Below are 72,089 nucleotides of genomic sequence, written 5' to 3'. Positions count from 1 at the left end.
AAATACCGAATATCGGGAAGTACCGTTATATGGGGCTATAACAAAACGAAGACCTATACACAGAATGTTTCGCCACCAGAGCTAGAGCCTATTAAGACCTACAAATACAAATTTTTAGACAAATCCATGAAAAATGTGGCAAAAATCATCAAAATACCGAGTATCGGGATTTACCGTTACATGGGACAATACCAAAACGTAGACCTATATATACAATGCTTTGCCACAGTAGGTAGAACCCAACAATACCAAAACGTGGACCGATATTTTTTTCAATACCAACTATCCTAGGCACAAACCAAATTGTTCTGCTAAATCTTGACGCTCTACGTCAAATAATGTGGGCTGTATTGCGTTTTCAACAGACAGACGGACATAGTTACATTGACTTAGAATTTTATGCTGATTATGAATAAATATACTTTATGGTGACCCCAATACAAAACCGGGACCCCAATACGAAATTTCAAAATTCATCCGTTCAACCTAAACCAAAATGTTGCAAATTTAATGACATTTAGTACAGTTCTAACACTTAGTAGGCACTTCCAAAACCGCTTTCATTATCAGCCGTGGTTTTCATATCAAATTTCAAACTTTTTAGCTCTTTCCGTTCACATAATACTAAATGGTACCATTTGGGAAGTTTCGTGCCATTTTTGAGCTTTTCGTAACCTTAAATTTGGAATTTCTAAAAATCCTCTGGTATATCTATCCTGCACTTTTTCAGTGTCTCTCATTCCAAATCCCAGACCTTTCCGTCTGCCCAATAAAAAATATTCAATGTTTTCGGACATTTTTAGTACTTTTCGCACAAATTACCAACAAAAAACAGCCTCCACACACGCCTAGACACCAAGACGGACCTTCCTGTCAATTTTCGTCAAATTTCCGTTTCGTCTGGACGTTGATTCTCAGTCGGCCAATCAGTTATTTCACTACTATTTTACAAGATGAGATGAAACAAGTAAGCAAAGGCTACAGTCGAGCGGGGTCGACCGTTGAATACCCTACAACACTATAATAAACGATACAGTTAATATAGGCGAAATACTCGAAAGAATTCCACTAGATATTGTGACAAATAATAAAGAAAACCATCAGGTTTCGTTCTCTAATTTTCGAATAATAGCAACTTAAACTAATTTGCTCATTTCCAATTTATTGGTAGATGTTGCACGTAAATGGTCTTCCTAGATCTGGAACCAATATTTGCCAAATATTAACATTTATTACTGGTTTTTGACTGAAACGCATCTATATGAGATACAGACATTTGACTATATTCTTCAACGAAATCAGCGTTAACGAAATAGTCAGAAGTGCGTCTTTCCTGTATTTGTGAATTCTTCAAAAAGTCACTGGAATGGACATTTTCGTATTTAGTCTATAAAAGTTGGCAAACTCCTTCACATATTGAATATTTTTGGATGGCCATCCAAAACTGCTTGGCTTTTGCAATGTCCGGTAACCCCCATAATTACGACCTGCTGACAATTTTACAGTTTTTTGGTCCATTTCAACCCCTAAATATATGGCGATCATCTCCAAAAAGAATAGGCTTTTATTCTGACCCTCATCTTATCTCCATGCAAAATTTCGTAAGGATCGGGCCATAAATGCGATCTGTATATGATATCCTCATATCCTTTAATTCAAAATGAAAATATGCCAAAAATATGACAAAATTGAAAAAATATGAGATAATTTTACAAAATCAATATTTTCATCTTTAGAGAGATATTTTTATGCGATTTTTTAGACGTTTTATGTTTCCTGCCAAGAAGCCATTCTGAATTAATGAGAACTGTCGAAATCAGTTCAGCCGTTCTCGACATATAACAGATTTTTCAAGCATATTTTCTTTGATAAACATATATATCGCATATATTTTGCTATATATCCGTTTTGTTGGATGTTAACATCAATGTAAAGATCAGAAGTAACCTTGTCATGGCTTTGTGATTTCGCCGGGATTTAAAATATTCGCGGTTTAATGAAAAATTTTCAATTTTTTCAACAAAAAAGATATGGTCTATTTTACCCGCTAAATATTATCCGATGACCACCCAAATGGGTAGGCTTCTTGCCAGCCCTAAACTCTAGCTACATGCGAAATTCCGTGTCGATTGGTCTATAATTGAGACCTGTAGAGCAAGTGCAAAATCAGGAATTTTTTTCAGTTTTTGGTCCATTTCAACCCCTAAATATTATGCGATCATCACCAAAAGAAATAGGGTTCTATTTTGACCCTAGCCCCACCTCCATTTTAAATTTCGTGAAGATCGGACCATAATTGCGACCTGTAGAGTGATTACAAATTAACATGGACAGACGGACAGACGGACGGACGGACATACATAGCTAGATCGACTCAGCTCGGCGAGATAGGAAGATCCATATATACTTTCCTATGTGGGAAATCAATATTTCGTGGTGTTACATACACATACATTTTTGGCCCAACCAAACTTATAATACCCCCAACACAAAGTGTTGTAGGGTATAAAAACAGCAACCAACTTCAGACTGCTGCCATTTCTAAGCCACTCGTCCTATTCCAGTGAAAGCTCATTATATTGTTTAGTGAGAATTTTCCAGAATTAAAAAAAAATATTAAAATTATTAAAAAATTATTTGTGATGGAATTCAAGCGTGATAGTGTGATATCTTTATATTTGGCTGGAAAACCACATGTGGCTATCGTTAGAGCACTCCAGCATTTAAATGTGAATACATCATTTCTGTCTCGTACCATCGCTCGTTACCGGGATACTGGTAGCGTAGCCCGACGTCAAGGAAGTGGACGGAAGAAAAATGCAACATCAGCAAAACCCTCGTCGCAGTGGCCGAAAAATAACTCGGGAGCTGAACATATCGCAATATTCCATTCGGCAAATATTGAAAAATGACCTCGGAGTAAAGCCATTGAAATTCCAAAAAGTGCAAGAACTTACACCGTACGACAGAAAAATAGACTCAAAAGAGCTAAACATTTTCGGATATCAATCTGTTGGACTATTGTGTTTGGAGTATTTTGGAAAGCAAGGTTGGCACTAAGAAATACCAATGTGTCGATCATCTTAATCAAGCGCTTCGTCGGGAATGGCCCAAAATACCGCAGAGCAACATTCGGGCAGCGTGTGACGGTTTCATTGGCCGTTTGAAGGCCATAAATCGTGCCAAAGGTGACCAATTCCAACAAATCTAAACAGATTCTAAAATTTGATGCTATTTCCGATATTTTTTGCTTTCATTTAACAAAATTTAAAAAAATGTAAAAGTTATGGCGTTTAACTTTGTTGCAGATTTTTCATCTCGCCCTGTATATTATTAATATATCATAGAGGGAGTATGTCCGAAATTCGTTGCATCATCATCACCATCTACTTGTTGGATTTGTTGAACTCATTGTGGATTGAAATTAAACATTTCATATGAACATATACACATAGACATACATGAGTATGCATACATACATATATTGTTTTATATTTTTGTTTTGTTTACATTTGAAACAAAGAACAATCTAGCCAGCCAGCTAGATCTAATACTAGTTGACCCTCTTAAAATAAAAATACCAATGACTAAGTTTTTTTTTGTTTTCTAATGTAGGTCTTTGGTGCTGATGGGATCATCATCGAAATGGTCTGCCAAACTAGACTGTCATTGTTTATTAGTGGACATTCGTCGCTGTTATCAGTTAGACAATGTCTATCCCGTGGCTGCGACATAGACATTGAAGATGGGGTCTCCAACTATTGTTGTAGTACACACTCTCGGAAACAGAAAAGTATTCAACAACTATTGCCTGTTTAAAGTCCATTTTAGAATTTTTGTTTATTTATTTATATTTTTTGTTCGACAATAAAAAATGGCATTAACGCTCCACTAGTATGCATTTTAATTTACTGTTAGTCTGTTCGCCTGCATTCACAAACGTTTCGTTTGTCGTTTTTTTTTCAGAATTTAGATTTTTTTTATTCCTCTGCTTCATTTTAATATTTCATTGTATCGGATGCTCGGATGGATGATGACTTTGCTAATTTCCTATATCGTGGGGGAAGTAGTTGTTGTCGCCTCTACATGGAAGTATTTGCATTTTTTTTATTGAAGGTGCGAATTTTGTTGCTGTTTTTTATAGCCTCCACCATAGCATGGAGGGTATGTTAAGTTTGTCATTCCGTTTGTAACACCTGGAAATATATATTTTAGACCCACAAAGTATATATATTCTTGATCAGCACAAAATTCTATGTCCGTCCGTCTATCCGTCTGTGAAAATCACTCTGGCTTCCGAACGAAATGAAGTGCATTGATAATATTTTACTCAAATACTAAAATTGTACTCAAATAAGACATAATATAGTCTGCAGGATTTTTGGTAATGGGACCTGTAGGTTCGCGTTTTGGTATAGCCCCCATATAACGGTACCCTCCGATATTCGTTATTTTGATGATTTTAGTGACATTATTCACCGGAATTGTTTCAAACTTGGTATTTGAAGTTCGTAATAGATACTACAGCCTAAGACAGAAAATTGTCTGCACAGGGCCACGTCTTCTATAGCCCCCATATAACGGTACCTCCCGATATTCAGTATATTGATGATTCTAGCGAAATTGTTTTAAATTTGGTATTTGAAGTTCGTAATGAATACTACAGCCTAAGACAGAAAATTATCTGTGCAGGGTCACGTCTTCGCATAGCCCCCATGTAACGGTACCTCCCGATATTCGGTATTTTGATGATTTCAGCTACATTATTCACTGATTTTTTTTTTTCAAGTTTCGCATTTGAATATTCTAATGGCTTGTGACATAAGTTGCCTATGCAGGTCCATGTCGTCGTATAGACCCTAATGTAACAGCTGCATTCGGTATTTTTAAGATTGTAACAGAATTTTTAACGAATTTTTTTTTTATTGAAAATTGCAAAATTCGTTCCAAATGGTGGAGGGTATCCAAAATTCGGCCCAGCCGAACTTATAGCTTTGTTACTTGTTGTGTTTGTTTCGATTTATAAAAAATTATAAAATACCCTGGGTATTAGAGAGAATTTGTTACTCAACGTATGTTTGAGATCGTACAGTGCATGAAGTGGGAACTCTAATGGGGAATATGATGATTATTACTCCGATTCTGTTTCCGTCAAAACTGACGGAATTAAAAGCAAAATCTATTTTTAGTGAACCATACAATTTTTATTAGCTGTAGTCTAAGGCGGGAATCCATTTTCTCAGAAACACAAACAAATCACTTGGAAGTTGTATGTGATAAATAATCTATTAAAAAATAGGGTAAACATACGACTTTCTGCACTATCAGAAGCTTGAAAATAATGGGTTATTTCTGAACCCATTCCATTTAGCCCTGTCCGTCCGTCTGTTGTAATGACGCTAGAGTCCAAACTAATTAAGATAGGAAGCAAACATTTTGCACAGATCAGTCCTTTGTATACAGGCAGGTCAAGTTCGAAGATGGGCTATATCGGTCCACATTTTCGTATAGCCTCCCCTATAACAGTATCCCCGATATTCGATATTTTGATGATTTTAGCCACATTTGTCAAAGGAATTGTATGAAGGAGTTCTTTGTGAGTGCTGTACTCCCTGGAGGAGTATTGTCTATACTGGATGAGATAAAAAAACTACAAAAAGGTCAAACGCCATAATTTTTGCATTTTTTTTTTTAATTTTATTGAAGGAATGCAAAAAATGTCGGAAATAGCTTCAAATTTTAGAATAAGTTTAGATTTGTTCGAATTGGTCACTATCGGCACCAATTATGGCCTTCAAACAGCCAATGAAACCGTCACATGCTGCCCGAATGTTGATCTGCTGTATTTTTGCCCATTCCCGGTGAAGCGCTTGCTTGAGGTGATCGACACTTTGGTATATTTTAGTGCCAACCTTGCTTTCCAAAATACTCCAGACACAATAGCCCAACGGAGATTTTGGTGGATATTGTGCGCTGGAAACCTCATTTTGTAAAATTCTTGGATGGCGCGTGCTGAGTCCTGTTGAGATCTCCAAGATCTGTCCAAATGTTGACGTACCCAAGGCTTTATAAACCCGCCAGAATATTTTCGAGATAATATTAGGCATTAATTCTGATGCCACGGTCGATTAATATGAGCGGAGAGCGACCATCGGCTGTTATGGCGGCCCACACCATCACCATGGCCGGCGCTTAAGTTCTGGTGGCTTGGTGGCCAACCGAAGGTGCACATTTTCAGCTGACCTCTTTGGCAAGAAAATACGATCATTTTGTTTGTTTACAAACTGCTGGACAACGAATGTTTTCACATCGGAGCGGAGAAAACAAAATTCGGCAGTTCACCACTTTCGGCCAAGCGAAGCTACTCTTTAGCTGTTTTGAGTCTAATTTCTTTCAGTTGCGGTGTAAGTTTTTGCACTTTTCGGATTTTCAATGGCTTAACCCCGAGCTCATTTTTCAATATTTGCCGAATGGAATATTGCGATATGTTCAAGTCAAGAGCCATTTTTCGGCCACTGCAACGCGGGTTTCGATCAAGTCGCTTCTTTACTTTTTGAACCATTTCTGCTGATGTTGCTGTTTTCTTCCGTCCACTTCCTTGACGTCGGGCTACGCTACCAGTATCACGGTAACGAGCGATGGTACGAGAAATGCCGGAGTGTTTTAACGATAAGCACTTATGGTTTTCCAGCCAAATATAAAGAAATCACGCTTCTCATCAGAATGCTTTTGTACGCTTGTAAACAATATAATGAGCTGCCAGTGGAATAATTTTAACAGCTGTCGGACGAGTGGCTTAGGTATGAAAGCAGTCTGAAGTTGGTTGCAGTATTTTCATCTCACCCTGTATATATATATATATCGAATATCCCGCATATGACGGTACCTCCCTATATTTGGTATTTTGATGATTTTAGCAGCATATTTTTAGCGGAATTGTTTCCAATTCCCTATTTAAAGTTCGTAATAGGTACTACAGCCTGTGACAAAAAAACAATTTGCGAATAGCTCCCATATAACGATACCGATACTCAGTATTTTGATGGATTTAAATACATTATTCACCAAATTTCGTATTTGAAGCTCGTAATGGTCACTGCAACCTATAATAGAAAATTTCGTATGCAGGTCCACATCTTCGTATAACCCTCGCATAATGGTTTTTACTCAAGCGGTATTTTTGGCAATCTTTTGAAAATTTTCACGTTTCTTACAAATTGTGGAGGGTATTAAAAGTTCGGCCCGGCCCGGAACTTAGCTGTTTTTTTAATACCCTCAGTAATATGGCTAGAGAGGGTATATATCATTTGATACGGCCAAAACGTGCCTCATTGAAGTAACGGTTTAAGACCCTAGGCCTCTTTGGACCAAATCCGTTTCAAGAGTCGATCTAGCTATGTCCGTCTTCGATGTCTGGCTGGTGCTTACGATAACTCTCGAAGAGAGTATCCGATTGGGCCGAATCTTGGTACATCGTAATATTATTATCAAACTCGGATATGGCAATATCGGTCCACACCTTCTGGTACCTGCCTCACAAAGGGTCAACATTTTTAATAACCATGAAGCTGGTCAAAAACACTAAATGAGCATCCGTTTCTTTTCGAATTTCATACAACCCAATGGTACTACTTAAGCAAAATGTGATGTGAAGATGGTAAATATCGGTCCACTCCTTCTGGTACCTCCCCCACAAAGCGTCATCATTTTGAATAGTTATAACGTTTATAAAATTTGAACTAAGAGTCCGATTGTCTTCACATTACAAACATCAAAATATTTTTTATTAGCCCAAGATCTGGTGCGAAGAATTAATATATCGGTCCACTCCTTCTGGTACCTCACCCACAAATGGTCAAAATTTTGAATATAAATGAAGGTCATAAAACGTGAACTCAACATCCGATTCCATTCAGACTTGGGACATCTCAATTTTTCCATCAACACAATATCTGTTATAAAGATGGTAGAGATCGGACCATTTCTTCTGGTACCACCCCCACAAAGGGTCAAAATTTTGAATAACCAAAACGATCAAAAGATCCCAAATATCTATCGCCTTATTTAGTCATTTAACGAAACGCGTTGAATATTTGAAAACAAAAATGCCAAGCTTTTCTGCCAGTTACGGAACATTTCTATAGGTCATGTAAGTACATATATTTAGTTTGTTTTTATTTTTTTTTCGGAAATTTTTGCAAACATATTCTTGGTTTTCATTAATAATTTCAAATTTAAATGCGCATTAAATAAAACAAAAAAAAAAACAAAATTTTCAAAGTTAAGTTAAATAAAAAACAAACAACAGAAATTTCGAACAAGCTCTTAACGTCACAAACAATTTTCAAAATCTTCGACGTAACACACCCACCCACCTACCGAACACGCGACTGTCACTTGGTCAAACAGATTGACATAAATATGTATACAAACATACAAATGTATACAAATATTCCATTCCTTCTTATCTTAAGAAAGATTTTTGTTTTTGTTACTGTTTAGTGACAAATGTTTATTTATATACAATAATATTTTTTTTTTTTTTGGTTTTTTATCCGTTCATTGAATTCCGTTTCTACATATCTAGTACACCTCGTTCTTGGTGGTAAACAATTCTGATGAAATTTTTAGAAAGCAGGTACAAATTATTTGCAAAAAAAGAATGACAAATTTCTTATCTGATAAAGATCCGAATGAATTTTAATGTTGCTGAATAAAATTATAATGTTGTTGTAAAAAATTCTTGCTGTTGCATTTGGTTTTTGTTTTTGTTCTGCCTTTGACCTTGATAATGAAAGAAAAAGTTCATTAAACCAAATTTTTTGTTTTGTTTTTTTTTTTTCGCTGGTTGTTTATTTATCTTTGCAACGATTTGATAACAAAGATCGATTAAATGCCCCACAGCTGAGCCAACCCCAGCAAATGCACAATATTGCAGTCGATTCTAAGCAAAAAATAATTTTTATTCGAAATCATCAACAATTTTACATGTGAATTGTTGAAGAAAAATAATATATGGAATATATTGAGTAGCCTCTGAAAGGTCATAATGGCAGGAATGGAAAATTAATAGAAAAATGAAAATGTAAAAATCATTTTTATCTAAAACCATTAAAGAAAGTCTTAAAATCGGGCGGGGCCGACTTTATGATACCCTACACCACTTCGCTTATTTAGTAGAGCTCCACATAATAATTAAAAGTTTTTATGGGGGAATTCAATCATACACGCTATGATTATAAGTATAATTTAAAGTACTAAAGATGCCGAAATTCGGACCTGTATTGCCCATTTGGTGCACAATAAATTTGAAATCGGATAAAGATATATATATATATATATATATATATATATATATATATATATATATATATATATATATATATATATATATATATATATATATATATATATATATATATATATACCTTTATCCGATTTCAAATTTATTGTGGGTAACAAACATAACAAATCGGCTGAATAGTATATATGGGAGCTATACCTATATCTGATCCGATCTTCACCAAATTTGACGTACTAGCTTCTACGATCGTGATTCGATCGTGAGTGCCAAATTTCATCCCATTTGGACAAATATTTGGCGTTTGGTGCACAATACAATTTAAATCGCACGAAGTTATATATGGGAGCTATATCCAAATCTGAACCAATCTCGATAAAATTTAGCAAATGTATTTCTGAGCTGTATTTGATATATTTCCCCAAATATTTTAGTTGCAGAGTGCATATTACGGCTGCGGAGGACAAAAATAACAAATCGGATGAACAATATATATGGGAGCTATAGCTATATCTGAACCGATATCGATCAAATTTGGCATACTTATTTTCAGGCCTAATTTGGGTGTATATGCAAAACTCCATACAATGCGGGTTGATATTACACGTTTGGTGCACAATAAAAGGCAAAACGGACGAAGATATATATGGGAGCTATATCTAAATTTTGACCGATTATCACCGACCGATTTCAATAGGGTTCGTCCTTGGGCCAAACAAATGATCTGTGCAAAATTTTATCTGGATCGGGCAATAAATGCGACCTGTACTTTGTTTACAAAAATACATGGACAGACGGACGGACATGCATAAATCAACTCAGAATGTGATTCTATGCAGATCATCAAAAGGAACTATGGGTCTATCTCGTTTTCTTTTGCCTGTTACAAACAAATGCACAAAGACATAAAAAGTTAAATAGTATCAATCGGTTTTGCCGACAGATGTATCCCCAGCCTTAATTTTTGATTATTCTGTTGACCCTTTATGGGGGAGGTTCTCTTTCGGAGGTTCCGAGAAATTAGGTCAGTATTGTTGAATTCGAATCTGACCTAATTCGGATATAAATATTACAACTTGCCGTATTTGGACAATATCGTCTGCTTCCTACACTTTACAGGGCGAGAGAAAAAAACTGCAACAAAGTCAAACGCCATAATTTTACATTTTTTTTATTAAATTTTATTGAATGAAAGCAAAAAATGTCGGAAATAGTATCAAATTTTAGAATAAGTTTAGATTTGTTCGAATTGGTCACCTTTGGCACGAATTATGATCTTCTAATGGCCAATGAAACTGTCATACGCTGCCCGAATGTTGCTCTGTGATATTTTGGCCCACTCCAGGCGAAGCGCTTGCTTGAGGTGATCGACAGATTGGTATTTTTTAGTGCCAACCTTGCTTTCCAAAATACTCCAGACATAATAGTCCAACGGCTTGGTATCCGGAGATTTTGGTGGCCATTGTGCGCTAGAAATGAAGCGAGGAAACTCATTTTGTAAACATTATTGGGTGGCGCGTGCTGAGTCCTGTTGGAATGTCCAAGGTCTGCGGCCAAAATATTTGTGTGGCAAAGGCTTTAATACACCGTCCAGAATATTTGACATTTATTCTGATGCCAGGGTCGATTAGTACGAGCGAAGAGCGACCATCGGCTGTTATAGCTGCCCACACCATCACCATGGCCGGCGCTTGAGTTCTGGTGGCCAACCGAAGGTGCACATTTTCAGCTGACCTCTTTGGTAATTAAACACGATCATTTTGTTTGTTTACAAACTGCTGGACAACGAATGTTTTGTCATCGGAGCGGAGAAACCCAAATTCGGCAGTTCACCACTTTCGGCCAAGCGAAGCAACTCTTTAGCTGTTTTGAGCCTATTTTCTTTCTGTTGCGGTGTAAGTTCTTGCACTTTTTGTAATTTCAATGGCTTTACCCCTTACGAGCCATTTTTCGGCCACTGCGACGCGGTTTTCGATCAAGTCGCTTCTTTACTTTTCGAACCATTTCTACTGATGTGCTGTTCTTTTCCATCCATTTCCGCTACTACGCTACTATTAAAGATTTATTCACATTTAAATGCTGGAGTGCTCTAACGATAGCCACTTGTGGATTTCCAGCCAAATATAAAGAAATCACACTGTCACGCTTGAATTCCATCACGAATAGCTTTTTTTCTGGAAAATTCTCACCAAAATGCTTTTGTACGCTTGTAAACAATATAATGAGCTGTCACTGGAATAATTTTAACAGCTGTCGGATGAGTGGCTTAGAAACGACAGAAGTCTGAAGTTGGTTGCAGTTTTTTCATCTCACCCTGTATATGAGGTATGTGCAAATTTTGGAAATGTGCGTGAGGTACCAGATTTAGCGGACCGAAATATTCCACTTCATCTAATACAGATAAAAATATTAGCATGTGCAAAAATTTAAAGAAAATCGAACATTTATGTCCAATTTTATTTGAAATAAATTTCGATATATATTCATATCAGTTAAGTGGAATATTTAGATATAGCAAGTTCGCTGAGTTGTTTCTCGAGTTATACGCATATAAGTATTGGAAATTGTGGCCCTTTGTAGGTGAGGTACCAGAAGGGGTTGGCAGATATCAAGCATCTTCACAACAGATTTTACGTTACCCAAAATGTTTGGATTTGTGAAATTTGAAGAGAGTTGGGTGATTGTTACTTCTTTTATGAGCGTTTTGTTTTTCAAAAATTTGAAACCTTTGTGGAGGAAGTGCCAGAAGGAATGTGCCGATATATCGCATTTCCACAACAGATCTTGTGTTAGTAAAAAATAATGGCACTTGTGAAATTTGAAGAGAACCAGATGCTTATTTCGAATTTTATAATCATTTTTGTTGTTCAAAACTTTGACCTTTTGTGGGGGAGGTACGAGAAAAAATCGTCCGATCACTCACCATCTTTATAACATATCTTGCGTTGATAAAAATATTGACATGTGCAAATTTTAAATGGAATCGAATGTTAATTTCGCGTTTTATGAGCTTTATGGATATTCAAAATTTGGCACTTTGCGTGGGAGATACCAGAAGGAATGGTCCGATCACTACTATCTTTTTAGTAGATCTTGTGTTCATGGAAATATTGAGATGTACCAAGTCAGAATGAAATCGGATGTTAAAATTTGAAGAGAATCGCATGATTATTTTGGATTTTATGAGAGACACAATTATTCAAAATTGTCACCCTTTTGTGGGGAAGGTACTAGAAAGAACGAACCGATATATCCCATCATCACACCAAATCTTGTTTTAGAAAAAATATTGGGACATGTGAAATTGTAGGATAATTGAATGATCAATTCGCATTTTATGATCCTTTCAGTTATACAAAAATTAGACTCTTTGTGGGGGAGGTGCTAGAATGGGTGGGCCGATAAATCCCATCTTCACACCAGATTTGGTTTTAATAAAAATATTGGGTTGTGCGAAATTTTAAGAGAATTGAATGATTAATACTCATTATATGATCGCTTTGTTATTCAAAATGTTGACCCTTTATGGAGGAGGTACAAGCAGGAGTGGTCCTATATATTCCATCTTCACACCAAATCTTGCACTTTTAAAAGTATTAGGATGTGTATTGAAGATTTTGAAGACAATCGGACTCCTATTTTACAATTTATAAGAGTTATAATTATTCCAAATGTGGGGCGGTACTTGATGGAGTGGGCCGATATTGTCCATTTTAGCACCTGACCTAGCTCTGAGAAAAATATGGGCATCTGCAAAGTTTGCACAAAATCAAATCAAGCGTCCTCTTTCTATGAGTTAAATTATTGGCTTTGTGAATTTGTGTGGGAGGTACCAGGCGGAATAAGCCGATGTTGCCCATCTCTCAACCCGATTTAATTCTGACAATAATGTTGCGATGTACCAAGTTTGGACCAAATTGGATACTCCTTTCAAGAGTTATTGTGCAAACTAGCCAGACATATAGACAGACGAACGGACACCCCTAAATCGATTCCAAATGTCTATAGATGGAGATCTAGAGTCTAAAACCGTCTTTTCTATAAGGCACGTTTTGGCCGTATCAAATGAAGAATTTTCAAAGAATTTCCTATGCTTATAAATTTTCCACGATAACAAATAATTGTTCTCCGGACATGTTTAAGGAATTTTTCATTAGCTTTTTTGCACAATTTGCAACTGACACGCAATTCAAAGTGGAACGTTAACTCCGTGCCATATATCCTTCGTGTCACATTTCATGTCAGAAAATAATTAAAGTAAATTGTTGTGTTTGTTGCAACCGGAGGACAACAATAATCGAGTCTAGTTAGTTGGAAGTAACTAACAAGCCTTGGGAATTTCCACGCCATAAATCGTTAATGCAATCCTGCTATGCGTCCTTCTATGGCCGGGTTTACAAATCAAATTGCCTGGGCAGGTGTCAGACATATCTATTTATGAGGTAAACAATTAAGAAATATGATATTTGGAAAGCTAACACAGAAGAAGGTGTTTTTTCATAGTATTTTTTTTTTGTTATTTTTTTTTTTTTTCAGTTCTCCTCTTCCAAACTCATACGAAGTTCGAAAGTAACCCCCTTTTCATTTATTTACTTTTATTTTTCGCTCATTACCCCATAACTTTTGTGGTTTCTTTCATTATTTCATCGTTTATTTTTATCTGTTTTGCTCTTGCCTTTTCTTTTCCTCTTTTTCTTGTTTTCCAGGTGTTCATTTTGTCACCATTTGCCTGGTTTTATTTACATCCCCAGAGAGCTCCTGCGCAGTTTCAATGTCACCGTTATTCTCAGCAGGTTTTAACCCCTCAATGGCAGAGTAGTTTCACCCACCACCACCGCCCGTTTTATTAAACAGCTGAGAAATCTTGACATGAAACCGTTTAGAGAGAGTGAGTGTGTGAGAGTGAGAGAGAGAACGAAGGGAGTACCCGGGTGTAGAGAACATGTATTTCATAATCGCACATTTCTTCCTGTATCTCATTTCTACACTCCAAAGCGGAACTTTTGCATAACACTGCTTTAAGTATTCAACACCATAAGGGGGATGATTTTGTCTTTCGTTTTCATCTCATTCTCACCATTATTCTCCTTCTTCTTTGTTAATTGCATCGTAGGTGAAGGGTCAATCAACTTAATAACGAAAGTGTCTGCGGGTAGGGGGTGATATGTAACATTTCAACAGGAAGTTAAATTATATTTGTCTGGTAGTTAGAATGGGAGAGATGGAGAGAGAGGGAGAGAGAGAGCGAAATTTATTATAACACCCCGGGGGAGAGTGAATCTGCCATGGATGTTAATATTTAAGTTTAAAATTATCAATTTTAAAGACCCTGGGTGAGAGTTTAAGAAACAAGGGGATTTTTTTTTTATCGAAATTCATTATTTAGATACTAAGAAATAATATACAGGGTGAGATAAAAAAAAACTGCAACAAAGTCAAACGCCATAATTTTTACATTTGTTTTATAATTTTATTGAATGAAAGCAAAAACTGTCTGAAACAACATCAAATTAAAGAATAAGTTTAGATTTGTTCGAATTGGTCACCTTTGGCACGAATTATGGCCTTCAAACGGCCAATGGAACCGTCACACACTGCCCGAATGTTGTTCTGCGGTATTTTGGCCCATTCTTGCTTGCTTGAGGTGATCGACACATTTTGGTATATTTTAGTGCCAACATTGCTTTCCAAAATACTTCAGACACAATAGTCCAACGGATTGGTATCCGGAGAATTTGGTGGCCACTGTGCGCTGGGAATGAAGCGAGGAACATCTCATTTTGTAACCATTCTTCGATGGCGCGTGCTGAGTGCGATGGTGCCGAGTCCTGTTGGAATGTCTTAGGTCTGCGGCCAAAATGTTTGCTTGCCCAAGACTTTAATACACCCTCCAGAATATTTTCGGCATTAATTCTGATTCCAGGGTCGATTAATACGAGCGGAGAGCGCACATCGGCTGTTATGGCGGCCACACCATCACCATGGCCGGCGCTTGAGTTCTGGTGGCCAACCGAAGGTGCGCATTTTCAGCTGATCTCTTTGGCAAGTAAACACTATAATTTTGTTTGTTTACAAACTGCTGGACCACGAATGTTTTCTCATCGGCTCGGAGTAAACCAAATTCGGCAGTTCACCACTTTCGGCCAAGCGAAGCAACTTTTTAGCCCTTTTGAGTCTATTTCCTTTCTGTCGTACGATGAAAGTTCTTGCGCTCTTTGATGTTGTCGTTTTCTACCGTCTACTTCCTTGACGTCGGGCAACGCTACCGGTATCACGGTAACGAGCGATGGTACGAGACACAAAATATTTGTTAAAATTTAAATGCTGGAGTGCTCTAACGATAGCCACATGTGGGTTTCCAGCCAAATATAAAAAATTACACTATCACGCTTGAATTCCATCACGAATAACATTTTTTCTGAAAATTCTTACCAAAATGCTTTTGTACGCTTGCAAACAATATAATGAACTGTCACTGGAATAATTTTAACAGATGTCGGACGAGTGACAGTAGTCTGAAGTTGGTTGCAGTTTTTTCATCTCACCCTGTAAAGGTACCTCCCCATATTTGATATTTTAACACTTTTAGCGACCTTATACACCGGAATTGTTTCAAATGTATGGTTACTACAACTTATGACAGAAAATTGTCTATGCAGGTCCACGTCTTGGTATAGCTCAAATATAACGGACATATAAGCGACAAAAAACTACATATGCAGGCCCGCGTCTTCGTATAGTCCCCTTATAATGGTACCTCCCGACATTCGGTATTTTGATGATTTTGACGACGTCATTAATTTTAAATTTTTAAATTTTATAATTTTTTATTTTTGTATTTGACAAAATTATTGTGTATGCAGGTCCTCGTCTTCGTATAGCCCCCATATTACGGTTTTTATTTAACCCATATTTTTCGACGATTTTTTTAAGTTTTTCAAGTTCCTTTCAAATTGTGGAGGGTATTAAAATTTCTTCCCGGCCGAACTTAAGTGCTTTCCTTAAGTTTTTCAAGTTCCTTTCAAATTGTGGAGGGTATTAAAATTTCTTCCCGGCCGAACTTAAGTGCTAGATCCGTATTCCGATATATATGATTTGTGTTTGGCCTATGTAGATTAGATGGAAATTTCCTCATATATTTAGATGTTTACAAAAAAGACATTCATAAGGTATATGCAAGCATTTTTTTTTTTTTTTTTTTTTTTTTTTTTTTTTTTTTTTTGAAATAATGCTCTCTTTTTCATGGTAGTTAGAACAAGCCATGCTGAGAAAGCAAAAAAGTTTTAAAACATTTTATCCAAAAACATCAAAACCCTCCCCTAACAAAATTTTCTCACAAACTCACAAACATCATTCGCCTGTTTACATATCAACAATAAAATTAAGACGCAGCAACTTCATTCAGCACAGTTTCATTGAGAGACGTCATTCAAGGGACATTTTACGTCTTAGAATACTTTCGATGCGTAGTATGGTCCCAAATATCATAGATTCTTACATTTTGTAAACAAAACAAACATCGAACTATGGGGCTGGGGAATTTAAGCCAGAAACAATCCCATTTAATGAATAAATAGTAAAGAAGGGCCAAAAGTTGGACGGAGCCGATTTTATGATACCCTACACCACTTTGCATCATTTGCATATTTAGTAGAGAAATCCATAACAAAAAAATGTTTTATGGGAAATTTAAGAGAATTAAATCATACCAACTTTGATTGTTTTTTAAAGCAGTTAAATTTTAAATCCGAAAGTATTGGAAATATAGGTATATCCTCCTCTTAATCTGAATCGATATTCATCAAAATAATCCTATTTGATATTACACTTTTTAGGCACAATAAACGTGAAATCCGCTAAAGTTATATATGGGATATAAATCTGAACTGATCTCTGTAAAATTTAGCAGGGTTATTTCAAAGCTGCATCTGATAGCTGGTACCAAATATCTCTGTTGTGGAGTGCATTTTACCCTGTGAAAGACTTAAACGAAAAATCGCATTCAATATACCTATAGGAACTCCGACTGCGCTCATTTCTAAGCCACTCGTCCGACAGCTGTTAAAATTATTACAGTGATAGCTCATTACATTGTTTACAAGCGTGCAAAAGTATTTTGGTGAGAATTTCCCAGGAAAAAAGATATTCGTTATAGAATTCAAGCGTGAAAGTGTGATTTATTTATATTTGGCTGGAAAACCACAAGTGGCTATCGTTAGAGCACTCCAGCATTTAAATGTCAATAAATGTTTTGTGTCTCGTACCATCGCTCGTTACCGTGACTCTGGTAGTATAGCCCGACGTCAAGGAAGTGGGCGGTTGTCTCAGCAGCAGTTTGTAAACAAACAAAATGATCGTGTTTACTTGCCAAAGAGGTTAGCTGAAAATGTGCACCCTCGGTTGGCCACCAGAACTCAAGCGCCGGCCATGGTGATGGTGTGAGCCGCCATAACAGCCGATGGTCGCTCTCCGCTCGTATTAATCGACCGTATCATCACTATAAATGCTAAATATTATCGCGAAAATATTCTGGAGGGTGTATTAAAACCTTAGGCACGCAAATTTTTTGATCGCAACATTCCAACAGGACTCAGCACCATCGCACTCAGCATGCGTCACTCAAGAATGATTACAAAATGACGTGCCTCGCTTCATTTCCAGCGCACAATGTCCACCAAAATTTCCGGATACCAAACCGTTGGACCTTTTTTGTCTGGAGTATTTTGGAAAGCAATGTTGGCACTAAAATATACCAAAGTGTCGATCACCTCAAGCAAGCGCTTCACCGGGAATAGGCCAAAATACCGCAGAGCAACATTCGGGAAGCGTGTGACGATTTTATTGGCCGTTTGAAGGGCATAATTCGTGCCAAAGCTGACCAAATTCGAACAAATCTAAACATATTATAAAATTTGATGCTATTCCCGACATTTTTTGCTTTCATGCAATAAAATCTAAAAATGCTTATTTCGGATTTTATGATTGTTGTGATTATTCAAAACTTTGACCCTTTGTGTGGGAGATACCAGAAAGAATGCTAATTTCGCGTTTTATGAGCTTCTTCACAATTTTTACCCTTTGTGGGGAAGGTATTTGATGGAGTTGTACGATAAGTTGGAGCCAAATCGAATTATCCTTTCTCTCTCCGTGAAGTAAAATATTTGAAAATTTTGACCTTTTGTTGGGGGAGGTACCAAAAGAAGTGGAACGATATTGCCTACTCCGAACTTGATCTAAGTTTGATAATAATATTGCGATGTACGAAGTTTGGATCAAATTGGATACTCCCTCCGAGAGTTATCGTGCGCACCAGCCAGACAGACGGACGGACGGACATCGCTAGATCGACTTCAAATTTCCAGAAACGGATTTGTTCCAAAGAGACCTTGGATCTAAAACCGTTATTTCGATGAGGCTCGTTTTGGGCGTATCAAATGATATATACTCTAGCCATATGGCTGGCGGTATAAAAATTAATTTGGAAATTCGTACCAAAAGGACGAAATAAGTTCAAAGAGGTAACAATAAGAACAATTCTCACCAACTCAAAATGATCTCCTGCCAGAAAAGGATAAAATCTACGAAAATCACGCAAAAATATGCCGCTAAAAAGAGAATATTTTTTGTCAATTTTTTTATTTTTTCATATTGGATTTAGAATTCTGAATTGTATATATTCGAATTCAACACTATGTGTTGAGGGTATTATAATCATATCGCAATAATCGTCCGATTTTCACGAAATTTTGCGTGGAGGTAGGGTTAGAGCCTATTGGACCAAAAAATTAAATTTTCCTGGTTTTGGAATCGCTCTACGAGCCACAATTAAAAAGCAATAGACACAGAATTTTGCATGAGGAGAGAGTTAAGGATAGGGCAGAAGACTAGCATTTTGGAATATTATTTTTTTATGTGAAATTTTTTTTTTTGAATACCAATCAGCGTGGCAGAGGTGGGAAAATAAAGGGCAAATGCTCCGGTCAAAAACCATAGGTTTCATTTGTGCGGGACTGTATAGCATTATTTCAAAAAAAAACCGACTAAATTGGGTTTGGACCTAAGGAGGCTAACCAATGTATTGTAGTTATATAGGGTATCACATGGTCGGCCCCGCACGACCTTTAACTTTGCTTACTTGTTTACAATTTAATTTATTGAAAATCGCCCAAAAAAGCTAAGATGACTCGATTTGTCAATAATATTTCATCATATCTTTAAATCGTGGCTGTACTGCTATCAATGCAAAGTGGATTTTATGTCGTAATGTATAATCGTTGGGGGTTTCCACGCTCAGAAGAAGAAAATGCTTATTGCAAAACCAAAGGCTTTCAACATTTCTTGAAATATGTGTACATTCATGTGTGCGTGTGTGTGTGTTTAGTGTAAGCTTTTTGTAAGCTAATGCCTTCATAGCCACTACCAAGATAACAATGTCGGATTGTAGTTCGTATATAGCTCCACAATCACTGGTAGTGGTCTCTTATGAAATTCATTTAGCCAACTCTATCTACTCAACAATTAATAATTACATTTATGCCCTGTGGTCATTATTGCAATTGTTTTGAAAAGAAAGAATAGACAAAAGACAAAATGGCGAAGCAAAAGTGGGGTGGGGGGAATAGAAAGTAATTAGTTAAGCAAGGTTATCTTAATGCTTGGCTTTTTTAGGATTTGATATTTCTTTTTACATTATTGAATGGATAACTGGATATTAAACCTGGTGGAATGAGTCAATCATAGTGTATTTTGCTGATAAAACCAGTAAGTAAAGCTCAAAAGTCGGGCGGGGCCGACTATATGATACCCTACACCACTATGCATATTTAGTAGAGCTCTCGAAAAAGAAAGGCTTATATTGGTCATTTCTGAGCTCTATGAGATATCTGGTACAAAATATGACTATGGTAGAGTGCATATTCCGAAAGTTGGAGATTTAAACTCGGAAGTGCTACTTTTCACTCGCTTTGGGTTGAAATAAGCCATGCGGTGCACAAGAAAACTAAAATCGGGCGAAGATATATAGGGAAGCTATATCCAAATCTGAACCGATCTTGATGAAATTTGAATCATGTATTGCTGGGATGAATCCAATATCTGGTACCAAGTATCATTTTTTGTGGGGTGTATATTACGAATGTGAGGGACTTAAACTCCAAATCGGATGAAACATATATATTAGCCGTCTGGTACAGAAGAAACCTAAAATCGGATGAAGATATATATGATAAAATTTCATCTATGAATTGCTAGGCTGTATCTGCTATCAGATGCTAAATATCAGTCTTGTGGAGTGCATATAACGAATGTATGTTACTTAAACACCAAAATCGGACGAAACATATATATGGGAGCTATAGCTATATCTGAACCGATTTTTACCAAATTTTTTAAGCACATGCTTGTAGGCTGAATTCGGCCGGATGTAGCAAAATTCACACCATTTGGAATGATATTAGCCGTTTGGTGCACAAGAAACCTAAAATCGGATGAAGATATATATATGGGAGCTATATCTAAATTTGGACCGATTTTCACCAATCAATTGGGTTCGTCCTTGAGACAAAAAAATGTTATTTAAAAAATTTCAAATTTCACACATCCCAATACTTTCATTACCGCAAGAACTGAAGAAGATGAATAATATCGGTCCACTCCTTCCTCTACCTCCCCCACAAAATTAATTAAAATATAGAATAATTAATATTCTCATATAATGCGAAATAAGTATCTGAGTCCTTTCATATTCGACACATCCTTACATTTCTATTAATATAAGATCTGATGTGAAAATGGCCAACTCCTTCTGGCACCTCCTCAAAAAAGATTCCAAATTTTGAATAAATAAAACTCTCATAAAATGCGAATTAATTATTCGAATGCTTTCAAATTCGACATATTCCTTTATGTATCGGCCAATTCCTTCTTGTACCTCCCCCACAAAGGTTCAAAATTCTCATAAATTAAGCTGGGTTTTTGGAAATTCATACAAGAATGATACGAACGGTATTAAAGGGTACTAAATTTGGTATTCGGTAAAGGGATAGGGCTGGCATCTCGAAATTTGATATTTGGGTCTGTGTTGGTATCTCGGATTGAGGTATGGTGGTAATGGGAGAAGTTAAAGAAATCCTGAAGATTGGAATGGATATCACTGTTGGTGTCTGTGGTTGAGATGGATTCAGATATAGAGGTGGTCTAGGAAATGTGTTCTAAAATTATACGAAAAGTACTAAAAGCTGGAATCTCGAAATTTAATATTGAGGACTCTCTTGGTATCTGGTTTTGAGATATGGGGATAGTTTTGGAACTAATTATGGATCAATTGGTACTAATTATGGATCATTCTTGGTATCTAGAATGGAGAGATGAGGATTCTTTTGGATATGCGTACTAAATGTTACTGAAATTAAAATAGTTTTGGACAGAAAAATTGGACGTGGGTCCATCTGCAATGGTTTTACAAATATCCTCCTCGGTCTACTTCAAATTTAAAGATTTTTAAGACTTTTTGCTATAAAGAATAAAAATGTTCCTATTATTCATTCCAAAAACAGAAAATCTTGATTTATTTAGATAACCTAAAAAGTCTGAAAATCAAGTACAATGTGTGTTAAGTTATGATTGAAAATTTTTGTCATTTTAGTTATTGCAAGGGCAATAATTTCCATTTTATTTGGCTGAAAATTGCTATTCTGGGTAGAAAACTCGAATGGAAGGTATTCAATGATTTCTATATAATATAAACTCCAAATATCAAATATGGCGAAATTAAACCAAAAACAAGTAAAAAAGCTGTATGTTCGGCCGGGCCAAACTTTTAATACCCTTCACCATTTGGCACAAATTTGGCAATTTCCAAAAAAAAAAATAAAATCCGTTAAAAAATTCTGTTAAAATTTTAAAAATGCCGAATGCCTATACGACGACATAATGTAGCTAAAATCATCAAAATACCGAATATAGGGGGTACCGTTATATGAGGGCTATACGAAGACGTGGACCTGCACAGATAATTTTCTGTCTTAGGCTGTAGAATCTATTACGAACTTCAAATACCAAATTTGGAACGATTCCGTTAAATAATGTCGCTAAAATCATCAAAATACCGAATATCGGGGGGTACCGTTATATGGGGGCTATATGAAGACATTGACCTACATGACTCATTTTTTGACTTAGGATGTAGTATCCATTACGAACTTTAAACACCAAATTTGGAACGATTCCGTTAAATAATGTCGCTAATATCATCAAAATACCGAATATCGGGGGGTACCGTTATATGGGGGCTATATGAAGACATTGACCTACATGACTCATTTTTTGACTTAGGATGTAGTATTCATTACAAACTTTAAATGCCAAATTTGAAACAATTCCGGTAAATAATGGCGCTAAAATCATCAAAATACCAAATATCGGAGGGTACCGTTATATGGAAGCCATACGAAGACGTGGACCTGCACAGATAATTGTCTGTCTTAATTGTCTGTCAGTATCCATTTCGAACTTCAAATACCAAATTTTAAACAATTCCGTTAAATAATGTCGCTAAAATCATCAAAATACAGAATATCTGGAAGTACCGTTATATGGGGGCTATATGATAACATAGACCTACATGGCCCATGTACGAACTTAACCTGCCTTCTGGCAAAATATACATGTGTGCAAAATTTTAGCCTTCTATCTCAATTTGTTCGAAAGATAGCGTGATTACAACAGACAGACAGGCGGACAGACAGACAGACACACAGACAGATAGTCTTAGAATTTTACGCTGATCAAGAATATATATACTTTGTTGGGTCTGACATGAGTATTTCGAGGAGTTACAAACGGAATGACAAAATTAATATACCCTCCATAGTATGGTGGAGGGTATAATAAGACCACAAAATTTGATCATTTACCTGCAAACTCTAATACCGTTAAACCCCAAAACCTCACCATCAACTGATAAATACAATGGGTTCCCATACGAATCCTATTGTAGCTATCTGCTCGCAGCCTATTTCAAAATATGCCTTTTTCAAAAAAGAAAAAATGTTCATTAAGATTGATCGATGTGGATCCAGAGTTCAGCAAAATAATCGCACATTTTTCACAAATGAAAAAATCTTAATCTCTTTGTCTATAATGAGTATGTGTGTGGTTTGCTTAATTTTCTGAATTTGTTACGGTTTCCTTTTTGTTTCTTTTTTTGAAAGGTGTTTTCTTTGGTAAATCTCCAAAAAACGATATTTCAATGTATGCATCCTATGCCGTCTGCTAGGTATCTGAAGTAGAAAACAACAAAAAATGGATTTTTCACTTGTTGTAATGACTGATGGCTACAACAAGGTGAAACAGGTAGATATGCCCTGATGGCTGATGACGTGTGCGGTGGCTCGTCCAGAAATATTACTTTGAAGTTGATCGTCACGATAACTGCCCAAGTTACTCTAATTACATTCCAAGAGTTGGAATTACAAAACAAAACCAAAACGACGTCATCATCATAGGCTGCCAAAAGTCATTATTTTGGTATGAGAACATACCTAGGTACATACCGGAGTATGTACGTACATAGTATAAAAGGTATATATGTTGGATAAATGCTATGTTATTTTCTTTGATATGTATCATATGGTTGGTCGCTGCGTCTAACCATGTGTGCAATTGAGGAATAGATCTTTAAGACAAAGGCATGTGGAACAAAAAACAGCTGACGTCTGACGTCAATCAGTTGGAGAGAAAAAAGAACATGAAATCGCTAGACAAGATAGCCAGCCAAACCCACTGGCTTTTTTCTGTTGATGACCAATGCACAGGAATGCCATTGCATAGACAAAAGTTCCTCTATAGATAGAAAAAGCTGACTCTTTTATAGATATAAATAAATAATCTGCTAAAGGTAGGAAATATTTTACAAAGAAAAAACAAAAAACACGAGTTAAAAAGTATCAGTCGGTTTCACCGAAGCTATACATCCTCAGCCAATGTTCGATTATTTAAATATATTTGGACTTCTGTTATGGCTATTCAAACGATTGATCCTCTGTGGAGTAGGTTCCGAAAGAATGGACCAATATTGTCCATTTCGTATCGGACCTAAATAAATATGATATAAATATTGCAACGTGCCAGGTTGGGTATAGGTTACTTCCTTCACTTCATATAAGATATGTGATTTTTTTAGAAAATTTTAAAATGTGCTGGAGGTACCAGATGTAATCGACCGATGTATTTCATACTTCATTTAATGCAGAAAAAAATATTGGTATAGGCAAAATTACAAAAAAATCGAACCTTTATATCAATTTTTATGCGAAAATATAAATGCCATATTCACCTCCGGTTTCTGGTAGAGAGAAATACAGGGTGAAATGAAAAAATTGCAACCAACTTCAAACTGCTGTCATTTCTAAGCCACTCATGCGACAGCTGTTAAAATTATTCCAGTGACAGCTCATTATATTGTTTACAAGCGTACAAAAGCATTTTGGTGAGAATTTTATAAAAAAAGAGTTATTCGTGATGGAATTTAATCGTGATAGTGTGATTTCTTTTTATTTGGCTGGAAAACCGCAAGTTGCTATCGTTACAGCACTCCAGCATTTAAATGTGAATAAATCTTTTGTGTCGAGTACCATCGCCCGTTACAGTGATACTGGTAGCGTAGCCCGACGTCAAGGAAGTGGACGGAAGAAAACAGCAACATCATCAGCAGAAATGATTCGAAAAGTGAAGAAGCGACTTGATTGAAACCCGCGTCGCAGTGGCCAAAAAATGGCTCGTGAGCTGAACATATCGCCGCAATATTCCATTCGGCAAATATTGGAAAATGAGCTCGGGGTAAAGCCATTGAAATTCCAAAAAGTGCAAGAACTTACACCGCAACAGAAAGAAAATAGACTTAAAAGAGTTAAAGAGTTGCTTCGCTTGGCCGAAAGTTGTGAACTGCCAAATTTGGGTTTCTCCGCTCCGATGAGAAAACATTCGTTGTCCAGCAGTTTGTAAACAAACAAAATGATCGTGTTTACTTGCCAAAGAGGTCAGCTGAAAACGTGCACCTTCGATTAGCCACCAGAACTCAAGCGCCGGCCATGGTGATGAATGTGGGCCGCCATAACAGACGATGGTCGCTCTCCGCTCTTATTAAACGACCGTGGCATCAGAATAAATGCCACGGAGGATGTATTAAAGCCTCGGGCACGCAAACATTTTGGCCGCAGACCTTGGACATTCCAACACGCGCCACCCAAGAATGGTTACAAAATAAGGTTCCTCGCTTCATTTCCAGCGCACACTGGCCACCAAAATTACCGGATACCAATCCGTTGGACAATTGTGTCGGGAGTATTTTGGAACGCAAGGTTGGCACTAAAAAATACCAAAGTGTCGATCACCTCAAGCAAGCGCTTCGCAGAGCAACATTCGGCAGCGTATAATTCGTGCCAAATGTGACCAATTCGAACAAATCTAAACTTATTCTAAAATTTAATGCCACTTCCAAAAGTTTTTGCTTTCATTCAATATAATTAAAAAAAAATGTACCAGAAGGAGAGGACCAATGTTGCCCATATCCGAACTCAATCTAATTTTGATAATAATATTACGATGTCCCAAGTTTGGACCAAATCGAAAAACTCCCTTTGAGAGTTATCGTGTCTTAGATCGATTCCAAATGTCCTGAAAAGGATTTTGTCCGAAATACCGTGGGCTCTAAGACCGTTGTTTCGATGAAGTACGTTTTGGCTGTATCAAATAATGTATTACATCTGCAGCCAGATGACTTAGGGTATAAAAAACATGTCTATAGTCTATGTATAGGTATTTTGAGGAAATAAAAGAGAACCTACCCTCCCCTCCCCCCCTTTATTTACTCTCTGCGAAACGTCCATAGGTGTTTAGTATGCTGGTTTGTAAGTTGTAGACCCAATATTTCGCCATAAGGAAAACCAGTAAAGAAAGTCTTAAAGTCGTGCGGGGCCGACTTTATGATACCCTACACCACTTTGCTAATTTAGTAGAGCTCCGCATATCAATTAAACGTTTTTATGGGAGAATGCAATAATACACGCTATGATTCTAATTTTAATTTTAAGTTCAAATGACTAAAAATGCCGAAGCATTTGTATCTTTTAAATTCGGACTTGTGTTGCCCATTTGGTGGACAATTAATTTGAAATCGGATAAAGATATATATGGGAGCTATATCCAAATCGGAACTGATCTCGATAAAATTTGGCAAAGATGTTTCTGAGCTGTATTTCATATATTTCCCTGAATGTCGTTGTTAAGGAGTGCATATTACGGCTGTGGGTAACAAATATAACAAATCGGAGGAACAGTATATATGGGAGCTATAACTATATCTGAACCAAATTTGACATAATAGCTTCTGGACTCAATTCGGTCGTAAGTGCCAAACTCCATCCCATTTGGACAAATATTAGCAATGGCGCACAATAAAAGTTAGATCGGACGAAGTTATATATAGGAGCTATATCCAAATCTGAACCGATCTCGATAAAATTTAGCAAATGTAATTCTGAGCTGTATTTGATATATTTTCCCAAATATTGTTGGCTGCGGAAAACAAAAAAAGCAAATCGGATGATATATACGAAAGCTATAGCTATATCTGAACCGATTTCGATCAAATTTGGCATACTTATTTTCAGGCCTAATTTGCTTGTATGTGCAAAATTCCATACTATTCGGGCTGATACTACACGTTTGGTGCACAATAAAAGGCAAATCGGACGAATATATATATGGGAGCTATATCTAAATTTTGACCGATTATCTCCAATTTCAATAGGGTCTTTCCTTGGGCCAAACAAATGATTTGTGCAAAATTTCATCTGGATGGGGTAATAAATGCAAAACGGTACTTTGTTTACAAAAATACACGGACAGACTGACAGACAGACGGACGGATGGACATGCATAAATCGACTCAGAATGTGATTCTATGCAGATGATCAAAAGGAACTATGGGTCTATCTCGTTTCCTTTTGCCTGTTACAAACAAATTCACGAAGACATAATACCCTGACCACCTTGAGGTGTAGGGTATAAAAAGGGATTTCCTTTAACTTCCGAAGTGGAGAGGTACAAAATAAGAGACGAGAGATAAAAACAGGCGTCTCATGAAATAGCGACGTTCTTCTAATGTTTGAAGGAAAATTTCACTTTTTATACGAATTAAAGAACCGCTACGCTTGTGTGGGCAGAATTCTTTCTGCTGTACCTAAAATGTGAGATTATATTCTTTAGATATATGAGATTAGTGGCTCTTCCATAGGTTAATGAGGCGCTGCTCTTCTGTGGATGCAAGAGGAGCTTCTATCCCATAGATGAAAAAGTAACGACGGATAAATACGTCGCAATAAAATAATTTTTCTTTTATGTCTTTATAGGTTTTTTCCGTTAATTAAGAAGTGATTCAAAACCGAGCTACCTAACCACTCGTTGTGGGGTGTGCGTGAATGTGTCCGCAATTGTGCATTCGATTAATTATGTTTTGTGTTTTCTTATTCAATGTCAGGGTCATAAAAACGATCATCATCATCATCGTCTTGATCACTTGGGGAAGCAGTTTGCCTCCGTGTTCCGTAATAATAAATTTAAAAAGATAAGTTGATAGTATCTTCTACGAGGTGGGTATGAAATATATAAAAATTGAAATTTATAAAAATAAAAAATTCCCAACTATCATGAAGAAATGAGGTCCATGACTGACCTTGAAAAGGTTCCTCAAAAAATAAACTAATTAATTAAAAATAACTAGTAAAAAAGCAGTATGTTCGGCCGGACCGAACTTTGAATGCCCTCCACACATTGGAAAGATTTTGGTAATTAAAAAAAATAAATACATTAAAAATTATATTAAAACCTTAGAATTGCCGAATAAAGCCATTATATTGGGGTTCTATACGAAGACGTGGACCTGCATAGGCAACTTTTGTCATAAGACATTGCAATATTCCGAATACGAAACTTGAAAAAAAAATGCAGTGGATATTGTAGCTAAAATCATCAAATTACCGAATATAGGGCGGTATAGGAAAATACCGAATATAGGGAGGTACTGATATATGGGGCCTATACGAAGATCTAGACCCGCATAGCAATTTTTCTTGCATAGACTGTAGTACCCATTACGAACTCTAAACACGACATTTGAAACAACTCCAGTGAATAATGTCGCAAAAATCATCAAAATACCGAATATTGAGAGGTATCGTTATATGGCGGCTATACGAACACGAGGGACTGCATACACAATTATTTGTCATGTCGTACCATCGCTCGTTACCGTAGTACTGGTAGCATAATCCGACGTCAAGGAAGTAGACGGAAGAAAGCAGTGGCCGAAAATGGCTCGTGAGCTGAACATATCGCAATATCCCATTTGGCAAATGTTGAAAATGAGCATTGCATTCCAAAAAGTGCACAAACTTACACTGCAACAGAAAGAAAATAGACTCAAAAGAGCTAAAGAGTTGCTTCGCTTGGCCGAAAGTGGAAAACTGCCAAATTTGGTTTTCTCCGATGAGAAAACATTCGTTGTCCTGCAGTTTGTAAAAAACAAACTGATCGTGTTTACTTGCCAAAGAGGTCAGCTGAAAATGTGCACCTTCGGTTGGCCACCAGAACTCAACCGCCGGCCATGGTGATGGTGTGCGCCGCCATAACAGCCGATGGTCGCTTTGCGCTTGCTCAGAATAACTGCCGAATATTATCGCAAAAATATTCTGGAGGGTGTATTAAAGCCTTGGGCACGCAAACATTTTGGCCGCAGACCTTGGACATTCCTACAGGACTCAGAACCATCGCAATCAACACGCGCCACCCAAGAATTGTTAAAAAATGAGGTTCCTCGTTTCATTTTCAGCGCACAATGGCCACCAAAATCTACGGATAGCAATCCGTTGGACTATTGTGTCTGGAGTATTTTGAAAAGCAAGGTTGGCACTAAAAAATACCAATGTGTCGATCACCTCGAGCAAGCACTTCGCCGAAAATGGGCAAATACCGCTAAGCAATATTTGAGCAGCGTGTGATGGTTTAATTGGCCGTTTGAAGGCCATAATTCGTGCCAAAGGTGACCAAGTCGAACAAATCTAAACTTATTCTAAAATTTGATGCTATTTCCGACATTTTTTGCTTTCATTCAATAAAACTTAAAAAAAGAATGTTAAAATTTTGACGTTTGACTTTGTTGCAGTTTTTTTATCTCACCCTGTACGTACTTTGTTATGTCAAAAATTATTATTTCCATGAGTTACAAACGAAATGACGAACTTAATATACCCTCCATACTATGTATGGTGGAGGGTATATTAAAGACAGATTCTTGTTTTTATACAGACCTCACATTAACACACCACCTCCCTATTTCGGTTACCGCATCCATAAATAAACAAATACATTATAACACTTAAAATATGCCACCCACATTTTCACAGCCACTCAGTAAAACACATCATTTGGCGTTTTCATTGTCAGGGTCAATATCATTCACAATAACCCAACAGTGGTTAGTTGACTGGCTGAATGCATCTGGTCCCATTGTTCACAAGAGTGCCCCTCCATCATTCTCTCACGTCTTACATCAATCTTTCAGCTAAGGAAAAAAAAGCAACCCAAATCAACATTTGCAATATTTTGTCAAACAATTTTCGTGTTAATCTCTCATACATATGTCTATACGTACATAAATATATGTATGTATGTATGTACCACACTCATGATGACCTTAAGTGAAAGTCATTTTCCTCTTTTCGCTTGTTTGCTATTTTATGGCATCGTAAGAAACGAATCGGATGCCTTTTATAGTATAAGTAAAGCGAGCACAAAGACACCGTGGAAAATCAACAGAGGAACCAAATTTGTTTTTGTTGTATATTTGAAGAAGAAGAAGAACAATTATTTCTAACGCTAACGCTGACCTCGAAACAGCAATGTTTTCCCACTTGCTGGCTGGTTGGCCGGCTATCTTTATTGAGTTCACAAATATTTGCATCATTCGAAATTTCGTTGGAAAGCAAAGAAAATTCAAACAAGTACTCATATTGAAATTATTTGAAAATTGGATAGAATGTTTATTTATTTTCAAACGCTAAAATGTGTTATTGAGGGGTTATACATATATTTACAACATGGAGAAGGAAGCGAGATAGGCCCATAGTTACTTTTGAGGATCTTAATAGAATTAGTTTCTGAGTCGATGTCTGTCCGTCCATCCATGTAGTTTTTTGAACAAAATACAGGTGGCATTTATTATCCGATTGAGATGAAATTTTCCAAACAATATTTGTTTGGCCCAAGGACAAACCGCATTGAAATTGGTGAGAATAGGTTCAAATTTAGATATAGCTTCCATATAAATTCTCAGCCGATCTCGGGTTAATTGTACACCAAATAACTAATATCAATCCAAAAGTCCTGAATCTTGGCACATCCAACCGAATTCAGTCTAGAAGTAAGTACATCGATATTTGGAGAAAATCCGTTCAGATATAGCTATAGCTAACATATATAGGTTTCATCCGATTTGGTGTCTAAGTCCCCACATTCGTAATATGCACTTAACAAGAATAATGTTTGGTAACAGATACAGCCCAGAAATATCTGCTAAGTTGTATCAGGATCTGTTAAGATCCATATAAATCTTCAACCGATTTCGGGTCAATTGTACACCAAATGGCCAATAATAATCCAAGTTACCTGAATTTTGGCAATTATGACTTAATTCATCCTAGAAACAAGTACTTCAAATTTGGCGAAAATCGGTTCAGATATGGCTAAATCTCCCATACATATGTTTTATCAAATTTCGTGTTCAAGACCCTTACATGCGTAATATGCACTGCTCGAAAATACCTCTGCCAAATTTTATCGAGATCGGTTCAGATTTCTATATAGCTACATCTTCATGCGATTTTAGAGTTCTTGCTCCCCATATACAGGGTGAGATAAAAACTGCAACAAAGTCAAACTCCAAAATTTTTTCATTTTTTTTTAATTTTATTGAATGAAAGCAAAAAATATCGGAAATAGCAACAAGTTTTAGAATAAGTTTAGAATTGTTCAAATTGCTCACCTTTGGCACGAGTAATGGCCTTCAAACGGCCCATAAAACCGTCACACACTGCATGAATGTTGTTCTGCGGTATTTTGGCCCATTCCCGGCGAAGCGAATGCTTGAGGTGATTGATACTTTGGTATTTTTTAGTGCCAACCTTGTTTTCCAAAATACTCCAGACACAATAGTCCAACGGATTGGTATCCGGAGATTTTGGTGGCCATTGTGCGCTGGAAATGAAGCGAGGAACCTTATTTTTTAATCATTCTTGGGTGGCGCGTGTTGGTCTGCGGCCAAAATGTTTGCGTGCCCAAGGCTTTAATACACCTTCCAGAATATTTTCGCGATAATATTCGGCATTTATTCGGATGCCACGGTCGATTAATACGAGCGGAGAGCGACCATCGGCTGTTATGGCGGCCCACACCATCACCATGGCCGGCGCTTGAGTTCTTGTGGCCAACCGAAGTTGCACATTTTCAGCTGACCTCTTTGGCAAGTTAATACTATAATTTTGTTTGTTTACAAACTGCTGGACAACGAATGTTTTCTTATCGGAGCGGAGAAACCCAAATTCGGCAGTTCACCATTTTCGGCCAAGCGAAGCAACTCTTTAGCTCTTTTGAGTCTACTTTCTTTCTGTTGCGGTGTAAGTTTTTGGACTTTCAATGGCTTTACCCCGAGCTCATTTTTAAATATTTGCCGAATGGATTATTGCGACATGTTCAGCTCACGAGCCATTTTTCGACCACTGCGACGCGAGTTTCGATCAAGTCGCTTCTTTTCTTTTCCAACCATTTCAGCTGATGTTGCTGTTTTCTCACAAATCACACTATCACGCTTGAATTCCATCACGAATATCTTTTTTTTCTGGAAAATTCTCACCAAAATGCTTTTGTTCGCTTGTAAACAATATAATGAGCTGTCACTGGAATAGTTTTAACAGCTGTCGGACGAGTGGCTTAGAAATGACAGCAGTCTGAAGTTGGTTGCAGTTTTTTCATCTCAACCTGCATGGGGACAATAAAAACTCAAGTGCCGGCCATGGTGATGGTGTGGCCGTCATAACAGCTGATGACAGCTCTCTGCTCGTCTTAATCGAATAAATGCCGAATATTATTGCGAAAATATTCTGGAGGGTGTATTAAAGCCTTGGACACGCAAACATTTTGGCGGTAGACCTTGGACATTGCAACAGGACTCAGCACCATCGCACTCTGCACGCGCCACCAAAGAATTGTTAAAATATGAGGTTCCTCGCTTCATTTTCAGCGCACATTGGCCACCAAAATCTCCGTATACCAATCTGTTGGACTATTGTGTCTGGGAGTATTTTTGAAAGCTAGGTTTGCACTAAAAAATACCAAAATATCGATCACTTCAAGCAAGCGCTTCGTCGGGAATGGGCCAAAATACCGCAGAGCAACATTCGGGCTGTTTGAAGGACATAATTCGTGCCAAAGGTGACCAATTCGAACAAATCTAAACTTATTCTAAAATTGGATGCTATTTCCGACATTTTTTGCTTGCATTCAATAAAATTAAAAAAAAAAATGTATAAATTAATGCGTTTGACTTTGTTGCAGTTATTTTTTTTATCTCACCCTGTATGTTTGGCGTCCATAACTGATAGAAGTTCATCCCGCCAAAAGTATTCAAAATTACGAAGTCCTAGCATAATTGTCCAGCTTATTTGAATATAATTTAGATTTATTCGACTTGGAAAGTACAAAATGTTCAACCCAGCCATATTTCCCGATTCAAACTTTTCCCATGACAGTTTGTCCATTTTGTGGTCTTCTATTTATTGTCACAACAAAGTAAGTATAACCTTCATTCGCAGTTGGATGTACACTGACTGCAATGTCAAAAAAAAAACACAAATCACGGTTCATTGCAAAAGTTTGCAACAAATAAAAAACAACTTCAGCAGCGGTTTTTATAATTCTCAGTTTGTAATTTTCAAGAACATATTACCTGTGTATATTAAAACCTTGTCTTTTTATTTTTCTTGCAAAACTTCACTCTCACACACACATATATATGTAAATTAACTTCCGGTTTAAGGGGAAACTTTGTAGTGCTTTTCGTTTAAAATATAATACCTACACACCGCAATTTCTTAATTTTTATTATATTACATTTAATTTTACAATATTTTATCTGTTGGTAACGTAGCGACTGACGTCAAAAAACAGAATGAATAACTTCCCATTTGTCTGCATTTTTTGCAATTCTGCCTTTCTCTGTTGAGCTTCGTTGTTGCATTTTGTTGTTTTAAAATGGTTAGAGAGAATTTGGAGCCTAGAATGTGGATGAGAGCACAAACTCCATATGGCCCATTGGGATTTAAAACTCTCTGCATTTTTTTTTTTTTTTTTTTGAGTGCAAGCACTTTTGTTATTATATTAGCCGTTACATTTCCTCATTCTCCTCTTCGGTGTTGCTTACTTTGCGATTTTAGAGTATTAATTAATCGTTTAATTTTAATATAATCGTTCAATTTTCAAAAAAAATTAATAAAATCCGTTAAAAATTCTGTTAAAATCATAAAAATACCGAATGTAGCCGTTGTATTGGGGTATATACGACGACGTGGACCTGCATAGGCAACATTTGTCATAAGCCATTAAAATATTCAAATGCGAAACTTAAAAAAATTAAATTACCGAATGTAGTTACCATGGGGACTATACGAAGAGTTGGACCTGCACAGACACTTTTCTGTCTAAGGCTGCAGTATCTACTACGAACTTCAAATACATAATTGGAAACAATTCCGGTGAATAATGTCGCTAGAATCATTAAAATACCGAATGTCGGGAGGTAATGTTATGTGGGGGCTATACAAAGACGTGGACCTGCACAGACAATTTTCTATCATAGGCTGTAATATCCATTACGAACTTCAAATACTAAATTTAAAACAATTCCGGTGAATAATGTCGCTAAAGTCATCAAAATACCGAATATCGGGAGGTACCGTTATATGGGGGCTATACGAAGACGTGGACCTGCACAGACACTTTTCTGTTTTAGGCTGTAGTATCTATTACGAACTTCAAATACCAAATTTGAAACAATTCCGGTGAATAATGTCGCTAAAACCATCAAAATACCGAATGTCGGGAGGTAACGTTATATGGCGACTATACAAAGACGTGGACCTACACAAACAATTTTCTATCATAGGTTTTAATATCCATCACGAACTTCAAATACCAAATTTGAAACAATTCCGGTGAATAATGTCGCTAGAATCATCAAAATACCGAATGTCGGGAGGTAATGTTATGTGGGGGCTATACAAAGACGTGGACCTGCACAGACAATTTTCTGTAATAGGCTGTAATATCCATTACGAACTTCAAATACCAAATTCTAAACAATTCCGGTGAATAATGTCGCTAAAATCATCAAAATACGGAATATAGGGAGGTGCCGTTATATGGGGGCTATACCAAAACGTGGACCTACATTTTCAATACTAAAAGTCCTGCAGACATAATATACATTTGAGTGAAATTTTATTAACCTACTTCATTTTGTTCGGAAGCTAGAATGTTTTCCACAGACGGACAGATGGACGGACATAGCTAAATCGACATAGAATTTAATGCTGCTCAGGAATATATACTTTGTGGGGTCTAAAATGTATATTTCGAAGTGTTACAAACGGAATGACAAACTTACCATACCCTCCATACTATTTTGGAGGGTATAAAAATGGGAAAACATAAATGTGCGACTCTCTGCCCGTCCCTGTTTTAATATCCAAAACAATTAGACGCAAGATACAACATCGCCATACCCATAAACATAACCGCAATCAGATTTCATTTCATCGATCAGCGGTGCCATAACCATAAACAGCTTTTATTTATATATGTAGGAGCAATGTGAGACTATCTGAGTGATCCACCCGATTAGCAATATGAAGACATCACCCAGATACAGCCAAATGTGTAAAATCCTAAACTGCATAGGCACCATTCTATACCATTCTTTATAGCTATGCGGGTGGGAGCTAATGGAAGTGAAAGTGGTGGTGGCATTTTTCCTGTAATGAGATTTGGAGAAGATTTTTTGGAATATCGCCTGTCACTACCATATCTCTAGTCCTCTTTCGTTCACATTACAACTCTTCCCACATTATTTCATGGAAGATTGTATTTTCCCTTAAAAAAAAAGTTATTAAAGAAAATACCCTTGGGATTTTAATGACAAGTTCTAAGGACAAGAGTGGAACGCCAACCAAAAAATGCCAAAAAAAAAAAAACATTCTGTTAGGAAACTACTTTACATCAAAAATTATTCTATTTCAAAATTCATATTCCACTGTATTTAATTCTTAAATTTAATAGGTTATTACATATATAATGTAGTAGTGGTTCATTTTATGACTATATTATTTGTACTTTGATTTCAGCATCAGAGATAATTTCTATGAATATAATTACAATGCATTATAATTAAATATTTTTTTTTTTTTTCATTCCCGTTGGTCTTCGTCAATCTGCGCCTGCATAACAATATCCGTGCAACGACGAATCACAGCAGCTTGGGTGGATTTTTTCATTTTTGAAATTGCCGAGCATATCATTGTACCAAAACCGCATATCTCCAAACTAAATTCTTCTCGGTGTGCCTTTCGTGTAGATATTTCCTGAAATGTTTTTACTGTCTCCCCTATAGTGGTGTCCATTTCGCCAAGCTGTAGAGAGGACTTTCGCTTTTTTATCCGTGACGTTGATGGCCAAGACTTAATGGGCGAAATTGAATTTGATTGCATTAGAAACGTTGAAGTTGATTCTTCGGAGTCAAGTTGAACAGATTGCACAGGTAAAACACAAGATGATGACGACGATTCGTTAAGAATATCTGGTTTAATGTCGGTTTTCAATATTGGGGCACTTTGTCGCATGCTGTAAAAAAATATATACTTTCTTGACAAATTATGAATCTTAATACTAGTTTTTTTTTTTTTTACTAACGGTCGGGAGATAATATGACTTCGTAGAAATTGCAGACTTTCTAATAGGGCCCACTGCTTTCCACTTCCAGAGGTGTTTTGCGGATTTCGTATCTCCTTGCTGAATCGCTCCCTCAAATTTCCCCAGCGTTTCATAGCTATAGTTTCTATTTACAATACAGGCATTTAGTTAATATTATAAAACCAAAATAAAGTTATATTTACCATCAACGTCCAAATTATTGGCAACTTCAATCCAAGCTCGTCGTTTTTTCTCCCTATCCTTGAAGTCTTTGTGGGTTTTATCATACAGGCAAGGGCAGTTTCGAACAGACTCAATTAGCTTTTTGTCATCCATTATCTAGATAATCATTCAAAGAAGTGTAAACTGAAGTGCAGGCGAAAATATTTAATCAAAACTTAACAATATCAGAACACAATAGCATAATTACAAATAAATAAACAATCGTTTGTTTTGTTATGGTTACGGCAGAAAACTAAAGTTCAATTGATGTCTATGTCCGTGGCCATGGCGTTATGGTATGTCTCCATTATACATTATTCAATTCACCACCGTAAGATTGGTTTGAACAGCTGTTTTATATGGTTATGGTTATGAATGCTTAAGGCTCTATTAGACGAAATGTTTTCAAATTTGCACAAATCGTGTAGTCCATGGACGTAATTTCACTTATGATCCTTAAAGATTGGCTTATAATAAAATATTATTCGAGAACTACTCAACTCTAAATTCGTCTTCGTAAAATATGGGACGTCAAAAATAATCTATTATTTATTATTTTTGTAAAATAAATTTTATTTGAAAAATGAATGATATGGTCGAGTAAGGGTTGCCATATCCGATTTAGCAAATTTGTTTTGCCATGGAACAAGTAAAATAGTATCAGTAGGTTTTCCCGACAGACGTATATCCCCAGCCTTGAGTTATGATTATTCAAACTGTTCACTCTTTATGAGGTAGGTTCCGAATCAGTTGGCCAATATTGACCAACTCGTAGATTTGGACTATATCGACTACTTCCTATACTTTGGAAATATGCGCGAGGTAACAGATAAAGCAGACTGAAGTATTCCGTTTTCATACTTCATATAAAACAGATAAAAATATTGTTATGTGCCAAATTTGAAGGAAATCGGACAATTATATCCAATTTTATGGGAAATCATAAATTCTGATAAATTACATATTCGTATCAGATTTCTGGTTAAGAGAAATATATAGCAAATAGTAAAGAATCGACGATTTGTTTCGCAAGTTGTGACAGATATAAGTATTGGAAATTGTGACCCTCTGTCGGTGAGGTACCTAAGAGGTTGGTAGATATATATCATCTTCCCAACAGATCTTACGTCAGCAAAAATATGTGTGAAATTAGAAGAAAGTTGGATACTTATTTCGCTCTCTTTGAGCGTTTTGTTTGTTCAAAAATCTTGAGCCCTTTGTGGGGTATATACCAGAAGAAATGGTCCGATCTCTTACATCTTTATAGCAGATCTTGTGTTAATGGAAATATTGAGATGTACCAACTCTGAATGGAATCGGATGTTAATTTCGCGTTTTCTAAGCTTCATGGATACTCAACATTTTTCCCCTTTGTGGGGGAAGTACCAGAAGGAGTGGAGTCGATATATTCCATCTTCACAGCAGACCCTGTGTTAGTAGAAATAATGGTATGTGTGCAATATGAAGAGAACCGGATGCTTATTTGGGACTTTTTGATCGTTTTTGTTATTCAAACCTTTGACATTGTGTGGGGTAGGTACCAGAAGGAATGGTCCGATCTTTACCATCTTTATAACATATCTTGTGTTGATGGAAATATTGAGATGTACCAAGTCTGAATGGATATATTCCATCTTCACACCAGACCTTGCGTTAATAAAAATATTGTGATGTGTGTAATTTAAAGACGGACATTTGCATCACATTTTATGAGAGTTATAATTATTCAAAATTTTGACCCTTTGTGTGGGAGGTACTGGATGAAGTGGGCCGATATTGTCCATTTTCGCACCTGACCGAGCACTGATGCAAATATTAGGATTTACAAAGTTGGAGAAAATCGGATTATCCTTTCTCTTTGTGTGCAAAAATTCTTTTTTTTTTTTGAAAAATTTGACATTTTGTGTGTGTAAGGAGAGGACCGATATTGCCCAACTCCGCACTCGATCTAAGTTTGACAATAATATTACGATGTACCAAATTTTGATCAAATTGGATACTCCCTTCGAGAGTAATCGTGTGCACCAGCCAGACAGACGGACGGACGAACATCGCTAGATCGACTAGAAATGTCCTAAAACGGATTTGGTTTAAAGGGGCCTAGGGTCTAAAACCGTTATTTCAATGAGGCACGTTTTGGCCGTATCAAATGATATATACCCTCTGTAGCCATATGGCTGAGGGTATAAAAGTATATTTTAGAATTTTGCTAGAGAATAATATTGTTCATTTTGTGATATAATATTCCAACAATATATATTCCATTCGCATTTTTCAATTCCCTTCGATTTTAAACTACATTTCTTGTTGTGCCATAAGTCTACCCATTAAAAAGAATTCATTTATTTTTTCTCTGTGTATTGTAAGCTAATCCGGCAACGTCCACTTTACATGGCAACACTGTTAAAGTGTGGCAGCAACAACTGTCAAATAACATCTGTTGTTTTTATTCAAACGCCAAACAACACAACACGTGTTTATTGGGAAAAGTTGGATATTTCCGAAAAAATATAATAATTTAGATAATTAATAAAAACGAATCAACATGGGTCGTACAAATAAATCCCGTAAGCGACGCGAGGAAAATAGCAAAGCCAAAAAGGCTCGATATGAAGTCAAGGAATTGGCCCGGCTAAAGAAAACTCTTGGCATAATGGACACGGACGAAGATATGAAAGAAATCGCAGAGGTGGCCACGGTCAAAACTGCCAAAGAATTGAAAATGGTAATTTATGCCTGTAATAAATAGAATTTACAATTATATTAAAGAATTACATTTTCCCCATATCGTAGGAAAAGAAAACAAAAGAAGAGGAAGAACTGACCCATGAACTACAGGAGCAACGTGAAAAAGGTGAAAATGTCACCGTTGTCAATGAGAAAACTGGCAAGGTTCATGTCTACAATACAAAGACTCTGAAAGATCAACATGGTTCCTATCCACCGTGGTATAAACCCAAGAAAACAGCCAAACGTATACGCAAGATTAATCATTCCCGTATGAAGCGATTCAAGCAAACATGGACTGTAACAAATGTCCCACTCTAATTTTCTCTGGGGTTTTTTTTTCACGACGCCATTCATCGTTTTACCATTAAGCTGTGAATAATGAATTTAGATTGTAAGTTTATTTCTTCTATTCAACACCGTTAAATGTTTATGGATTTTCTAAACGTTAATTTTCATAAGGAAAATGATTTTACAAGCTGAAATCACCTTGTTAGGCTAAGCTAATATAATTTATGAAAAAGAAAAAATACAAATATAAAGATTTGTATTTCCATCCTTTTATAAAATAAGATATCACTTATCTTGAGTAAATAAATATTGAGACATTAATATGCTAGTATTTTTAGAACTAAGGAAGAGTCGACTTTGACAAGATATGGCCCAGAAATCGATGCAAATGTAATGTAATTTTGTATCGCGTAGCTATGAGCCAGTTACTCGCTGCAGTGGGCTATAATATCATCTATGAATAAGAGTTAGAAATCAATCAGGAAATGTGTACCAAGACCTTCGACATTTTTTGCATGGAGGGCTTCTCTTACAGGATTTAACAAAAGGTGGACCGATATGACCCATATTTTGTTTCAATGATTCTAGATGTAATTAAATACTATTATTATTGTAAATATGTTATTATTTTAAATTCTACAAAGTTCGAAAGCAATATATTGGAGACCCAAAACATGTTTATCCTGGGGACCCAAAACTCTTTTGGGGTTCAGATCCACTAAAGATATCATATCACCATGTTGCACTAACCATTAATAAAATACGAAAATCTGACAATGAAGGAGTGTACCGACACATTTTATATTTACGTCAGATATATGGTTGATAGAAATATTGAGATACAGGGTGAGACAAAAAAAAAAACTGCAACAAAGTTAAACGCCATAATTTTTTTTTTTTTTTTTAATTTATTGAATGAAAGCAAAAAATGTCGGAAATATCATCGAATTTAAGATAAGTTTAGATTGGTTCGAATTGGTCACCTTTGGCACGAATTATGGCCTTCAAACGGCCAATGAAACCACAGTCACACGCTGCCCGAATGTTGCTCTGTGGCATTTTGGCCCATTCCCGGCGAAGCGCTTGCTTGAGGTGATCGACACTTTGGTATTTTTTACTGCAAAACTTGCTTTCCAAAATACTCCAGACACAATAGCCCAACGGATTGGTATCCGGAGATTTGGCGGCCATTGTGCGCTGAAAATGAAGCGAGGAACTTCATTTTGTAACCATTCTTGGGTGGCACGTGCTGAGTCCTGTTGGAATATCCAAGGTCTGCGGCAAAAATGTTTGCGTGCTCAAGGCTTTGATACACCCTCCAGAATATTTTCGCGATAATATTCGCCATGTATTCTGATGTCACGGTCGATTAATACGAGCGGAGAGCGAACATCGGCTGTTATGGCGGCCTACACCATCACCATGGCCGGCGCTTGAGTTCTGGTGGCCAACCGAAGGTGCAAATTTGCAGCTGACCTCTTTGACAAAAGAAGAGGAAGAACTGACCCATGAACTACAGGAGCAACGTGAAAAAGGTGAAAATGTCACCGTTGTCAATGAGAAAACTGGCAAGGTTCATGTCTACAATACAAAGACTCTGAAAGATCAACATGGTTCCTATCCACCGTGGTATAAACCCAAGAAAACAGCCAAACGTATACGCAAGATTAATCATTCCCGTATGAAGCGATTCAAGCAAACATGGACTGTAACAAATGTCCCACTCTAATTTTCTCTGGGTTTTTTTTTTCACGACGCCATTCATCGTTTTACCATTAAGCTGTGAATAATGAATTTAGATTGTAAGTTTATTTCTTCTATTCAACACCGTTAATGTTTATGGATTTTCTAAACGTTAATTTTCATAAGGAAAATGATTTTACAAGCTGAAATCACCTTGTTAGGCTAAGCTAATATAATTTATGAAAAAGAAAAAATACAAATATAAAGATTTGTATTTCCATCCTTTTTATAAAATAAGATATCACTTATCTTGAGTAAATAAATATTGAGACATTAATATGCTAGTATTTTTAGAACTAAGGAAGAGTCGACTTTGACAAGATATGGCCCAGAAATCGATGCAAATGTAATGTAATTTTGTATCGCGTAGCTATGAGCCAGTTACTCGCTGCAGTGGGCTATAATATCATCTATGAATAAGAGTTAGAAATCAATCAGGAAATGTGTACCAAGACCTTCGACATTTTTTGCATGGAGGGCTTCTCTTACAGGATTTAACAAAAGGTGGACCGATATGACCCATATTTTGTTTCAATGATTCTAGATGTAATTAAATACTATTATTATTGTAAATATGTTATTATTTTAATTCTACAAAGTTCGAAAGCAATATATTGGAGACCCAAAACATGTTTATCCTGGGGACCCAAAACTCTTTTGGGGTTCAGATCCACTAAAGATATCATATCACCATGTTGCACTAACCATTAATAAAATACGAAAATCTGACAATGAAGGAGTGTACCGACACATTTTATATTTACGTCAGATATATGGTTGATAGAAATATTGAGATACAGGGTGAGACAAAAAAAAAAACTGCAACAAAGTTAAACGCCATAATTTTTTTTTTTTTTTTTAATTTATTGAATGAAAGCAAAAAATGTCGGAAATATCATCGAATTTAAGATAAGTTTAGATTGGTTCGAATTGGTCACCTTTGGCACGAATTATGGCCTTCAAACGGCCAATGAAACCACAGTCACACGCTGCCGAATGTTGCTCTGTGCCTTCACACGCTGCCCGAATGTTGCTCTGTGGCATTTTGGCCCATTCCCGGCGAAGCGCTTGCTTGAGGTGATCGACACTTTGGTATTTTTTACTGCAAAACTTGCTTTCCAAAATACTCCAGACACAATAGCCCAACGGATTGGTATCCGGAGATTTGGCGGCCATTGTGCGCTGAAAATGAAGCGAGGAACTTCATTTTGTAACCATTCTTGGGTGGCACGTGCTGAGTCCTGTTGGAATATCCAAGGTCTGCGGCAAAAATGTTTGCGTGCTCAAGGCTTTGATACACCCTCCAGAATATTTTCGCGATAATATTCGCCATGTATTCTGATGTCACGGTCGATTAATACGAGCGGAGAGCGAACATCGGCTGTTATGGCGGCCTACACCATCACCATGGCCGGCGCTTGAGTTCTGGTGGCCAACCGAAGGTGCAAATTTGCAGCTGACCTCTTTGGCAAGTTTGCAAACTACTGGACAACGAATGCTTTCTCATCGGAGCGGAGAAAACCATATTCAGTTCACCACTTTCGACCAAGCGAAGCAACTACTTAGGTCGTTTGAGTTTGAGATTTGAGTTTGAAATTTCAATGGCTTTACCCCGAGCTCATGGAAAATTCTCACCAAAATGCTCTTGCACGCTTGTAAACAATATAATGAGCTGTCACTGGAATACTTTTAACAGCTGTCGGACGAGTGGCTTAGAAATGACAGCAGTCTGAAGTGGGATGCAGTTTTTTCATCTCACCCCGTACACAAAGTTTAAAGAAAATCTTTGATTTCTTTAGCATGTTATGAGAGTTAGCTGACTGACGCCCCAGGGAGGAGTTATCTCCCTGCAGCTTTGGATTTTTGACACCAACAATAAGCTACTATGTCAGCTCCTTCAAAAAAATCTCTCATCGAAAAAGCAGGAAGAAGTAGAAGAAGCCACATGGAAACCCGTTGCAGGGTATCTAAGACCATCTCTCTGGTAACCTTAAGGAGAACAACAAGTTCTCTTCTATCACTCAGATAATCAGATCTAAGAATCGTAGAGGGCATACTAATTGGTCACTGCAGTATCAGATGAGACAACAATTTCCCGGACTACTGTAAACTATGTGACGATGAAGAAGAGATAGAGACTAATGAACATCTGCTTTACAGATGCCCCTTGTTATCCAACAAGAGATATAGACCATTTGGCAGGCGGAGGATTGAAACTCCAACGTTCTTCTCAGACATAGATCCCCACCATCATTTACAAATTTGCGTAGGGCATTTCCTGGCTGGACAGACCACTCTACTAACTACACTTTTCTCTAAAAATCTTTTCTTCTACCTCTCGCTTCTATATCTCTCCTATCCTTAAAATTATTATTTCTTCTAGGATGAACACAATGAAAGGTCTCCAAGTGAAGCAGTTGCCGAATTCGCGCCTCTTTAAAACAAACCATGTTGTGAGAGTTATAATTATTCAAAATTGTAAATTGTGGAGTATTACCAGAAGGCATGGGCCGGTAAGTTCCTATGTTTTTTCAGTTCTCTTCCATTGTAAAAAGTCCGAAAATTGTTTTGAATTTTATGAGACTTATAGTTATTCAACAATTTGACCACTTGCGGGGGAGAATTGGGTGGAAAAATCGCATATTCACATGAGATCTACGGTTGAGTCAAGCATCAAGTTTGTAGGGGAGATCGATATGGACCATTATTGCACTTGACCTTGCACTAATAAATATATTACAGCTTACAAAGCTTGAACCAAATCGGATGACATTTTCTTGTTCTCTAAGGTAAATTACTTTCTGTGATTATTTTTAACTTTTATGGGGGAGGTATCAGAAGGATTGGATCGATATCAATTTCCAACTCGAACTAACTTTGATTTGAGTTTGTAGTTGAGAGAAATATTTAGATATAGCAAGTTGTAAAGAATAGCTGACTTGTTTCGCAAGTTATGACAGATAAAAGTATTGCAAATTGTGACCCTTCATCTTCACAACATATCTTGTATTATCATTCAGCGTTTTGTTTCTCAAAATCTTGAACCCTATGTGGGGCAGTAGCAAAAGAACTGTTTCGGGGTATACCATCTTTATAACAGATCTTGTGTTGATGGAAATATTGAGATGTTCCAAGTCTGAATCGAATCGGATGTTAATTTCGCAACAACAGATCTTGTGTTTATAAATGTATTGGGATGTGTGAATTTTGAAGATGATCGGACTCTTACATCACATTTTATAAGAGTTGTAATTTTTCAAAAATTTTAACCCTTTACGGGGGAAGTATTTGATAGAGTAGACCGACATAGTCCATTTCCGCACCAGACTTAGCACTGACGCAAATATTAGGATTTGCAAAGTTGGAGCAAAATCGGATTATCGTTTCTCTTTCTGTGCAGAAAATATATTTTTTCGAAAATTCGATTCGGGGGTGTACCAGAAGGAGCGGACCGTTATATTCCATCTTAACACCAGACCTTTGGTTAATATAAATATTAGGATGTGTAAAATTTAAAGACAATCTGACTCTTACATCTCATTCTATAAGACTTGTAATTATTCAAAATTTTGGTACTTAATCGAGTGGACCGATATTGTCCATTTTCCCACCTGACCTAGCACTGAGGCAAGTATTTGATTGATTTGCAAAGTTGGAGCAAAATTGGATACTTTCCCTTTCTGTGCAAAAAAAAAAAATATTTTTTTTTTTTTTGAAAATTTCGACCTTTTTGTGGGGGAGGTGCCAGAAGGTGTAGACCCATATTGCCCATCTCCGAACTCGATCTACGATGTTCCAAGTTTAGACCAAATCGGATACTCTCTTCGAGAGTTATCGTGCGCACCAGTCAGACACACTGATGGACATCACTAGATCGAATCCAAATGTTCTGAAAAGGAATTGGTCCAAAGCATAGATGCCCAGTAGTTACTGATTTCAGCAATTTCAACTCACACGTATTCTTACGCTCTTTTGTTTGACCGCCAATCAACCAATAGGAAAGCAGAAATATGAGTGGGAGAGACAAGCTACACAGGCAGAAGTTCTGTGTAATATTTACATTTAATCGTAATCGAGACTGCTGAAAATTATTGCGATATGTCAATGATGTCATTTGAAAAGTATTTTATTCTACAAAATGCTTTTGATGATATGCAATGTGTTATATGTTATAAGACATTTAAAAAAATATAAGAAATATACTTTAAAAAAACATTTTGAAACTGTTCATAAAGACATGAATTGTTTGCAGGGGGAAGAAAAAGAAAAACAATTTAAAATGTATAAGAAACTTTTTATAAAAAAGTTGATGGAATGGGTAAATCAATATAGAGATAATGATGAAGATATGGTAGAGGAGAATTAAAAATCTAACTTGATAAGTTTATATATTCATCAAGAGTATTACTAAAACAAATGCATTTATCAAGAGTATTACTAAAATAAGTACATTCATTAATTTTACATTTCTCAGAAAAAAAAATGACGACACCCGTCACACATGTGCTTTCGTCGCTATCTCGTTGTCGACTAAATGAAACGAATAGAAAAATATTTTCTTCCAGTGTTATTTCGTCGCTCTCACAAATACTATTACATTGGGCATCTATGGTCCAAAGAGATCTAGGGTTATTATTTCGACTAGGCACGTTTTGACCGTATCAAATGATATATATGCTCTCTAGCCATATGACTGAGGGTATAAAAACAGACCGTTATTGGAAAAACATATCTGGTTTCAAATTTGTTTTTTTCGTACAAATCCATTTTGCGATTAATTATTTGAACCAGTCAATAAACCAGCGTCATAGGCAAACATGTGTAACATTTAAGCTAGGACAAATAAAAGTGCGAGGGTTAATATAAATATCACTATCATTTAATGCAATTACGCCATTCATTGATATTGTGTTGACCCATATTTCTACTGACCATTCGTTCTCAATTGTAAATAGGATTGTAGAAAAAAGCAACAACAACAAATCAAAGAAAAATAACTTGTTTTTCTTTCTAAAAAAAATAAAGCAAAAAGCGTTTTATTATTTAATTGCTATTAAAAGGGAGCAATATTGTGGATACACACATTCTAACAAATATTTATTAAAACTTTACAACATGGAATTGATTGACAATATACACAGCGGGGGGATAAAATATACACAAAAGTGGAAACAACTTAAAAAGCTTATACAAAAAATGTTTTATCATGTAAGCTTAGTTTGCAAATTGCTCACTCGCACTATTATAAACATAATCTGTAAATATGAACATTGCTAGGTAACTTTATAAAAGACAAATGTGTCTTTGTCTTGGTTTAATGTATTGATGTATGACAAATCTATTTATTCAATTGCAACTGCAATAACAACAAATGTCTACTACAGGGTTGATTGGATTTTAACTACTCCTCTTCTGGAAAGGTATTGTATTTCAATTCCCTACCTTTGTAGATTTAAAATAAGCGAACATTGGAATATTCGTTTGCTTTATATGTATGTAACTCGCTTCTTTTTTTTTTTTTTGTAATATAATAAATATGACTTAGGAGGCTAATATCAAAAATTAATTGTAAAAAAACATTAGTTCCATAGTAGAAATTGCAAACACGGCATGGTTATTTGATCTACTGTAGGCTACAATAAGATTTAACACTGCACAATACACCGGTGGTGGCCTGAGCCACTGGGTCCAAACGATTTGCAGTCGTTCCCTGAAAATTCATTAGCTGACGCGTTGCTGCCGACCACACTGTCATTGGTTGATGATGATAATTCTCCATTTGTCAGTCTTCCTTTTTGGTCATTTCAATTTCTTCCTGTGTTTGTTCGGAATTCTCCAATGTTGCCTGCTGTTCTTCTTCAATGTTACCCTGCAGTATGGCGGGATTACTTTTCAAAACACTGCCGCCTGTAAAACCTAAATACCACATCCCACAGCAGCCAAACCGCCAGCCTTAAGGCCAGCCACCAAACCAATTGGGCCACCAACACAAGTACCCAACAGGGCTCCCATTACAGGGTACATTGCCTTCTTGTAGGACAATGCTTTGCGTAATGCACTCTCTCCGGCCTGGACATTTTCTAGAGCTTCTTCGGCATTATCTGCTATTGCTTGCACACTTTCGGCTTGCTGGTGAACTAGTTCGCCCATATTATGAAACATGCCATTTAAATCTCGTATTTCTTCTTGTAAATTCTGCAATTCCTCAAAACAGGATTGTCGTTGTGCTAAAATGTGTTCCTCTTGTGAGAAATTAGTGCGTATTTCTGGTAGTGTTTGATGATACGCATGGGTTTGGCCTATTTCAACGGTGTCATTTAAATGTTGTTCCACATCGTCTTCTTCGTAGGGACCTTGGGAGCGTAATGTGTTTGTAGGAGATTTCAGTTGTAATTCTGGAAAAGAAAAAATGGAAATGTTTTATTTTAATTTTTACAACAGATAGCAATGAAGAAATTAGCGAAATTGCCAAGATAATATAGAATTCGGTTCCTTTCGTGTTGGCAACTAGCTCTTTTAGGGATAACTTGGGTTCCAGGGTAGAAATATTACGAAAACGAAATTTCTGGTTTCAAATAACTTTTTGTGGCCAAAAATTTCGAGAGCACAAACCAGTTCTTTGCCCTTTCTTAAAAAGACTGAGCTAAATAACTATAAGATTTTTATACCCTCCACCATAGTATGGAGGGTATATTAAGTTTATCATTCCGTTTGTAACACCTCCAAATATACATTTTAGACACCACGACATTATTCACCGGAAATGTTTTAAAAGTCTATGACAGAAAATTGTTTGTGCAGGTCCACAGTTTGGTATAGCCCCCATATAACGGCACATCCCGATATTCGGCATATTAATAATTTTAGCGACATTATACACTGGAATTATTCCAAATTTGGTATTTGAAGTTCTTAATGCATACTACAGCCTGGGACAGAAAATTGTCTGTGCAGGTCCACGTCTTCCATCTTCACACGAAGATAGGATATATTGCATTTTGTGTTGGTATAAATATTGGAATGTGTGAAGTTTGAAAAAAAAGGCATGATTTATTCGCATTTTATAGGAGCATTGGTTGTACAAAATATTGATCCTTTGTGGAGGAAATATCAAAAAGGCGGTCCAATATTGTCCAATAGCACAACTAACCTTGAATTGTAAAAATACTAGGACTTGCAAATTTGGGACAATATTCGATGGGGGGTATCACTTTTTATGAGCTAAATTATTTTTTTTTGGAAATTTTGAACTTTGGAGTGGAAGGTAGCCGAAGAAGTTGAACAATATTGTCCATTTGTAAACTATACCGAATACCTTTTTGACTGTTGCTAACGGATTTGAATAAATGAGTTGTGCCATAATCACGTCGCGTAAAATATATTCTTTCATGGCAACCACAAGACAAATACACACTTCTATACAAAAGTGTGACTGACTTGCCCTTATCGACGAGATCATTCAACAATAAATTTATTGTTAATTATTGAAAAAAAAAAAAAAAAATAACAATAAGCGGACATTGTCTTACCCAAATATTCTTTCATGCCATCGAATGCCTTTTGTTTCCCCTCCTCCATCATGGCATCGAAACGTTCCAAATCATCATCCCTCACCTTTTCTCTCAGCGCATCCATTTCGAGTAGGAGATTTTTAATTTGTTTTATTACCCGCATGGCATTGATTTCTTCTTTTTTGATTTTGTTCCAATCGCCCAAGGCCAGGCTCTTCTCAATGTTGCTGTGATGGTTTTTCAGCAGGCCCAAATGGTGAGGAATGGCCATGTCATTAAATCTTCGCACAGCGATTTCCGCCTGCTTTAAGGGAATTTTGTCAATGGCTGGTGTCATGGTCATAGACAGGTATTTAGTACTCCTCAATTTTTGTTTTTGATTTGAAATGGCTAATAGTTGATTTTTTTAAATCTTTATGGACAAGTCAAGTCTGTAAAAAGCTTTGATGTTAAAGTATCCGCTGTTCACATTAAGCAATTACTGCGACGACACAGTCATACAATAATGATTTGATCGATTTCACTTTTAAATATTTTTTTCCACTTGTTATTGTTCAATTCGCCTTTTGTTTGTCTCCTCCTGCCTTTTTATTATCTCCTCCAAAGCAATTGTTGTTTTTCTTCTTTTTTGTTTATTTGCTCTAATTTTTCGTTTATTTTCCGTGTAATTGCACATTAATTCTTATCGAATATTTTCGTCTTGAATTTTTTCTTTATATTTTGGTATTTGTTTTCTTTGTTTTTGTGTGGTATTCTTTGTTTTTTCGTTGCTTTTTTTCATTTCACATCTCAATAACATAATAAAGTGAAGTTGGCTGTGGTTTAGACATCTGGGTGGATGGACAACAATCAGCTGATGAGTGTTTCCTCTGTGGTTATATACTGACGTATCGTACAGCGTCATTTTCGTACCATACGAATTATGCTAGGAACACAATTGGAGCGAACGACGAATTTCGCCCTACGCGGCGACAAAATGAGCCGCGAAAATTCGTCGTATGGAACACAATACCGACGAAATTATAAAACAGCTGATGAAGTTGTTTACTTTTTGCTCATTTGTTGACTACAATGAATTATACAAGAACACATAATTCTTTACGTTCTCTATTATAATTTCACTTATGTCCATCTTCTCTATTATAAATTCACTGATATCCATCTTCACTCAGGCGCAAGTACACAAATAAATAAACAAATTAATTAGGTTTTTTTATACGAGTAACAGATAGTAGAGTGACCATAACAAATTTTAAAGTAAAAAGTAACTTTATTTACTAAAACACATAAAATTCGTACAAGTATGGCCACCTTGTACTGTTTTGTTCGCCGGTCGCCGGCGTATGAAATAGAAATAAAGCTAATTGAGTTCGCGGCGACCGACGAAATTTTCGCCGGTGCCGTGATTGTGTGCACTTCCATATACACGTATGTGTTTTATTTTTGACGGCGAACATACGCCGCGAAAAAATTCGTCGTTCGCTCCAATTGTGTTCCTAGCATTAAGCAGTAGATTTACACCAAACATATTTTATACCCCAAGTCATATGATTTTCTCCATAAAAAGACAAAAACAAAAGACTTAAGAAGCAAACGCTGATGTATAAAAAATAATCAAATAAAATATTTTCAATATTTTTATGCCCTTAGTTATATGGCTTAAGGGGGTATATATAATTTTATACGGCCAAATCGAAATAACGGTTTATTTCGCGACAAAAACTGTAGATTTTGTCGATGCATTCGTTGCAATAAGCATTTTGAAAACACCCGAATTTGAATATTTTCTGAACAATTTTTTATTATTGAAAAGAAGACACACACATAAGCAAATGAAGTTGACATATTAAGCCGGAAAAATAAAAAAATTTAAATCATATGGTAGTTCTGCCCTACCTTGAATTCATTGTACCATGGAAGGTAGGTTAACTTCGAAAAAATTGCAAGTATAGAGGTCTACCTGTTTGGCTTGTAATGTCAGAATTAGTATCAAAACAATAAAAATACAAACAACTTGTTGCATTTATTTTGAATAAATAATTGAAAACCGCAAAAACTGAATGAAAGGTCAAAATTTATTTTCAAAATCATGTTCTATATATCTCTAAAGGTTTATTTCGCTACAAAAACTGAAGATTGTTTCGATGCATACGTTGAAATCAACATTTTGAAACATTCGAATTTGAATATTTTCTGAACATTTTTTTGTCTTTAAAAAGGAAACACATTCATATTCATTCAATTTATATCGATTTATATTCCAAAATCTTTAAATATTTTGACATTTTGTTTTTCGATATATATCCAGGACTACATAAGGTCGGCCAAGTAGACTACTTTTGCCAACGATTTGACAATAAACATAGTAGTTTTTGCACTACTGCGATTTGATTCTCTTTGAATTTCAAATCACAATATTTCTTTTGACGGTAAACTTGTTTGTCAGATGGGCTTACTGGCCGACCCTATGTAGGCCACGATCTCTATTGAAGTTTTTTCATTGTGATTCATACGACCTGCTTTTGAAGGACCAAAATGTAAAAAAAAACATCTTATCCACTCTGCGCTCTTTTCTCATGAGCCTCTGAAATACCACGTCTCAGAACAGACATGACTCCGCAGATAAAGGCCATCTCGGCTTGCCGTTCATTAAATGAAAACACATACACCAATACTTTATTTAATCTAAACAATTAATATTAACTTTATTTAAATATTTACATTTAAATACGTTACAAATATATCATATCCTTAAAATTAGGCATATAAAAGCTTTTCTTCGACGACAACGATGACGCCACGAACATGGAATAATAAAAAAGAGGCCGATATTGTTTTTTTTACAATTGAAATTCGTTTCAAATTTCCTATATCTCTTCTACTTCTCTTAAACTCTAACAGCATGCATACAAAAAAACGCAAAATTTCAATTCAAAACAAATACATCGTAAATTTTTCAAGACTTGTTACATTTCATGCATTTGTGTGAGAGTGTTTTTTTTTTTAGGTTAGGGTTAATGGGAATGCTATAATAAAAGAATGACAAATAAATTCAACCCACAGAAGAAGGCAATGTCCTAAATACAATACACAAATATTGAGCATTTCTAAAAGCTAATTTGAAATTAAAAATTAAAGAAAAAAATAGATGGCAATACAATTGAAAGGGAGTAGTCAATAATGGATGTTGAGATTTCTTCAAAAAGAAGCATAAAATCTAGAGTTAAGCTTAATTCAAAATCCTAATAAATAAAATGCAGTTCTGTTTTAGGTGTGTGTGTGTGGAAATTTTTAAATAAAAACTACGATTTCCAATTTGATATGGGATACGGTTACAGTAGCAGTATACATTTAGGGACATTGGGCATTGGGTCCGACATTATTTCGACATTTCATTAAAAGATTCACCATTCCCTCCAATTTCATTGTGCGCGATTCAGTGTTGTAGAGATTCGTTTGTAAACGATGAAAGTCCATTTGTTGTTTTTCCTAAAATTGTTTGTCGAAATATACATATATATTAGAAATGTTTTATGAAATCAATCGGGTTTTGCATTTTTGTCTCACCAAATTGATTAAACGATTCTTGAGAGAATCGACCATTGAATATGTGGACTGTAAGGTTTTTTGCAATTCATTCGATTGCACTTTTTCATTGGCCAATTGTTTTTCGATTTTCTGCAATCTGGCTGTTATATCTTCCTGTGGCTCAATTTCATTCTCCAAGTCTCTGGCTTCAAATGCATCATCCTTGTGTACATCTAGGGTAGTCCAAAAAACCATTATTCAAATAAATTTGTGGGTAGATACAAAGTGTTGACAATGCTCACCATTTTTCTTACAACTCTGCTGATCGGCCAGCAAGGTGAAGCCATCCCGACATTGGCAATAATATGAGCCCACTGTGTTGATACACGCCTGATCGCAGGGTTTCTCCTCTTTACATTCATCGATGTCAATTTCACAATAACGTCCTGTAAAACCAGCCGGACAACTGCAAGAATCATGACCCGTACATGTGCCTCCATTTTGACAGTGAGCAGTACAGACGGCTAAAAGAGTTTGACAATTAAATATTGAAAACTAATTACGTAAGTATATGTGACGTATATTTTAAAATAACTAAATAGCCTAAGTGGAAACTGGAAACTCCATTTGTAGAATTTATTGTGAACATTATTAAATATAATAATTTCCATAGAACTCCGTCATACTATTTCCTCGTAGTTGCCGACATTAACTTTTTCTTTTGCATTGGATTGTAACAGTTGGCTGTTTGGTTCAGTGACCGTCAAATTCAGGGCTACGCAAGCAGCTAGCCAAAAGCTACCCTGTAGGAAAGCTGGGGTTATGAGTCACCGCTTTTGTCTACTGTTGATGAGACATTTGAAGCCGCAAGAATCTACTAGATTTGCATTTTTATACCCTCCACCGTTTGTAACACCTCGAAATATACATTTTAGACCCCACAAAGGTGTCGATTATAAAATTCCATGGAAATCACTCTAACTTTCGAACGAATTGAAGTAGGTTGATAAAATTTTATTCAAATGTATATTATGTCAGCAGGATTTTGGTATTGAAAATGGGCAATGTAGGTCCACGTTTGGTATAGCCTCCTTATAATGGTACCTCTCTATTTTCGGTATTTTGGTGAGTTAAGCGATATTATTCACGGGAATTGTTTCAAGTTTGGTATTTGAAGTTCGTAATGGATACTACAACCTATGACAGAAAATTGTCTGTGCAGGTCTGCGTCTTGTAGCCCCCATATAACGGCACATTCCGATATTCGTATTATTATGATTTTAGCGACATTATTCACCCGAATTGTTTCAAATTTCGTATTTGAAGATCTTAAAGGATACTACAGTCTAAGACAGAAAATTGTCTGTACAGGTCCACGTCTTCGTATATCCCTCATATTACGGTAACTCCCGATATTCGGTATTTTAAAGATTTTAGCGACAATATTCAACGGAATTGTTTCAAATTTCGTATTCGAAGTTTGTAATGAGTACTACAGCCTAAGACAGAAAATTGTCTGTGCAGGCCAATGTCTTTGTATAGCCCCACATTATTCACCTGAATTGTTTTAAGTTTCGTATTCGAAAGTAGTAATGGGTCTATGAAAAAAAAAATCGTAAGCAGTCCTACGTCTTCGTATAGCGCCCATATAACGGTATCTTCCTTTTCTCGGTATTCTGACGATTTTAGCGACATTGTTCGCCGGAATTGTTTCAAATTTCGTATTTGAAAATCTTAATGGGTACTACAGCCTATGACAAAAAATTACTTATTCGGGTCCACGTCTTCGTATAGGCTCGGCAAGGCCGAACTTTGGAATTTCAACAACTTCTGAAAATACCGTTATTGAAATTCCTTTCCAAATGGTGAAGAGCATTCAAATTTCGGCCTTACCGAACTTAGCTACTTTTTCATACCCTCCACCTTGAAAAAGGGGGGTATATTAACTTTGTCATTTCGTTTGTAACATCCCTAAATATTTGTCGTTGACCCCATAAAGTATTTACATTCATAATCAGCATTAAAGTCGATTAAAAGAAGTCTGTCTGTCTGTTGAAATCACGATACAGCCCACATTATTTGATGTAGAGCTTCAAAATTTGGCGAAACAATTTGTATAGTGTTTAGGATGCTTGGGATTGAATTTTAATTTAAACTTTGCAAATATCCTAGTCGACGAGACATGCATTTTAAGTTATGTTGGCTGAGTTTAGTCTTGCCTGTTGTGACGGTCCAAGCTACGTCAGTTGTCTCATGTCTGTTACCTTTTTTTTTTACTTACGTTTCATACAGCCATCCGCATGCGGTGATTCACGCATCCAACCAGTACAGCAATCGTAAATGACCTGTTGAGCTGATTTGTGACGTATGACATCGCGATAGGCCTGTTCATGCACCAACTGGACGCGTGTACACATTTGATTTGCATGTGTTTGCGGTTGACATGGCGTACTCACATGTTTCCAAATTGGTCGGCTGTAGACCTCTGTTGTCTTGACGGGCATTGTTATGGTGCGTTGTTGCACGCAAATGTGACGTCTGAAATGGAAATTATATAATTTCGTTATTAATGTTGTATACGGAGAGTATTGCTTGTAAAACAGCAACAAAAAATAGTAGCGGGCAAATAGATTGTGAATTTCTCTTTTATAAAAAAGGATTATACAAATGTCATATTCTATAAATAAAATATTTATGTCAATAGGAAAAAAAGTGAAATAACAGTGGTTAATAGCAAACAGCTAGCATCCGATTTAATTTTTAATACATATATATATATATGTTTGATCAGCATAAAATTCTATGTCGGACATTGCTAAATCGACATAGAATTTTATGCTGATCAAACATATATATATATATATATATATATATATATATATATATATATATATATATATATATATATATATATATATATATATATATACATATATACATATATATATATGTTTGATCAGCATAAAATTCCATGTCGATTTAGCAATGTCCGCCCGTCTGTGGAAATCATTGTAGCTTCCGACCGAATTGAAGTGATTGATAAATTTTTACTCAAATGTATGTTATGTCTTCAGGACTTTTGGTACTGAAAACGGGCCATGTAGATCCACGTTTTGGTATAGCCCCCATATAACGGTACCTCCCGATATTCGGTTTTTGATGATTTTAGCGACATTATTCATCGGAATTGTTTCACATTTGGTATTTGAAGTTCGAAATGGATACTGCAGCCTAAGACAGAAGATTGTTTGTGCAGGTCCACGTCTTCGTATAGCCCCCATATAACGGTATCTCCCGATATCCGGTACTTTGTTGTTTTTAGCGACATTATTCCCCGGAATTGTTTAAAATTTGGTATTTGAAGTTCGTAATGGGTACTACAGCCTAAGAAAGACAATTGTCTGTGCAGGTCCACGTCTTCGTATAGTCCTCATATGAAGGTCCCTCTCGATATTCGGTATTTTGATGATTTTAGCTACATTATAACCGATTTTTTTTCAAGTTTCGCATTTGAATATTGTAATGGCTCATGACATGTTACCTATGCAGGTCCACATCGTCGTATAGACCCTAATATAACAGCTACAATCGGTATTTTTAAGACTTTAACAGAATTTTTTAACGGATTTTTGAGAATTGACAAATTCGTTCCAATGGTGGAGGGTATTCAATGTTAGGACCGGCCGAACTTACAGCTTTTTTTTGTTTTTTTTTTTCAAATATATGTAGATTTTTATATGTTTTTTATACGACGTCAATCGGAGATTATTATGATATGCGTTTTTCAAAAATTCTTAGAAGTTTGAATAATGGTTCATTCAAATTTTTCAACTGTGACTGTTTGAAGGCCATAATTCGTGCCAAAGTTTACCAATTCGAATAAATCTAAACTTATTCTAAAATTTGATGCTATTTCCGACATTTTTGGTTTTAATTCAATTTAATTTTTTTAAAAAAAATTAAAAATTATGGCGTTTGACTTTGTTGCAGTTTTTTTATCTCACTCTTTGCTAATGCTAATTGCTTTGCTTTGCTAATTGGAAACTTAATCCTAAATTTGTGGAAGAGGGGGGAACTTGCCCCCTCCATTAGATTCAGTTTTCTGAACGCCCATACACGTGTCTGTCTGTGTGTCATGCAAGTCAAGCTCATGGATTTTGGGCAACAAAGCTCAGATTGTTTGACTGTGAAACAAAACGTGCGTGATCTGTGTAACCAACCTAGTGATGCCAAAAAGATAATCATTAAAACATCGCCCTTTATATGTACATGTGCTGGTAATACCAATGACCATGTCGAGAGTAGCAACTGGTCGATTTTGTTTAATACCTTAAATCACTGTCTCTGAAGCGCGCCTATTCTGTTGCATGATGATGCTGCAACACTCTCCAAACTGCACAAATTCCGAGCACTGGTGGTCGTCACAACCTTTAAGCTTAAAAGTCGTACAACAACATGATCAGTGCGCTATTTTTAAATGTCCTCTCAAGTTGTTCGTGATGTGTTTGGTTGTATTTTTGTGATACTTAAGGCGTTGTATTGTTGCTGTCATAGACAGACATTGCTTGATTTAATGACAAAACAAATAATAAAACTCAGATTTTTGAGAGCGCCACAAAGTAGCGAACGAACACCAACAAACAAACACGGGTAGCATTACAACAGCCCTGCTCAAAACCGTGTTCTAGAACATGAACAGAAAAAAAGAGATAATTTAAGAGAAAATTAAAATTCTGTTTTTCTTTATATTTTACTGTTCTATTTAATTGTTTTTAAACACGAATGTTTGCCAAAATAGTTTATAAAGCAAATGGATAAAAAATATTTCTATAAATAATGACTTAATACTGTTTTGTTCTTGTTTTAAATAAGCAAAGAGAAATTTGACTGAAAACAGATATTTCTTCTTGAGCACCCCTGTTCTAGAACACGGTTTTGAGCACCGCTGTTCTAGAACATGAACAGAAAAAAGAGATATTTTAAGAGAAAATTAAAATTCTGTTTTTCTTTATATTTTACGGTTCTATTTAATTGTTTTTAAACACGAATGTTTGCCAAAATAATTTATAAAGTAAATGGATAAAAAATATTTGTATAAATAATGACTTAACACTGTTTTGTTTTTGATTTAAATAAGCAAAGAGAAATTTGACTGAAAAGAGATATTTTTTCTTGAGCACCGCTGATTACAATCTCCGTTCAATCATTTTATTTTGTTGTCGCTCTTGTTTTTTTTCTATTCGCTGATACAACCACGCCATACAGTGTTGCCAGTATTTTTCTGTCTCTCGTCCCCAAATTTACAAAATGTTATCGCCCAATCTAGTCAAATTCAATTGATTTTCTTCAAAAAAAGATATATCCCCAAGCATATAACACAAAAAAAAAGAAAAAACGGTGAGGAAAAGTCAAAAGTCGGGCGGGGCCGACTATATGGTATAACAGAGGTAACTAATATACAGGGTGAGATAAAAAAAACTGCAACGAAGTGCAACGCCATAGGCTTTACATTAAAAAATTTAAAAAAATCGGAAATACCATAAAACTTTAGAATAAGTTTAGATTTGTTCGAATTGGTCATCTTTGGCACGAATTATGGGCTTCAAACGGAAGTCGTCACACGCTGCCCGAATGTTGCTATGCGGTATTTTGGCCTCTTTCCCGTCGAAGCGCTTGCTTGAGGTGATCGACACTTTGGTAATTTTAAGTGCGAACCTTGCTTTCCGACACGAGTGTCCAACGGATTGGTATCCGCAGATTTTGGTGGCGCTAGAAATGAAGCGAGGAACCTCATTTTGTAACCATTCTTGGGTGGCGCGTGCTGAGTGCGATGGTCTCAGTGCTGTTGGAATGTCCAAGGTCTGCGGCCAAAATGTTTGCGTGCTCAAGGCTTTAATACACCCTCCAGAATATTTTCGTGATAATAATCTGCATTTATTCTGATACCACGGTCGATTAATACGAGCGGAGAGCGACCATCGGCTGTTATGGCGGCCCCCAGCATCAGCATATCCATAGCTTGGGCTCTGGTGGGCAACCGAAGGTGTACATTTTCAGCTAACCTCTTTGGCAAGTAAACCCGATTATTGTGTTTGTTTATAAACTGCTGGACAACGAATGTTTTCTCATCAAGTTCTTGCATTTTTTGAAATTTCAATGGCTTTACCCCGAGCTCATTTTTCAATATTTGCCGAATGGAATATTGGGATATGTTCAGCTCACGAGCCATTTTTCGGCCACTGCGACGCGGGTTTCGATCAAGTCGCTTCTTTACTTTTCGAACCATTTCTGCTGATGCTGCTGTTTTCTTCCGCCCACTTCCTTGGCGTCGGGCTACACTACCAGTATCATGGTAACGAGCGATGGTACGAGACACAAAAATTTATTCATATTTAAATGCTGGAGTGCTCAAACGATAGCCACTTGTGCTTTTCCAGGCAAACTAACACTATCACGCTTGAATTCCATCACGAAAAGCTTTTTTTCTGGAAAATTCTCACCAAAATCCCTTTGTACGCTTGTAAACTATATAATGAGTTGTCAGTGGAATAATTTTAACAGCTGTCGGACGAGTGGCTTGAATTGACAGCAGTTGGTTGCAGTTTTTTCATCTCACCCTATAAACCTGAAATTAAGGATATATATGGGAGCTTTATCCAATTTGACAAACGTATTTCCGAGCTCTATAAGATATCAATATCATTCTTGTGGAGTACATATTGGAATGTGAGGGACTTAAAACCCCAAATCGGATGAAACATATAAATGGGAGCTATAGCTATATCTGAACCGATTTTTGATGTACTAGCTTCTAGACCGAATCCGGTTGAATATGCCAAAATTCAGGTTGTTTGAAGTTGGCCATTTAGTGCACAATTAACCCGAGATCGGTTGAAGATATATATGCGACCTATATCTATATTTGAGCCAATTCTCACCAATTTGAATAGCGTTCATCCTTGGGCGAAACAAATATTGTTTGGAAAATTCTCAATTGAATAATAAATGCGTCCTGCATTTTGTTTACAAAAATACATGGGCGGACAGACAGACTGATATGCATAAATCGACTCAGAAAACTATTCTATGAAGATCCTAAAAAGTAACTATGGGCCTATCTCGATTCCTTCTCCATGTTACAAAATATGTGGTGCAAGGTATAGAGAAGGCATCCCCTTTTTGGGGAAAAATCCTTAATACTGGCAACACTGACACAGTATGCAGTATTTGTCGTCATCATCCACATGGTCGTCGTCGCCATACTGTCTGGGCTAAATTGTTTTTCGTGCTGTGCCGAGTTACCAACCAAACCAAGGCGGCGGCAATATACTTTCATTTTTTTTCGTTAGTAACACTAGATAAAATAGCATAAATGTTAACCCTTTCAGTGTTTTTGTCAAATATATTTGACATTTAAAAGTACTCTCTTTCTTTGCCATTTTTTGTTTTTCTTACGAACCGTTATTTTTGATATTTTTAATAACAGACACGTTCGCTATTTAAAATATTGCAGTTCTATTCTATTAGTTTCGTTTTCGAATTTCTGAGCACATTTTAGTAAATTAGTACGGAATTTCAGATTTTTATCTCGACAAAAATTTTCATTGACACTGAAAGGGTTAAGAATTGTTCCCACTTAGCAACTGTTGAGAAGAATGTTGAAGAAAACTCTCTGGCAGTTATAAAAGTAGTAAAGAGACCAAGTCCACACAGCTGACCTTGTAAAGGTCAAGATTTTGGATAAAGAAAAACACGAGAATAAACGATATACATTAATGATCTTAAGAATACAACAAAAAACTTAAAAGTACAATAAACAGAAAGGATGATAAAGACAATACCAACGTTATATAAACGATAGAAATTTTTAGTCGTATTCATGGTAGAAGAATACAGGTACATAGATGCATCAACGCTTAGGAACATTGATATGTCAACAATTTTTAAATGTTTCTTCAAAAATAAATAGATTTGAATATGTTTTGCTATACGGCGCCAATTGGAGGTTGTTATTATATGTATAGGGTGAGATGAAAAAACTACAACTAACTTCAGACTGCTGTAATTTCTAAGCCATTCGTCCGTTAGCTGTTAAAATTATTTCAGTGACAGCTCCTTATATTGTCATCCTTCTAAAGTGATGCTGTGTTAGAGATTTTTGCACAAAGTCATAAACTATTGCCCTAACCCTACAATGTGCTACTAATGTACATGTACAGGGTGAGATAAAAAACTGCAACAAAGTCAAACGCCATATATTTTTAGATTTTATTTAAATTTTATTGAATGAAAGCAAAAACTGTCGGAAATAGCATCAAATTTTAGAATAAGTTTAGATTTGTTCGAATTGGTCACCTTTGATAAGAATTATGGCCTTCAAAACGGCCAAGGAAACCGTCACACGCTGCCCGAATGTTGCTCTGCAGTATTTTGGCCTCTTTCCCGGCGAAGCGCTTGCTTGAGGTGACCGACACTTTGGTATTTTTAGTGCCAACCTTGCTTTCCAAAATACTCCAGACACAATAGTCCAACGGATTGCTATCCGTGGATTTTGGTGGCCATTGTGCGCTGGAAATGAAGCGAGGAACCTCATTTTGGTACCATTCTTGGGTGGCGCGTGCTGAGTGCGATGGTGCTGCGTCCTGTTGGAATATCCAAGGTCTGCGGCCAAAATGTTTGCGTGCCGAAGGCTTTAATACACCCCCCAGAATATTTTCGCGATAATATTCGGCATTTATTCTGATGCCACAGTTTCTTCCGTCCACTTCCTTCACGTCGGGCTACGCTACCAGTATCAGGGTAACGAGCGATGGTACGAGACACAAAAGATTTATTCACATTTAAATGCTGGAGTGCTCTAACGATAGCCTCTTGTGGTTTCCAGCCAAATAAAAAGAAATCACACTATCACGCTAAAATTCCATCACGAATAACTTTTTTTTCTGGAAAGTTCTCACCAAAATGCTTTTGTACGCTTGTAAACAATGTAATGAACTGTCACTGGAATAGTTTTTACAGCTGTCGGACGAGTGGCTTAGAAATGACAGCAGTCTGAAGTTGGTTGCAGTTTTTTCATCTCACCCTGTAAACGACGCCAATCTGAGGTTGGGATAATATGCATTTTTTGATCATTTTTACAAATTTGAATAATTTTTCATTGTAATTCCAAAATTCGTTTGACAGTTTATTGTCTCAGCGGCTGTGTCGATGCGCCTACCCATATTATTCTACCATGCTAGCACCTAAGCAACATCTGTGATATTTACAATAATTTTAAATATTTTTAAATTTATTTTCATTAGTTTAATTGTTGACAAAAATTAAATGTAGAAACATGACGAAAAAATTATTTGTAAGTATTACGCCACTTAGGGCTAAGAACAAAAAATGCAATATAAACTATGTAAAAAATATACCATTTCTGTTGTCTTTACCAGATTTAATGAAATTATTCCTGAAGAAGTTGGAAAGTCACAACGAAACGTTCAGTCGGTTTTGCCGACAGATGCATACACCCAGCCTTGAGTTATGATTCGAAACCTCTCCTATGAAGGACCAACAATTTGAATAATCATAACGCAAGTCGAAATATGTTTAAATAATCCAACATTGACTGAGGGTATGTAGCTGTCGGTAATACCGGCTAATTCTAAATAATTTTAGCTACATTTCAAAATAATTATTACAAGACGCATCACATTCTCCATAACGTTAACGTTTTCTTATGGCACCAAATAATTTGGAACGCATTTAGAAATACATGCGTTATTTAAATATTTTACATCTTAGAGAGATGTTATCATGTCTTTTTTTGTTGTTTTGTTGCTGTGCCAAGTTTGCACATATACGCCATATTGTGGTAAAGCAGCAGAGATGGCTCTCTGACTCACACTAGCATAGATCTATTTTAACACAAACACATTCAAAGCACAAAAATGTTAAATGTTCTTTTGTTTCTTCAAAAAATGTTTAGTTAGTATCGCGCCGTCTAACCGATACGTATAATAAAAAATCGGTCAATAAGTTTATTTAATAACCAACAATAAGGACTGTCAAAAGGGTATGTATTTATCCTGCATCAGAATCTGTGCTGCTAAAAATTCGAGAAATATTTTGGTCCAAAAAGGAGTGGTTTTGGTCCTCTTTTTTTTTGTAAAAAATGGTTAAACATAAAAATTTTCCACAAAGCATCATATTAGAAGAATGACGTCAATGATAAAAATGTGCTTCATCATATCTTACCATCAATCAACAAAGAAAGAAAGTGCCAACATTTCAGAAGGATGGCGTCAATGTTAAAAATAGGTCGCCAAACAAAGAAAATCAATCAAAAAAAATCTCTTTATGGAAAAAAATAATATGTATATATATATATATATATATATATATATATATATATATATATATATATATATATATATATATATATATATATATATAATGTATATATATATATAAAATGTCGGAAATAGCATCAAATTTTTAAATTAGTTTAGATTTGTTCGAATTGGTCACCTTTGGTACGACTTATGGCCTTCAAACGCATTATTATGATCAGACATTTTAATCCTCTTCCACTTCGAGAAGGATTATATTAAAAAATATATACCGGAGCCGATTTCCACCAAATGCAAACGTACATCCCGAAATTCACCCCATTTAGGCTGATATTAGCCATTTTTTGCACAATAAACTTGAAATCGGTTAAAGATATATGGGAGCTATATCCAAATCTGATCCAATCTTGATAAAATTTGGCAGAGGTATTTCCGAGCTCTATAAGATATCTGGTACCAAATATCATTGTTGTCGAATGCATATTAGGAATATGAGGGACTTAAAAACCAAATCGGATGAAACATATATATGGGAGCTATAGCTTTATCTGACCAGATTTTTACCGAATTTGATGTACAAAGAATGCAATGTTAACTTACAAATATTGTACCAATTTCTGTTGTCGTTAACAGATTTAATGAAATTAATTCTGAAGAAGTTGGAAAGTCCCAACGAAACGTTCAGTCGGTTTGCCGACAGATGTATACACCCAGCCTTGAGTTATGATTATTCTAACTGTCGACCCTTTATGGGAGAGGTTCCAAAGCAGTTGGCCAATATTGTCCAATTCGCATCGGACTTAAGTCTGATATAAATATGACAACGTGCCATATTTGGACTATATAGTGTACTTCGTATACTTTATTGGATATGTGCAAACTTTTGGAAAATGTGGAAAAATGCGTGAGGTACCAGATGCAGCGGACCGAAATATACCACTTCGTCTAACACAGATAAAAATATTCGTACGTGCAAAATTAAATTTTACAATTTTATAGGAAATTATAAATTACAATTAATTACATATCAGATTTCTGATATAGCAAGTTGTATAGAACCGCCGACTTGTTTCGCAATTATTACAGATACAAGTATTGGAAATTGTGACCCTTTGTGATTGAGGTACCAGAACGGGTTGGCAGATATATACCGCCTTCACAACAGATTTTGAGTTAGCATAAATGTTTGGATGTGTGAAATCACAAGGAATACTATTGGCTTTAGCATTTGTAAGAGACATCACATTCTCTATAAAGTGTAAACGCTTTCTTATAACGCCAAATAATTGGAACGCATATAAAAATACATGAGTCATTTAAATATTTAACCTCTTCGAAAATACTAATCAGGAAGAAAGGAAGATGATGTGATGATATCATGTTTTTTTTTGTTGCTGTGCTAAGTTTGATTGCTAGCCACAATGTCGCGAATTATAAACCAAGTCGTTCGTTGGGTGGGAGGTTGTGTTCATTGATTGCCCCACACATTTAAAAATACAAGAAAAAATAAAAGATACCTGTGGGGAAATAAGTTGGTTGAAAAGTAGCCCAGACACCATTGGTTATTTTTATAACCTCCACCATTTTATGGAGGGTATATTAACTTTGTCAAATCCTAATTGCCTACCTTTATATGAGATATAGCCCATCATCGAACTGGAACTGCCGATTTTATTTATTCAAATAAATGATTAAAAAAAATGATTTTTCAAATAAATAGCTAATGCCAAAGAAAGGAGTCTTTTTGGTCAACATAATTTTTCGTTTATCAAATTTTCATCTCTGCAGCAGCCGATTGATCGATTTTGCAGCGATTGATCGATTTTTTAGCAAACCAATTCACATTTTGAACGTAGAATAGAAATTAAAACAAAATTTAACTACATTCGTGGAAATGGAGACTTTTGTACAAAAATTTTCAAATCCGATTTTTTTCAGTTCGGAAAATGCCGTCCTATTGATTTATATAAATGATGACAAACAAATACGAAGCAAATGTCAAGTCCATGTGTTCTGCTATAGTGTTTTTTGTGTTAAAGTTTTCTTATTTTCATTTCATTTTTTTGTTGTCGGAGAGCAAACAAGTAAAAAAGCTGTAAGTTCGGCCGGGCCGAACTTTTAATACCCTCCACCATTAGGTACAAATTTGACAATTTCCAAAAAAATAAATAAAATAAAATCCGTTAAAAATTCTGTTAAAATCTTAAAAGTACCGAATGCCTATACGACGACGTGGACCTGCATAGGTAACTTTTGTCATAAGTTATTACAATATTTAAATGCGAAACTTGAAGAAAAATCTGTTTATAATGTAGCTAAAATCATCAAAACCCCGAATATAGGGGGTACCGTTATATGGGGGCTATACGAAGACGTGGACCTACACAGATTATTTTCTGTCTTAGGCTGTAATATCTATTACGAACTTCAAATGCCAAATTTGAAAACAATTCCGGTGAATAATGTCGCTAAAATCATCAACATACCAAATATCGGGGGGTACCGTTATATGGGGGCTATACGAAGACGTAGACCTGCACAGATAATTTTCTGTCTTAGGCTGTAGTATCCATTACGAACTTCAAATGCCAAATTTGAAACAATTCCGGTGAATAATGTCGCTAAAATCATCAAAATACCGAATATCGGGAGGTACCGTTATATGGGGGCTATATGATAACTTGGGCCTACATGGCCCATTTACGAACTTAACCTGCCTACTGGCAAAATATACATGTGTGCAAAATTTTAGCCTTATATCTCAATTTGTTCGAAAGATAGCGTGATTACAACAGACAGACAGACGGGCATGGCTAAATCGTCTTAGAATTTTACGCTGAACAAGAATATATATACTTTGTTGGATCTGACATGAGTATTTCGAAGAGTTACAAACGGAATGACAAAATTAATATACCCTCCATAGTATGGTGGAGGGTATAAAAAGGAAAAAAAAATAAATTCTGGTTTACTAAATAATCTAACTGATGCAGTCCTCGCCGGACATAAAACATACGTTTTTTTAATAACACTGTTTAGCTCACAGGGACTCTGACGATGGGAGTGAAACGTCGAATGCGTCGAGCTGTGGACTATAGGGTTATGCAAACATAAAAAGATAAATAAAAACACAAGAGTTTTCTTAGCATTAAATGCAACTATTTATTCTTAGTTTGGTTGGTAACGATATTACCTGTGGCAACAATATGCCTTTCTATGCACAACGATATTGCAGCTGTTGTCTGTCCGAATGACAGCGAAATACTACTTGATGTCTAAAGGAGGCGGCAAAACAAGTGACAAAAAATTACCCGTCAAAATGTCAAAGGCGCTAGCACAATGCTGCAACGGTTTATTGTGCGATACATTTTAACGAATAATTAAGGACAAAACCATTGGTCAATAAAAAACAATATTTAATGCAATTCTAAATTAAACAAAACACTGTGCGACAAAACATTTTTTTCTCAATAATTACGGGGATATTTCATCAGATTATGAAAGCAAAGGTAAAACAAGTAAATTAGTATCAGTCGATACGACATCTGTCGGCAAAATCGACTGATACTACAGCCTTGAGTTGTGATTATTCAAACTGTTGACCCTTTATGGGGGAGGTTCCGAGGCAGTAGTTGATCGAAGTATTCCATTTTAATGCTCCATTTAATACAGATAAAATATTGGCATGTGCCAAATATGAAGGAAATCAAACATTTATTCCAATTTTATGCGAAATCAAAATTCCGATAAATTACATACTCGTATCAGATTTCTGGTTAAAAGAAATATGTCGATACCGCAAGTTTTAAACAATTAAAACAATGAATTGGTGAGAGAGCGTAGGCGATAGTGGCAGCTGGCCTGCGTGCCCGCAAGCCATAAAAAAACCATTTATATCTGAAAAAAATCGGAAAGCCAGGATGGCTTTCGGAAACGATAATATTAATTTGCATCCAGCTCAATGGAAAAACATTTTATTTTGGGATGAGTCTACGTTTAATATTAAATCGATTGTTCACAAAGTTGTGTTGGAAATCACTTTGTATCCTTTCGCTGAGGAAATATTGGCTTATTTGGGTGTGTCAGCATGACAATGGTCCAAAAAATGCATCAAAACTTGTCAAAGATCGGTTGCGGGAGTCAAAAAACGGTGTTTTGTCATGGTCGACACAAACACCTGACCTGAAGCCCATAGATAACCTTGGAGTATCGTAGACAGGATGATGAAGCGAGATTCGAAGCAAATAAACATAACATTGTCCAAAGAATTTAGGGTGCCTGGGAAAGCATACCTAAGGATAAAATTGGGCGTTTTATACGTATATATATACAGGATGAGATAAAAAAAAAACTGCAATAAAGTAAAGATAATTTTTAAATTTTTTTTAATATACTATATAGATATATATATATATATATATATATATATTATATATATATATATATAATATATATATATATATATATATATATATATATATATATCTATATATATTAATATATATATACCTTTACCTATTTATGTATATCTCATGTTTTTTTTTTCTTTTCCAACTTAGCTCTCTCCGACGCAACATACATATCAACCGTGCAACATGTCCTGGCGTTTATTTCTAGTTTTATTTTTCTGATAGTGGCGGTATGGCCTGTCCACCAGGCCGGTGGCTTTCTTCATTTAAGGAAGAATTGCCAGTGCATCTTAAAGTTCGCAGGGCGTTGCGGTAAAAAAGAATTATGTGAAAAAGTTTTACAAAGCGGGGAGAATCCATTGCCCGAAAACAATTAAAAGGATTCCACAAAAATTCAATGAACATGAAAACATCAATGCATTTCAAGAAAAATGGCAGAGAAGAACTGGCGAAAGGAACGAATTTGGGACGATGTAATGGGCCATCCCTTTGGGACGATGTAATGTTTATATTTTCATTTTTTTTAATTCTTCATATTTTACTTAAATGACAATGAACTCAGCTAAAATACTGTAATGCAACAAAAAACATTAATCTTTAATTATGTTTTTTTAAATAATGAATATTTTGCTGGAAAAATACTGGTTGAATCATGTAAATTGTTAAAATCAATTGAAATATCTATTCCTAAACCGTATTTGCATCACATTTAATACATTCCAATAGTATGTTAACATTGCATTGTCCTTTAAAAAGCAATATCGAAAATGTCAATACCAATTTATCTACCTCCAAGAATACCTCCAATGTAAGCATATAATGCCATAATTTAGTATAACTTTTATACATATCTATTTGCAATAAAATCGATCAAATCGAAATAATTGTTTTACTAAATACAAAATAAACGGGCCGTAAATACATAATTACATAAAAAAATTAAAAAATAAAAAAAAAAACAATTAAAAAAATTAAAACCCTCCACCGTTTCCAAGAAACTTCAAAATGTAAAGAACATACTTTGAAAAATGTTGCTATAATTTGAATAATTATTATGATATTAAAGTTATAACTGAGGAAACAAGTAAAAAAAGGTAAGTTCGACCAGGATGAACATTGAATACCCTCCACCATTTAGAACGAATTATGAAATTTCCAAAAAAAAAAAATTAACTAAAATCCATTTACTTCTATCGCCCAACAAATTTTCCCCAAAAAAAAAAAAAAAAAGTCACCATTTCCAAAATTGCAATCATGTACTTTTTTCACAAAAGTTAACAAAAAGAAATTATAATTATATTAATTTTGGGAATGGGGATTCACAATTGTCATGCGAACAAATATTCACAATTTCTACGCGATAAGGGTGATTAAAAACTATGTTAAAATCTTAAAAATGCCGAATATAGCCGCTATATTGGGGTCTACACGAAGACGTGGAACTACATAGGGAACTTTTGTCATAGGCCCTTACAATATTGAAATACGAAACTTGAAAAAAGAAAAAAAATCCGGAGAATAATGTAGCTAAAATCATCAATTTCGATGAAGAATGTCGCTAAAATCATCAAAATACGGAATATAGCGAGGTACCGATATATGGGGTCTATACGAAGACCTGGGCCAGCATAGACAATTTTCTTTCACAGGCTGTAGTACCGATTAGGAACTTCAAATGCGAAATTTCAAACAATGTCGGTGAATATTGTATCTAAATTCGTCAGAATACCGAATATAGGTAGGTAGCGCTATATGAGGTCTATACGATGACATGGACCTGCATAGACAATTTTCTGTCATAGACTGTAGTTCTCATTGGGAACTTTAAATACCAAATATGAAACAATTCCGATGAAGAATGGCGCTAAAATCTTCGAAATACGGAATTTATGGGGCACCGATATATAGGGGCTGTACGAAGGCCTGGACCTGCATAGACAATTTTCTGTCAAAATTTTCTGTCATAGACTGCAGTTCTCATTGGGAACTTTAAATACTAAATATGAAACAATTCCGATGAAGAATGACGCTAAAATCATCAGAATACCGAATATAGGGAGGTACGGTATATAGGGTCTATACGATGACTTGGACCAGCATAGACAATTTTCTGTCACGGGCTATTTTACCTATTACAAATTTCAAATGCGAAATTTTAAATGATTTCGGTGAATATTGTACCTAAATTCGTCCGAATACTGAATATAGGGAGGTACCGATATATGGGGTCTACACGATGACCTGGACCTACACAGATAATTTTCTGTCATAGCATGTAGTTCCAATTAGGAAGTTTAAATACGAAACATGAAACAATTCCGATGAAGAATATCGCTAAAAGCATCAAAATACCGGATATAGGGAGGAGGCGATATATGGGGTCTATACGATGACCTCGACCTGCATATAAAATTTTCTGTCACAGGCTGTATTACCTATTAGGAACTTTAAATGCGAAATTTCAAATTATTTCGGTGAACATTGTTCCTACATTCGTCAGAATACCGAATATAGGGAGGTACGGTATGGTCTATACGAAGACCTGGACCAGCATAGACAATTTTCTGTCACAGGCTGTATTACCTATTAGGAACTTCAAATGCGAATTTCAAACATGTCGGTGAATATTGTACGTAAAATCATCAAAATACCGAATATGGGGAGGTATATATATTGGGTCTATACAATGACTAGTTTTCACTGGGAACTTTAAATACGAAATATGAAACAAATCCGATGAGGAATGTCGCTAAATCATCAAAATACGGAATGTATGGGGTACCGATATATGGGGGCTATACGAAGACCTGTACCTAAATATACAATTTTCTGTCACAGGCTGTAGTACCCATTGGGAACTTCAAATACGAAATATGAAATAATTCCCATGAAGAATGTCGATAAAATCATCAAAATGCGGAATATATGGGGGTATCGATATATGAGGAGCGGGGATCTTGGCCCCTCTATTTGGGTTTCTTTGCTCTGTAAATTTTTAAAACGTCGATACATGTGCCTTCTTTTTTAGCTCTACTCTCACAATCAGAAAGATGTTCCCTATAATTATTGTAAAAATTGAATTCTGTCGAACAGTGTATAAAAATATTGTTCCTCCACGTCTCAATACAAAATATAAATTATGCCCTCGCCTCAACAAGGTGCCCTCGCCTCAACAAAGGTGCTGACACTGGCTGGCTGGCGGGCCGTCATTGAATGTGTTAATTGTGAGGATGCGTTTTCAACATGAATTGCATGGAAGCAATGTAGTTGTTGTGGACAAAAAATCCATCACTACAAAAACAAAAACTTTGCTGTGAAAAAGATCTGCCAATAGAACTTGAGTCGAACCTGGAGAGTTTCTAGTGTATAATTCGCATATGCTAATTTACAATAAGTTCGAAATATATACTACTTTCCAGAGAACGGCCATTGTAAGCCATCATCCACACCAAATATGCCTGATGAGCCGCTTAACCAACGGCGAAACGCGTCGCATAGTGGTGAGTGTGTGATAGTGTCTATCTGGCTTTCGTTTTCACTGCAAATTTCAGATCATTAAGCTCGTCTCGAAAGAGAAATCAAACACATAAATCATAAAACATATGATCTTCGCCTTAATAAAGCAAAACTCAAAAATTCAGCCGAGCCTGGCTGTGGGATTGAACCGCGGACCTCGGTGTGCAGCCAACTAGAAGTTGCCGTCTCTACGTTCAGAGCCATTAACCCGTCTTCCTAAAGTAGCACTAAAACAAGTGTATGCATTGGAAGCAATGTAGTTGTTGTGGACAAAAAATCCATCACTACAAAAACCAAAACTTTGCTGTGAAAAAGATCTGCCAATAGAACTTGAGTCGAACCTGGAGAGTTTCTAGTGTATAATTCGCATATGCTAATTTACAATAAGTTCGAAATATATACTACTTTCCAGAGAACCGCCATTGTAAGCCATCATCCACACCAAATATGCCTGATGAGCCGCTAACCAACGGCGAAACGCGTCGCATAGTGGTGAGTGTGTGATAGTGTCTATCTGGCTTTCGTTTTCACTGCAAATTTCAGATCATTAAGCTCGTCTCGAAAGAGAAATCAAACACATGAATTTGTGTTGTTTTTTTTTTAGATCTCTTGATTTGTTATCCATAATGACACGCTTTTGTTGTTATGTTTGCCTCAAGTGTTCCATGCTGCCATTTAACATCGATTCAAGGAACATCGATTCGCTCCTGAAAAACTTCCGTATTTTGTTTTTGTCGTTATTTCTGTTCTCCTCCACTTAAGTTAAGGTTGATTTATGAGCGGTCAATAGCTCGTCTTCTTCTTCTTCTTCTTTAGCTAGACTTTGATACAATTTGAGCTGGTGGCTGACAAAGAACAAGGAATCTCGGAGAAGGCATGGGAATGCATAGAAAGTGCTGGATGATTTTGAGGAAAACAAAAAAACCAAACAAATTCCAAACTTCATCAATTACACCCGTATAATCGAACCATAACCACTGCTATGGGAGGTGTTGCTCGATATTGAAGTATGTGCGAGTGATTATTTATTCGGAAAACACGATCGATAATGACTTTGGCTAATATGAACAATTACTGTGGAGAAGAGGTTAGGATGCTAAGTATGGGGAAACAGAAACAACAAAAGGTGATTATGCATTTATATAGCTCGTCTATGGAAGACGACCTCCTCCAACTCGACTTTGAAGGACGACTAATTTGGGCTCCAGCTCGTCTATGGAAGACGACGAGCTGGTCGTCTTCCGACGATCAGATTCATAGACGGAAGACGACGAGCTCGTCTATGGAGGATGACCAGTCCGTCATCTATAGAAGACGACCAGCTCGTCTATAGAAGACGACCAGCTCGTCCATAGAAGACGACCAGCTCGTCTATAGAAGACGACCAGCTCGTCCATAGAAGACGACCAGCTCGTCTATGGAAGACGAC

The 72,089-nt window shown here is 36.1% G+C and overlaps 3 protein-coding genes and 1 pseudogene across 5 annotated transcripts; 1 reads left to right on the top strand and 3 right to left on the bottom strand.

The window, feature by feature from the left end:
* Positions 1-35,699: 35,699 nt before the first annotated feature.
* Positions 35,700-36,960, bottom strand: LOC101896003 (transcription factor Adf-1). 3 transcript variants are annotated; one of them, XM_059125098.1, is made up of 4 exons: positions 36,807-36,954; positions 36,580-36,715; positions 36,377-36,521; positions 35,701-36,307 (listed from the first exon to the last, which is right to left on the bottom strand). In XM_059125098.1, exons 2-4 carry the CDS (start codon positions 36,710-36,712, stop codon positions 35,875-35,877), a joined length of 711 nt encoding a protein of 236 aa, XP_058981081.1. In that variant the 5' UTR covers positions 36,713-36,715; positions 36,807-36,954; the 3' UTR covers positions 35,701-35,874. The 3 variants fall into 3 exon arrangements, 2 of the variants coding, with proteins under 2 accessions (XP_058981081.1, XP_058981080.1); XR_009342707.1 differs by having other exon boundaries at positions 35,700-36,324; positions 36,580-36,944; XM_059125097.1 differs by having other exon boundaries at positions 36,580-36,960.
* A 2,077-nt stretch (positions 36,961-39,037) lies between these two features.
* Positions 39,038-39,937, top strand: LOC131800553 (protein LLP homolog). The gene is made up of 2 exons (XM_059125099.1): positions 39,038-39,323; positions 39,392-39,937. Exons 1-2 carry the CDS (start codon positions 39,144-39,146, stop codon positions 39,644-39,646), a joined length of 435 nt encoding a protein of 144 aa, XP_058981082.1. The 5' UTR covers positions 39,038-39,143; the 3' UTR covers positions 39,647-39,937.
* Positions 39,938-46,864: 6,927 nt separating this feature from the next.
* On the bottom strand, positions 46,865-49,680 carry LOC131800554 (syntaxin-17-like; annotated as a pseudogene).
* Positions 49,681-51,545: 1,865 nt separating this feature from the next.
* LOC131803655 (epidermal growth factor-like protein 8) lies at positions 51,546-59,659 on the bottom strand. The gene is made up of 5 exons (XM_059125092.1): positions 59,599-59,659; positions 54,680-55,075; positions 52,701-52,922; positions 52,438-52,631; positions 51,546-52,359 (listed from the first exon to the last, which is right to left on the bottom strand). The coding sequence occupies exons 1-5, from the start codon at positions 59,657-59,659 to the stop codon at positions 52,222-52,224; spliced, it is 1,011 nt and encodes a 336-aa protein (XP_058981075.1). The 3' UTR covers positions 51,546-52,221.
* Between the last annotated feature and the right edge of the window lie 12,430 nt (positions 59,660-72,089).

Source organism: Musca domestica, unplaced genomic scaffold, assembly GCF_030504385.1.
Source record: "Musca domestica strain aabys unplaced genomic scaffold, Musca_domestica.polishedcontigs.V.1.1 314, whole genome shotgun sequence".
NCBI lineage: Eukaryota > Metazoa > Arthropoda > Insecta > Diptera > Muscidae > Musca > Musca domestica.
Note: the sequence above shows the minus strand (reverse complement) of the source record. Positions and strands in the feature narration are given on the sequence as shown.

Excerpts from the sequence above, each read along its gene's own strand:
- LOC101896003 (XM_059125097.1), bottom strand. The coding sequence starts at position 36,712 with ATGGATGACAAAAAGCTAATTGAGTCTGTTCGAAACTGCCCTTGCCTG. Across the intron at positions 36,522-36,579 it reads CAATAATTTGGACGTTGATG|AAACTATAGCTATGAAACGC; the intron begins GTAAATATAACT and ends TATTGTAAATAG. Across the intron at positions 36,308-36,376 it reads AGTCATATTATCTCCCGACC|CATGCGACAAAGTGCCCCAA; the intron begins GTTAGTAAAAAA and ends ATTTTTTTACAG.
- LOC131800553 (XM_059125099.1), top strand. The coding sequence starts at position 39,144 with ATGGGTCGTACAAATAAATCCCGTAAGCGACGCGAGGAAAATAGCAAA. Across the intron at positions 39,324-39,391 it reads CTGCCAAAGAATTGAAAATG|GAAAAGAAAACAAAAGAAGA; the intron begins GTAATTTATGCC and ends CCCATATCGTAG.
- LOC131803655 (XM_059125092.1), bottom strand. The coding sequence starts at position 59,659 with ATGGCGACGACGACCATGTGGATGATGACGACAAATACTGCATACTGT. Across the intron at positions 55,076-59,598 it reads ATACTGTGTCAGTGTTGCCA|AATATGACATTTGTATAATC; the intron begins GTATTAAGGATT and ends TTTTATTTATAG. Across the intron at positions 52,632-52,700 it reads GCAGAGTTGTAAGAAAAATG|ATGTACACAAGGATGATGCA; the intron begins GTGAGCATTGTC and ends GGACTACCCTAG.